Raw genomic sequence first — 71,748 nt, 5'->3', positions numbered from 1 at the left:
CCCTCACATATTACATATATCCTGTTGTACTCCTCACATATTACATATATCCTGATGTACTCCTCACATATTACATATATCCTGATGTACTCCTCACATATTACATATACCCTGATGTACTCTCACAGATTACATATACCCTGATGTACTCCTCACATATTACATATACCCTGATGTACTCCTCACATATTACATATACCCCTGATATAACTCCTCACATATTACATATATCCTGATGTACTCCTCACATATTACATATACCCCTGATATACTCCTCACATATTACATATACCCCTGATATACTCCTCACATCTTACATATACCCTGAAGTACTCCTCACATCTTACATATACCCTGATGTGCTCCTCACATATTACATATATCCTGATGTACTCCTCACATATTACATATATCCTGATGTACTCCTCACATATTACATATACCCTGATGTACTCCTCACAGATTACATATATCCTGATGTACTCCTCACATATTACATATATCCCTGATGTACTCCTCACATATTACATATACCCTGATGTACTCCTCACATATTACATATACCCTGATGTACTCCTCACATATTACATATATCCTGATGTACTCCTCACATATTACATATATCCAGATGTACTCCTCACATATTACATATACCCTGATGTACTCCTCACATTACATACATCCTGATGTACTCCGCACATATTACATATACCCTGATGTACTCCTCACATATTACATATATCCTCATGTACTCCTCACATATTACATATATCCTGATGTACCCCTCACATATTACATATACCCTGATGTACTCCTCACATATTACATATATCCTGATGTACTCCTCACATATTACATATATCCTGATGTACTCCTCACATATTACATATATCCTGATGTACTCCTCACATATTACATATACCCTGATGTACTCCTCACAGATTACATATACCCTGATGTACTCCTCACATATTACATATACCCTGATGTACTCCTCACATATTACATATACCCTGATGTACTCCTCACATATTACATATACCCTGATGTACTCCTCACATATTACATATATCCTGATGTACTCCTCACATATTACATATACCCTGATGTACTCCTCACATATTACATATACCCTGATGTACTCCTCACATATTACATATACCCTGATGTACTCCACACATATTACATATATCCTGATGTACGCCTCACATATTACATATACCCTGATGTACTCCTCACATATTACATATACCCTGATGTACTCCTCACATATTACATATACCCTGATGTACTCCTCACATATTACATATATCCTGATGTACTCCTCACATATTACATATATCCTGATGTACTCCTCACATATTACATATATCCTGATGTACTCCTCACATATTACATATATCCTGATGTACTCCTCACATCTTACATATATCCTGATGTACTCCTCACATATTACATATACCCTGATGTACTCCTCACATATTACATATACCCTAATGTACTCCTCACATATTACATATACCCTGATGTACTCCTCACATATTACATATATCCTGATGTACTCCTCACATATTACATATATCCTGATGTACTCCTCACATATTACATATACCCTGATGTACTCCTCACATATTACATATATCCTGATGTACTCCTCACATATTACATATACCCTGATGTACTCCTCACATATTACATATACCCTGATGTACTCCTCACATATTACATATATCCTGATGTACTCCTCACATATTACATATACCCTGATGTACTCCTCTCAGATTATATATACCCTGATGTACTCCTCACATATTACATATACCCTGATGTACTCCTCACATATTACATATACCCTGATGTACTCCTCACATATTACATATACCCTGATGTACTCCTCACATATTACATATATCCTGATGTACTCCTCACATATTACATATACCCTGATGTACTCCTCACATATTACATATACCCTGATGTACTCCTCACATATTACATATACCCTGATGTACTCCGCACAGATTACATATACCCTGATGTACCCCTCACATATTACATATATCCTGATGTACTCCTCACATATTACATATACCCTGATGTACTCCTCACATATTACATATATCCTGATGTACTCCGCACAGATTACATATACCCTGATGTACTCCTCACAGATTACATATACCCTGATGTACTCCTCACATATTACATATACCCTGATGTACTCCTCACATATTACATATACCCTGATGTACTCCTCACATATTACATATACCCTGATGTACTCCTCACATATTACATATATCCTGATGTACTCCTCACATATTACACATACCCTGATGTACTCCTCACATATTACATATACCCTGATGTACTCCTCACATATTACATATATCCTGATGTACTCCTCACATATTACATATACCCTGATGTACTCCTCACATATTACATATACCCTGATGTACTCCTCACATATCACATATACCCTGATGTACTCCTCACATATTACATATACCCTGATGTGCTCCTCACATATTACATATACCCTGATGTACTCCTCACATATTACATATACCCTGATGTACTCCTCACATATTACATATACCCTGATGTACTCCTCACATATTACATATACCCTGATGTACTCCTCACATATTACATATACCCTGATGTTCTCCGCACAGATTACATATACCCTGATGTACTCCTCACATATTACATATACCCTGATGTACTTCTCACATATTACATATACCCTGATGTACTCCTCACATATTACATATACCCTGATGTACTCCTCACATATTACATATACCCTGATGTACTCCTCACATATTACATATACACTGATGTACTCCTCACATATTACATATACCCTGATGTACTCCTCACATATTACATATACCCTGATGTACTCCTCACATATTACATATACCCTGATGTACTCCACACATATTACATATACCCTGATGTACTCCTCACAGATTACATATATCCTGATGTACTCCTCACATATTACATATACCCTGATGTACTCCTCACATATTACATATATCCTGATGTACTCCTCACATATTACATATATCCTGATGTACTCCTCACATATTACATATATCCTGATGTACTCCTCACATATTACATATATCCTGATGTACTCCTCACATATTACATATATCCTGATGTACTCCTCACAGATTACATATATCCTGATGTACTCCTCACATATTACATATATCCTGATGTACTCCTCACATATTACATATACCCTGATGTGCTCCTCACATATTACATATACCCTGATGTACTCCTCACATATTACATATATCCTGATGTACTCCGCACATATTACATATATCCTGATGTACTCCTCACATATTACATATACCCTGATGTACTCCTCACATATTACATATACCCTGATGTACTCCTCACATATTACATATATCCTGATGTACTCCTCACATATTACATATACCCTGATGTACTCCTCACATATTACATATATCCTGATGTACTCCTCACATATTACATGTATCCTGATGTACTCCTCACATATTACATATACCCTGATGTACTCCTCACATATTACATATATCCTGATGTACTCCGCACAGATTACATATACCCTGATGTACTCCACACATATTACATACACCCTGATGTACTCCTCACATATTACATATATCCTGATGTACTCCGCACAGATTACATATACCCTGATGTACTCCACACATATTACATACACCCTGATGTACTCCGCACATATTACATATACCCTGATGTACTCCTCACATATTACATATATCCTGATGTACTCCTCACATATTACATATATCCTGATGTACTCCTCACATATTACATATATCCATTCCTGATGTACTCCTCACATATTACATATACCCTGATGTACTCCTCACATATTACATATACCCTGATGTACTCCTCACATATTACATATATCCTGATGTACTCCTCACATATTACATATACCCTGATGTACCCCTCACATATTACATATACCCTGATGTACTCCTCACATATTACATAGACCCTGATGTACTCCTCACATATTACATATATCCTGATGTACTCCTCACATATTACATATATCCTGATGTACTGTTCACATATTACATATACCTGATATACTCCTCACATATTACATATATCCTGATGTACTCCTCACATATTACATATATCCTGATGTACTCCTCACATATTACATATACCCTGATGTACTCCTTACATATTACATATATCCTGATGTACTCCTCACATATTACATATATCCTGATGTACTCCTCTCAGATTATATATACCCTGATGTACTCCTCACATATTATATATACCCTGATGTACTCCTCACATATTACATATACCCTGATGTACTCCTCACATATTACATATATCCTGATGTACTCCTCTCAGATTATATATACCCTGATGTACTCCTCACATATTACATATACCCTGATGTACTCCTCACATATTACATATACCCTGATGTACTCCTCACATATTACATATATCCTGATGTACTCCTCACATATTACATATACCCTGATGTACTCCTCACATATTACATATACCCTGATGTACTCCTCACATATTACATATATCCTGATGTACTCCTCACATATTACATATATACAGATGTACTCCTCATAGATTACATATACCCTGATGTACTCCTCACATATTACATATATCCTGATGTACTTCTCACATATTACATATACCCTGATGTACTCCTCACATATTACATATATCCTGATGTACTCCTCACATATTACATATACCCTGATGTACTCCTCACATATTACATATACCCTGATGTACTCCTCACATATTACATATACCCTGATGTACTCCTCACATATTACATATATCCTGATGTACTCCTCACAGATTACATATACCCTGATGTACTCCTCACATATTACATATATCCTGATGTACTCCTGACATATTACATATATCCTGATGTACTCCTGACATATTACATATATCCTGATGTACTCCTCACATATTACATATATCCTGATGTACTCCTCACATATTACACATACCCTGATGTACTCCTCACATATTACATATACCCTGATGTACTCCTCACATATTACATATACCCTGATGTACTCCTCACATATTACATATACCCTGATGTACCCCTCACATATCACATATACCCTGATGTACTCCTCACATATTACATATACCCTGATGTACTCCTCACATATTACATATACCCTGATGTACTCCTCACATATTACATATACCCTGATGCACTCCTCACATATTACATATACCCTGATGTACTCCTCACATATTACATATACCCTGATGTACTCCTCACATATTACATATACCCTGATGTACTCCTCACATATTACATATATCCTGATGTACTCCTCACATATTACATATACCCTGATGTACTCCTCACATATTACATATATCCTGATGTGCTCCTCATATATTACATATACCCTGATGTACTTCTCACATATTACATATACCCTGATGTACTCCTCACATATTACATATACCCTGATGTACTCCTCACATATTACATATACCCTGATGTACTCCTCACATATTACATATATCCTGATGTACTCCTCACATATTACATATACCCTGATGTACTCCTCACATATTACATATATCCTGATGTACTCCTCACATATTACATATACCCTGATGCACTCCTCACATATTACATATATCCTGATGTACTCCTCACATATTACATATACCCTGATGTACTCCTCACATATTACATATATCCTGATGTACTCCTCACATATTACATATACCCTGATGTACTCCTCACATATTACATATACCCTGATATACTCCTCACATATTACATATACCCTGATGTACTCCTCACATATTACATATACCCTGATGTACTCCTCACATATTACATATACCCTGATGTACTCCTCACATATTACATATACCCTGATGTACTCCTCACATATTACATATATCCTGATGTACTCCTCACATATTACATATATCCTGATGTACTCCTCACATATTACATATATCCTGATGTACTCCTCACATATTACATATACCCTGATATACTCCTCACATATTACATATACCCTGATGTACTCCTCACATATTACATATACCCTGATATACTCCTCACATATTACATATACCCTGATGCACTCCTCACATATTACATATACCCTGATGTACTTCTCACATATTACATATACCCTGATGTACTCCTCACATATTACATATATCCTGATGTACTCCTCACATATTACATATATCCTGATGTACTCCTCACATATTACATATACCCTGATGTACTCCTCACATATTACATATACCCTGATGCACTCCTCACATATTACATATACCCTGATGTACTCCTCACATATTACATATACCCTGATATACTCCTCACATATTACATATACCCTGATGTACTCCTCACATATTACATATACCCTGATGTACTCCTCACATATTACATATACCCTGATGTACTCCTCACATATTACATACACCCTGACGTACTCCTCACATATTACATATACCCTGATGTACTCCTCACATATTACATATACCCTGATGTACTCCTCACATATTACATATACCCTGATGTACTCCTCACATATTACATATACCCTGATGTACTCCTCACATATTACATATACCCTGATGTACTCCTCACATATTACATATATCCTGATGTACTCCTCTCAGATTATATATACCCTGATGTACTCCTCACATATTACATATACCCTGATGTACTCCTCACATATTACATATATCCTGATGTACTCCTCTCAGATTATATATACCCTGATGTACTCCTCACATATTACATATACCCTGATGTACTCCTCACAGATTACATATATCCTGATGTACTCCTCACATATTACATATACCCTGGTGTACTCCTCACATATTACATATATCCTGATGTACTCCTCACATATTACATATACCCTGATGTACTCCTCACATGTTACATATATCCTGATGTACTCCTCACATATTACATATACCCTGATTTACTCCTCACATATTACATATATCCTGATGTACTCCTCACATATTACATATATCCTGATGTACTCCTCACATATTACATATACCCTGATGTACCCCTCACATATTACATATACCCTGATGTACTCCTCAAATATTACATATACCCTGATGTACTCCTCACATATTACATATACCCTGATGTACTCCTCACATATTACATATATCCTGATATACTCCTCACATATTACATATATCCTGATGTACTCCTCACATATTACATATACCCTGATGTACTCCTCACAGATAACATATATCCTGATGTACTCCTCACATATTACATATATCCTGATGTACTCCTCATATATTACATATATCCCTGATGTACTCCTCACATATTACATATATCCTGATGTACTCCTCACATATTACATATACCCAGATGTACTCCACACATATTACATATATCCTGATGTACTCCTCACACATTACATATACCCTGATGTACTCCTCACATATTACATATACCCTGATGTACTCCTCACATATTACATATATCCTGATGTACTCCTCACATATTACATATATCCTGATGTACTCCTCACATATTACATATATCCTGATGTACTCCTCACATATTACATATACCCTTATGTACTCCTCACATATTACATATACACTGATGTACTAATCACATATTACATATATTCTGATGTACTCCTCACATATTACATATATCCTGATGTACTCCTCACATATTACATATATCCTGATGTACTCCTCACATATTACATATACCCTGATGTACTCCTCACAGATTACATATACTCTGATGTACCCCTCACATATTACATATACCCTGATGTACTCCTCACATATTACATATACCCTGATGTACTCCTCACATATTACATATACCCTGATGTACTCCTCACATATTACATATACCCTGATGTACTCCGCACATATTACATATACCCTGATGTACTCCGCACATATTACATATAACCTGATGTACTCCTCACATATTACATATATCCTGATGTACTCCTCACATATCACATATACCCTGATGTACTCCTCACATATTACATATACCGTGATGTACTCCTCACATATTACATATACCGTGATGTACTCCTCACATATTACATATATCCTGATGTACTCCGCACATATTACATATAACCTGATGTACTCCTCACATATTACATATACCCTGATGTACTCCTCACATATTACATATATCCTGATGTACCCCTCACATATTACATATACCCTGATGTACCCCTCACATATTACATATATACTCCTCACATATTACATATATCCTGATGTACTCCTCACATATTACATATATCCTGATGTACTCCTCACATATCACATATACCCTGATGTACTCCTCACATATTACATATACCGTGATGTACTCCTCACATATTACATATATCCTGATGTACTCCTCACATATTGCATATATCCTGATGTACTCCTCACATATTACATATACCCTGATGTACTCCTCACAGATTACATATATCCTGATGTACTCCTCACATATTACATATACCCTGGTGTACTCCTCACATATTACATATATCCTGATGTACTCCTCACATATTACATATGCCCTGATGTACTCCTCACATGTTACATATATCCTGATGTACTCCTCACATATTACATATACCCTGATGTACTCCTCACATATTACATATATCCTGATGTACTCCTCACATATTACATATACCCTGATGTACTCCTCAAATATTACATATACCCTGATGTACTCCTCACATATTACATATACCCTGATGTACTCCTCACATATTACATATATCCTGATATACTCCTCACATATTACATATATCCTGATGTACTCCTCACATATTACATATACCCTGATGTACTCCTCACAGATAACATATATCCTGATGTACTCCTCACATATTACATATATCCTGATGTACTCCTCATATATTACATATATCCCTGATGTACTCCTCACATATTACATATATCCTGATGTACTCCTCACATATTACATATACCCAGATGTACTCCACACATATTACATATATCCTGATGTACTCCTCACACATTACATATACCCTGATGTACTCCTCACATATTACATATATCCTGATGTACTCCTCACATATTACATATATCCTGATGTACTCCTCACATATTACATATATCCTGATGTACTCCTCACATATTACATATACCCTTATGTACTCCTCACATATTACATATACACTGATGTACTAATCACATATTACATATATTCTGATGTACTCCTCACATATTACATATATCCTGATGTACTCCTCACATATTACATATATCCTGATGTACTCCTCACATATTACATATACCCTGATGTACTCCTCACAGATTACATATACTCTGATGTACCCCTCACATATTACATATACCCTGATGTACTCCTCACATATTACATATACCCTGATGTACTCCTCACATATTACATATACCCTGATGTACTCCTCACATATTACATATATCCTGATGTACTCCTCACATATTACATATATCCTGATGTACTCCTCACATATTACATATACCCTGATGTACTCCTCACATATTACATATACCCTGATGTACTCCTCACATATTACATATATCCTGATGTACTCCTCACATATTACATATATCCTGATGTACTCCTCACATATTACATATATCCTGATGTACTCCTCACATATTACATATACCCTGATGTACTCCGCACATATTACATATACCCTGATGTACTCCGCACATATTACATATAACCTGATGTACTCCTCACATATTACATATATCCTGATGTACTCCTCACATATCACATATACCCTGATGTACTCCTCACATATTACATATACCGTGATGTACTCCTCACATATTACATATACCGTGATGTACTCCTCACATATTACATATATCCTGATGTACTCCGCACATATTACATATAACCTGATGTACTCCTCACATATTACATATACCCTGATGTACTCCTCACATATTACATATATCCTGATGTACCCCTCACATATTACATATACCCTGATGTACCCCTCACATATTACATATATACTCCTCACATATTACATATATCCTGATGTACTCCTCACATATTACATATATCCTGATGTACTCCTCACATATCACATATACCCTGATGTACTCCTCACATATTACATATACCGTGATGTACTCCTCACATATTACATATATCCTGATGTACTCCTCACATATTGCATATATCCTGATGTACTCCTCACATATTACATATACCCTGATGTACTCCTCACATATTACATATATCCTGATGTACCCCTCACATATTACATATACCCTGATGTACCCCTCACATATTACATATATACTCCTCACATATTACATATATCCTGATGTACTCCTCACATATTACATATACCCTGATGTACTCCTCACATATTACATATACACTGATGTACTCCTCACAGATTACATATACCCTGATGTACTCCTCACATATTACATATATCCTGATGTACTCCTCACATATTACATATACCCTGATGTACTTCTCACATATTACATATACCCTGATGTACTCCTCACATATAACATATATCCTGATGTACTCCTCACATATTACATATATCCTGATGTACTCCTCACATATTACATATACACTGATGTACTCCTCACAGATTACATATACCCTGATGTACTCCTCACATATTACATATACCCTGATGTACTCCTCACATATTACATATACCCTGATGTACTCCTCACAGATTACATATACCCTGATGTACTCCTCACATATTACATATACCCTGATGTACTCCTCACATATTACATATACCCTGATGTACTCCTCACATATTACATATACCCTGATGTACTCCTCACATATTACATATACCCTGATGTACTCCACACATATTACATATATCCTGATGTACGCCTCACATATTACATATATTCTGATGTACTCCTCACATATTACATATACCCTGATGTACTCCTCACATATTACATATATCCTGATGTACTCCTCACATATTACATATACCCTTATGTACTCCTCACATATTACATATACACTGATGTACTAATCACATATTACATATATTCTGATGTACTCCTCACATATTACATATATCCTGATGTACTCCTCACATATTACATATATCCTGATGTACTCCTCACATATTACATATATCCTGATGTACTCCTCACATATTACATATACTCTGATGTACTCCTCACATATTACATATATTCTGATGTACTCCTCACATATTACATATATCCTGATGTACTCCTCACATATTACATATACCCTGATGTACTCCTCACATATTACATATACCCTGATGTACTCCTCACATATTACATATATCCTGATGTACTCCTCACATTACATACATCCTGATGTACTCCTCACATCTTACATATACCCTGATGTACTCCTCACATATTACATATATCCTGATGTACTCCTCACATATTACATATATCCTGATGTACTCCTCACATATTACATATACCCTGATGTACTCCACACATATTACATATATCCTGATGTACTCCTCACACATTACATATACCCTGATGTACTCCTCATATATTACATATACCCTGATGTACTCCTCACATATTACATATATTCTGATGTACTCCTCACATTACATACATCCTGATGTACTCCTCACAGATTACATATACCCTGATGTACTCCACACATATTACATATATCCTGATGTGCTCCTCACATATTACATATATCCTGATGTACTCCTCACATATTACATATACTCTGATGTACTCCTCACATATTACATATACCCTGATGTACTCCCCACATATTACATATATCCTGATGTACTCCTCACATATTACATATATCCTGATGTACTCCTCACATATTACATATACCCTGATGTACTCCTCACATATTACATATATCCTGATGTACTCCTCACACATTACATATACCCTGATGTACTCCTCATATATTACATATACCCTGATGTACTCCACCCAGCTTACATATAGCCTGATGTACTCCTCACATATTACATATATCCTGATGTACTCCTCACATATTACATATATCCTGATGTACTCATTACATATACCCTGATGTACTCCTCACATATTACATATACACTGATGTACTCCTCACATATTACATATACCCTGATGTACTCCTCACATATTACATATATCCTGATGTACTCCTCACATATTACATATACCCTGATGTACTCCTCACATATTACATATACCCTGATGTACTCCTCACATATTACATATATCCTGATGTACTCCTCACATATTACATATACCCTGATGTACTCCTCACATATTACATATACCCTGATGTTCTCCTCACATATTACATATATCCTGATGTACTCCTCACATATTACATATATCCTGGTGTACCCTGATGTACTCCTCACATATTACATATACCCTGATGTACTCCTCACATATTACATATACCCTGATGTACTCCTCACATATTACATATACCCTGATGTACTCCGCACATATTACATATACCCTGATGTACTCCTCACATATTACATATACCCTGATGTACTCCTCACATATTACATATACCCTGATGTACTCCTCACATATTACATATACCCTGATGTACTCCGCACATATTACATATACCCTGATGTACTCCTCACATATTACATATACCCTGATGTACTCCTCACATATTACATATACCCTGATATACTCCTCACATATTACATATACCCTGATGTACTCCTCACATATTACATATATCCTGATGTACTCCTCACATATTACATATATCCTGATGTACTCCTCACATATTACATATACCCTGATGTACTCCTCACATATTACATATACCCTGATGTACTCCTCACATATTACATATACCCTGATGTACTCCTCACATATTACATATACCCTGATGTACTCCTCACATATTACATATACCGTGATGTACTCCTCACATATTACATATACCCTGATGTACTCCTCACATATTACATATATCCTGATGTACTCCTCACATATTACATATATCCTGATGTACTCCTCACATATTACATATACCCTGATATACTCCGCACAGATTACATACACCCTGATATACTCCTCACATATTGCATATATCCTGATGTACTCCTCACATATTACATATACCCTGATGTACTCCTCACATATTACATATATCCTGATGTACCCCTCACATATTACATATACCCTGATGTACCCCTCACATATTACATATATACTCCTCACATATTACATATATCCTGATGTACTCCTCACATATTACATATACCCTGATGTACTCCTCACATATTACATATACACTGATGTACTCCTCACAGATTACATATACCCTGATGTACTCCTCACATATTACATATATCCTGATGTACTCCTCACATATTACATATACCCTGATGTACTTCTCACATATTACATATACCCTGATGTACTCCTCACATATTACATATATCCTGATGTACTCCTCACATATTACATATATCCTGATGTACTCCTCACATATTACATATACACTGATGTACTCCTCACAGATTACATATACCCTGATGTACTCCTCACATATTACATATACCCTGATGTACTCCTCACATATTACATATACCCTGATGTACTCCTCACAGATTACATATACCCTGATGTACTCGTCACATATTACATATACCCTGATGTACTCCTCACATATTACATATACCCTGATGTACTCCTCACATATTACATATACCCTGATGTACTCCTCACATATTACATATACCCTGATGTACTCCACACATATTACATATATCCTGATGTACGCCTCACATATTACATATATTCTGATGTACTCCTCACATATTACATATACCCTGATGTACTCCTAACATATTACATATATCCTGATGTACTCCTCACATATTACATATACCCTTATGTACTCCTCACATATTACATATACACTGATGTACTAATCACATATTACATATATTCTGATGTACTCCTCACATATTACATATACCCTGATGTACTCCTCGCATATTACATATACCCTGATGTACTCCTCACATATTACATATATCCTGATGTACTCCTCACATATTACATATATCCTGATGTACTCCTCACATATTACATATATCCTGATGTACTCCTCACATATTACATATATCCTGATGTACTCCTCACATATTACATATATCCAGATGTACTCCTCACATATTACATATACCCTGATGTACTCCTCACATATTACATATATCCTGATGTACTCCTCACATATTACATATACTCTGATGTACTCCTCACATATTACATATATTCTGATGTACTCCTCACATATTACATATATCCTGATGTACTCCTCACATATTACATATATCCTGATGTACTCCTCACATATTACATATACCCTGATGTACTCCTCACATTACATACATCCTGATGTACTCCTCAGATATTACATATTCCCAGATGTACTCCTCACATATTCCATATATCCTGATGTACTCCTCACATATTACGTATACCCTGATGTACTCCTCACACATTACATATACCCTGATGTACTCCTCACATATTACATATATTCTGATGTACTCCTCACATTACATACATCCTGATGTACTCCTCACATATTACATATACCCTGATGTACTCCTCACATATTACATATACCCTGATGTACTCCTCACATATTACATATATCCTGATGTACTCCTCACATTACATACATCCTGATGTACTCCTCACATCTTACATATACCCTGATGTACTCCTCACATATTACATATATCCTGATGTACTCCTCACATATTACATATATCCTGATGTACTCCTCACATATTACATATACCCTGATGTACTCCACACATATTACATATATCCTGATGTACTCCTCACACATTACATATACCCTGATGTACTCCTCATATATTACATATACCCTGATGTACTCCTCACATATTACATATATTCTGATGTACTCCTCACATTACATACATCCTGATGTACTCCTCACAGATTACATATACCCTGATGTACTCCACACATATTACATATATCCTGATGTACTCCTCACATATTGCATATATCCTGATGTACTCCTCACATATTACATATACTCTGATGTACTCCTCACATATTACATATACCCTGATGTACTCCCCACATATTACATATATCCTGATGTACTCCTCACATATTACATATATACTGATGTACTCCTCACATATTACATATACCCTGATGTACTCCTCACATATTACATATATCCTGATGTACTCCTCACACATTACATATACCCTGATGTACTCCTCATATATTACATATACCCTGATGTACTCCACCCAGCTTACATATAGCCTGATGTACTCCTCACATATTACATATATCCTGATGTACTCCTCACATATTACATATATCCTGATGTACTCATTACATATACCCTGATGTACTCCTCACATATTACATATACACTGATGTACTCCTCACATATTACATATACCCTGATGTACTCCTCACATATTACATATATCCTGATGTACTCCTCACATATTACATATACCCTGATGTACTCCTCACATATTACATATACCCTGATGTACTCCTCACATATTACATATATCCTGATGTACTCCTCACATATTACATATACCCTGATGTACTCCTCACATATTACATATACCCTGATGTTCTCCTCACATATTACATATATCCTGATGTACTCCTCACGTATTACATATATCCTGGTGTACCCTGATGTACTCCTCACATATTACATATACCCTGATGTACTCCTCACATATTACATATACCCTGATGTACTCCTCACATATTACATATACCCTGATGTACTCCGCACATATTACATATACCCTGATGTACTCCTCACATATTACATATACCCTGATGTACTCCTCACATATTACATATACCCTGATGTACTCCTCACATATTACATATACCCTGATGTACTCCGCACATATTACATATACCCTGATGTACTCCTCACATATTACATATACCCTGATGTACTCCTCACATATTACATATACCCTGATATACTCCTCACATATTACATATACCCTGATGTACTCCTCACATATTACATATACCCTGATGTACTCCTCACATATTACATATATCCTGATGTACTCCTCACATATTACATATATCCTGATGTACTCCTCACATATTACATATACCCTGATATACTCCGCACAGATTACATACACCCTGATATACTCCTCACATATTGCATATATCCTGATGTACTCCTCACATATTACATATACCCTGATGTACTCCTCACATATTACATATATCCTGATGTACCCCTCACATATTACATATACCCTGATGTACCCCTCACATATTACATATATACTCCTCACATATTACATATATCCTGATGTACTCCTCACATATTACATATACCCTGATGTACTCCTCACATATTACATATACACTGATGTACTCCTCACAGATTACATATACCCTGATGTACTCCTCACATATTACATATATCCTGATGTACTCCTCACATATTACATATACCCTGATGTACTTCTCACATATTACATATACCCTGATGTACTCCTCACATATTACATATATCCTGATGTACTCCTCACATATTACATATATCCTGATGTACTCCGCACATATTACATATACCCTGATGTACTCCTCACATATTACATATACCCTGATGTACTCCTCACATATTACATATACCCTGATATACTCCTCACATATTACATATACCCTGATGTACTCCTCACATATTACATATACCCTGATGTACTCCTCACATATTACATATATCCTGATGTACTCCTCACATATTACATATACCCTGATGTACTCCTCACATATTACATATATCCTGATGTACTCCTCACATTACATACATCCTGATGTACTCCTCACATATTACATATACCCTGATGTACTCCTCACATATTACATATATCCTGATGTACTCCTCACATATTACATATATCCTGATGTACTCCTCACATATTACATATACCCTGATATACTCCGCACAGATTACATACACCCTGATATACTCCTCACATATTACATATACCCTGATGTACTCCTCACATATTACATATACCCTGATGTACTCCTCACATATTACATATACCCTGATGTACTCCTCACATATTACATATACACTGATGTACGCCTCACATATTACATATATCCTGATGTACTCCTCACATATTACATATACCCTGATGTACTCCTCACATATTACATATACCCTGATGTACTCCTCACATATTACATATACCCTGATGTACTCCTCACATATTACATATACCCTGATGTACTCCTCACATATTACATATATCCTGATGTACTCCTCACATATTACATATATCCTGATGTACTCCTCACATATTACATATACCCTGATGTACTCCTCACATATTACATATATCCTGATGTACTCCTCACATATTACATATATCCTGATGTACTCCTCACATATTACATATATTCTGATGTGCTCCTCACATAGTACATATATCCTGATGTGCTCCTCACATATTACATATATCCTGATGTACTCCTCACATATTACATATACCCTGATGTACTCCTCACATATTACACATACCCTGATGTACTCCTCACATATTACATATACCCTGATGTACTCCTCACATATTACATATACCCTGATGTACTCCTCACATATTACATATATCCTGATGTACTCCTCACATATTACATATATCCTGATGTACTCCTCACAGATTACATATATCCTGATGTACTCCTCACATATTACATATACCCTGATGTACTCCTCACATATTACATATATCCTGATGTACTCCTCACATATTACATATATCCTGATGTACTCCTCACATATTACATATACCCTGATGTACTCCTCACATATTACATATACCCTGATGTACTCCTCACATATTACATATACCCTGATGTACTCCACCCAGCTTATATATATCCTGATGTACTCCTCACATATTACATATACCCTGATGTACTCCTCACATATTACATATACCCTGATGTACTCCTCACATATTACATATATCCTGATGTACTCCTCACATATTACATATACCCTGATGTACTCCTCACATATTACATATATCCTGATGTACTCCTCACATATTACATATATCCTGATGTGCTCCTCACATATTACATATATCCTGATGTGCTCCTCACATATTACATATATCCTGATGTGCTCCTCACATATTACACATACCCTGATGTACTCCTCACATATTACACATACCCTGATGTACTCCGCACAGATTACATATATCCTGATGTCCTGATGTACTCCCCATATATTACATATACCCTGAGGTACTCCTCACATATACATATATCCTGATGTACTCCTCACATATACCCTGATGTCCTGATGTACTCCCCATATATTACATATATCCTGATGTACTCCTCACATATACATATATCCTGATGTACTCCTCACATATACATATATCCTGATGTACTCCTCACATATACATATATCCTGATGTACTCCTCACATATACATATACTACTTCAAAGTAGTGCTCCTTCCCTTTTAAGCCCCGCTGTGTGTCCAAACAGCAGTTTATTACCACATTTGGGGTATTTCCGTAATCGGGAGAAATTGCTTTACAAATGCTGGGGTGTTTTTTTTCCTTTATTCATTGTGTAATTTAAAAATGTCAAAACATTTTCAGCACCGGAATCCCCAGTAAGCAGCAGAAGTATCTTGGAGCTGGGACTGGATTTTCTGGTTGTGATTGCAGGCTCATGTGGAACATCTTGTTCTGTAATGATTAACTCATGACACAGTTGATGGCAATGTTCCAGACACTGTTCTCCTCCCAGAGAACTGTCTGAGGGTGACTACCCGGAGAACCCAACACCTCGCCAGCCCTGGTCCGCTACAAGGTGAGTCCGGCAGGATGAGGAATATTATACCTGATAATGCAATAGTCATGTCCTCAATGTATCCCTCAGCCTAGTCATTTATTGTCATTAACCCTTTGTTATCACATCACATTAACCCTTTCTTGGTCTCCTACAGCTTTTACTAAGTAAAGTGTATACACGGGATGCAGGGCTCCTCCGGAGAAGTGACTGGGAGAAGTGACTGGGAGAAGTGACTGGGAGAAGTGACCGGTAGAAGTGACTGGGAGAGGTAACTGGGAGAGGTGACTCTGGCCGGGGAATCCAGTCTTGTAGAGAGCACACCTCTATGTAGATAGCACCGCACTGCCTGAAGATAGCAAACCCCCCAACCCCCATAGATACCGTAGATAGTGCCACTGTAGCTCCCTGTAGGAGCGGAATCCTTGGCGGCGAACCCGCTCTGGCAGGGGGATTCCACTCCTGGAAAAGCCCCCGATGTCACTATCTATATATGGACAGTGACGTCAAGGGGTTACTCCTGGAGCGGAATCCCCGGCCCCCTGTGGCAGGGGATTCCGCTCTTCTTACGTCACTGTCCATATATGGTCAGAGACTTCAGGAGCTCCTCTATGGGTGGAATTCACGGCCAGAGGGATTTCGCTCCTACAGTGAGCTACAATGGTGCTATCTACAGGGTAGGGTGTAGTATTTACAAGGGGGGGGTGCTATCTACAAGGGGGATGCTATCTACAGATAGGATGCTATGTGGGGGGGGGGGGTAGAAATATCTACAGGGGACACTGTGGCGCTATCTACTGTACATGGGCACTGTGGCACTATGTGGGCACAGACACTTTATATGTAGGTACTATTTCAGGGGTTTGGGACAAAAAAAAACCTTGACAAATGAAATCCATCCTTTTTTTAACGGACTGGAAATGGATGCGAATTTTGAGACAATAATGCAAAACGGCCATGAAATACTGACAGTTGATCCGTTTTTAATGGCCATTTTTTTTCACTGTTGTGTGGATGTCGCCTAATACTACCACATGCAAGATCTCTCCACGTTTCTGTCTCGTTACACCTGAGATACGTTTTTTACAGTCTATTTTCAGATTTTCCTTTTCACATTCGGCACAAACGTAAAATCTACGTTACAATTCCCAGCAATAGAATTATTTGTTTCCATAATCGCGGCCTAAGAAGATTTGCGTCAGTTCTGTCGACCTCCTGATATAATTCCTACATTCTTCTACTTCCTGATGCTTTCGCTTGGGATGTCTTCGCCCGTTTTCTAGATGAAGGATTGCGATATAGACGGATCACCAATGTTAAATATTAAGGAGTTCATCATAAAATTCTTGTTGGGTTTATAATAGGAGGACCACGATACTTATACAAAAAAAATTTGGTTTATTAGAATCTTCGTGGATATTGTAGGAAAAGACACAGAAAAATATACAGGAAATATTCATAAGAAAATATAGAATAATTGACATTTACAGGAAAAGAGACGCTCGTACAGTTGCTGCTGTGATTCTCGTTATGTCTCTGTCCATGACCCCCTCCCCCGGGTGTCCGCTGTGGATGAGGTGCCCGGTGTTCGTATCACTGGTGCCACATATTACAGGCATGTCCTAAACTAAATATGTTTTTGTCTCTGCATATAAAGAAGAGAACTCCCATCTTCCTTAGGATATGGAAATAACTATATTTACTTGGTCAACTGTGTGTCAGCAAAAGTGTATAAGTGGCCACTGAATATCATTGATCGTGTGACACTCCCTCAGAGATAGCAGCTGATAACAGAGAGTTGTAGACGTGCAGGTACAATGCTCATCATGACATTTGGTTGCCGGACATCTTCCTATCTGATGTTTTGCTGCTTCTTCCAGATGATGGAAAGTTTTTTCCCCGTTCTGTCTTTTGTCTCCATTATTAAAGGTGAGTGATTCTTTCTTTATCAGAACATCATATTCCGGCACCGAGATATTATACATTTGTTATTTACATATACAGTGACATCCATGGCAACTCCTTGAGCGGAATCCCTGTTGCCGACTCTGGCTGGGAATTCCGCTCCAGTAGGAGCCCCTGACGTCAATGTCCATATATGGACAGTGACCTCAGGGGTTTCCTCTCGAATTTCCGGCCAGATCATCGGCAACGGGGATTCCGCTCAATCAGTAGCCACTGACGTCACTGTCCATATATGGACAGTAATGTCAAGGGCTTCCCCGAGCACAGCGCTTAAAGTATTGCTGTACCCGGGGAGTCCTCGGTAAGCGGAGGAGGTCCCTCTGCTCTGAACTAATTCTGAAGCAGGGAGCTGACGGTTCCCTGTTCAAAATTGGGTTCAACTGTATCTACGTCCTGGGGATGCAGATACAGTTGACAACGGGACATGCCCCCGGCCTCCCGGGACAGCGGGCACCACCTGGAATCCAGGACTGTCCCGCTGAATCCAGGATGGTTGGGAGGAATGGCACCTAATGACCATATGACGCAGGTGATTAAAAGTGAATTCCATCAGGATCCAGACATGTAACACCTCATGGAGCAATGTCATTAGGGGACAAAAAAAAATTAAGAAACTGGCCTTAAAGAGGCTCTGTCACCAGATTTTGCAGCCCCTATCTGCTATTGCAGCAGATCGGCGCTGCAATGTAGATTACAGTAACGTTTTTATTTTTTAAAAACGAGCATTTTTGGCCAAGTTATGACCATTTTCGTATTTATGCAAATGAGGCTTGCAAAAGTACAACTGGGCGTGTTGAAAAGTAAAAGTACAAGTGGGCGTGTATTATGTGTGTACATCGGGGCGTGTTTACTACTATTACTAGCTGGGCTTTCTGAAGAGAAGTAACATCCACTTCTCTTCACAACGCCCAGCATCTGGCAGTGCAGATCTGTGACGTCACTCACAGGTCCTGCATCGTGTCAGCACCAGAGGCTACAGATGATTCTGCAGCAGCATCAGCATTTGCAGGTAAGTAGCTACATCGACTTACCTGCAAACGCGATGCTGCTGCAGAATCATCTGTAGCCTCTGGTGCCGACACGATGCAGGACCTGTGAGTGACGTCACAGATCTGCACCGCCAGATGCTGGGCGTTGTGAAGAGAAGTGGATGTTACTTCTCTTCAGAAAGCCCAGCTACCGTAGTAATAGTAGTAAACACGCCCCGATGTACACAGACAATACACGCCCACTTGTACTTTTACTTTTCAACACGCCCAGTTGTACTTTTGCAAGCCTCATTTGCATAAATACGAAAATGGTCATAACTTGGCCAAAAATGCTCGTTTTTAAAAAATAAAAACGTTACTGTAATCTACATTGCAGCGCCGATCTGCTGCAATAGCAGATAGGGGCTGCAAAATCTGGTGACAGAGCCTCTTTAAAGGTGTTGTACAGGATTAGAAAAAATTGCCTGCATTCTTCCATAACAGCGCCACACCTGTACAATGGTTGTATGTGGAACTGCAGTTCAACCCCTTGAATACAATGGAGCTGAGCTACAATACCACACAGAACCCGTGGACAGGGATGGCGCTGCTTTTGGAAGATAGCAGCCAGGTTTTTCTAATCCTGAACAATCCCTTTAAAAAAGAAAGAACATTTTTAGGTGATAAATAAAAGTTGTATTAATTAGCGTAAGTTGCAGATATTAGGGGAAACAGCGTTGAGTTGTAGAAATAATCAATTAGTCATGTATATATGTTATATACAGCAGATAACGAACTGCACAGCCCCCCTCCCCCCCCCCCCCCCTACACTGTGGCCGGTCCCAGTTTTGTATTATTCCCTTGGTTTTGGACTTTTACATAGACATCTTCTCATTCCTCTTCTCATTTATCTTCTTCTTCATCTTCCTCTTCTCTTTCATCTTCCTCTTCTCCTTCCTCTATTCCATCATCTTCTCCTTCCTCTTCATCTTCCTTTTCTCCTTCAGCTTTCTCTTCTCCTTTATCTCCCTCTTTTCCTTCCTCTTTTTCTTACCATTCTTCATTGTTTTCCTCTTTTTCTTCATCTTTCTCTTTTCCTTCATTGTATCCTTCATCTTCCCCTTATTCATCTTCCTCTTCTCCTTCATCTTCCCCTTATTCATCTTCCTCTTCTCCTTCATCTTCCCCTTCTTCATCTTCCTCTTCTCCTTCATCTTTCTCTTCATCTTCCTCTTCTCCTTCATCTGTCTCTGTTAGGGATCTGCCAGGTACTTCATCTAGGTATACTCCTGGGATTAATCAATCCACACCTGAGGCCAGACCTGTTCGACTGACACCATCTCCCACCAACCAGGGTGGCAGGCTCAGGAGTGGGAGAGCCTATCGCGGCCTGGTCTGTCGGAGTTAGCTCCGCCCCCTGTCCTTTATTACCTGCCCTGTGCTCTCCCTCAGTGCTTGTAATTCTTTTGGATTCCTGGCCCCACTGCTGCTTGCTCCAGCCTGCTTCTGCCGTGCTTCTGCCTTGCTGCAGTTCTGCTTGACCTGCTTGCTTTGCCCCTGGCTTGCTTCTGTCTCCGTGCCCGCTCGGGTGTACTCACTTCGTCCTGGTCCTGACTGTCCGTTCGCCGCTCCGTTTCCTCGTGGCGTTCCGTGGCTACTGCCCCTTCCCTTGCGTGTTCCCTGTTTGTTTTCCTGTGCACTTAGACAGCGTAGGGACCGCCGCCCAGTTGTACCTCGTCGCCTAGGGCGGGTCGTTGCAAGTAGGCAGGGACAGGGTGGTGGGTAGATTAGGGCTCACTTTCCCTTCACCTCCTTCCGGCCATTACATAATTACAAGCCCTTACCTAGTCTACCATTTCTCCTACGCTGACGCTATCATGGACCCCCTTGAGACCCTGGCCCAGCAGATGCAGGGCCTCTCCCTACAGGTCCAGGCCCTGGCCCAAAGGGTCAATCAGGGTGACGCTGCTTTAGTAGTACCCCTCACCTCACCTCTAGAACCCGACCTCAAGTTACCTGACCGGTTCTCAGGGGACCGTAAGACGTTTCTCTCCTTCCGGGAGAGTTGCAGACTGTATTTCCGCCTAAAGCCCCACTCCTCAGGTTCCGAGAACCAGCGGGTGGGTATCATCATATCCCGACTCCAGGAAGGGCCCCAAGAGTGGGCCTTCTCCTTGGCTCCTGACGCCCCTGAACTTTCCTCTGTTGATCGTTTTTTCTCTGCCCTCGGACTCATTTACGACGAGACTGACAGGACTGCCTTAGCCGAGAGTCAGCTGGTGACCTTACGTCAGGGTAGGAGACCGGTTGAGGAATACTGTTCTGATTTTAGGAAGTGGTGCGTAGCTTCTCAGTGGAACGATCCGGCCCTAAGGTGCCAGTTTAGGTTAGGATTATCTGACGCCCTGAAGGATCTGCTGGTTAGCTACCCCTCGCCTGACTCCCTTGACCAGGTTATGGCCCTAGCAGTACGACTTGACCGACGTCTCAGGGAACGTCAGCTAGAACGCTTCAGTGTGCTCCCCTCTGACTTTTCTGCGATCCCCCCCGAGGTCCCGTCTCCTCGCCCCTCCACGGAGGACTCGGAGGTACCTATGCAACTCGGGGCCTCCATGTCCCCTCGACAACGTAGGGAGTTTCGCAGAATGAATGGTCTCTGCTTCTACTGTGGGGACGACAAGCATCTACTGAACACCTGTCCCAGGCGCAAGAATAAGAAGCCGGAAAACTTCCGCGCCTAAGTGATCATCGGGGAGGTCACTTGGGCGCACAGGTATTTCCCGTTAATGTGAAACGCAATAAAATTTTGCTTCCCTTTCAGGTCTCGTTTGCTGGCCGGGCTGCCACGGGCAGTGCTTTCGTGGATTCAGGGTCATCTGCTAATATCATGTCTGCGGAATTTGCTATGTCTCTAAAGATGCCTTGTATTGATTTACCTTATCCTATCCCTGTAGTAGGAATCGACTCAACCCCCCTTGCTAATGGTTATTTTACTCAGCATACTCCTGTTTTTGAACTCCTGGTTGGCTCCATGCATTTGGAGCAGTGCTCTGTACTGGTGATGCAGGGATTATCGTCTGATCTGGTTTTAGGCCTTCCCTGGTTGCAGTTGCATAATCCCACGTTTGATTGGAATACTGGGGATCTCACCAAATGGGGTAATGAATGTCTTATGTCATGTCTTTCTGTTAACTCTATTTCTCCCCGGGAGGAGGTAAACACGCTTCCTGAGTTTGTTCAGGACTTCGCCGATGTGTTTTCTAAGGAGGCCTCCGAGGTGTTGCCCCCCCATAGAGATTACGATTGCGCTATCGATTTGGTGCCTGGTGCCAAGCTTCCTAAGGGTAGGATATTTAATCTTTCATGTCCTGAACGTGAAGCCATGAGGGTGTATATCCAAAAATGCCTGGCCAAGGGTTTCATTCGCCCCTCGACTTCTCCTGTAGGTGCTGGCTTCTTCTTCGTGGGGAAGAAGGATGGTGGTCTTAGGCCGTGCATTGATTATCGTAACCTGAATAAGGTCACCGTAAGGAACCAGTACCCACTTCCTTTGATTCCGGATCTTTTTAATCAGGTTCAGGGAGCCCAATGGTTTTCTAAGTTCGATCTACGGGGGGCATATAACCTTATCCGCATCAAAGAGGGGGATGAGTGGAAAACTGCGTTCAACACACCCGAGGGTCATTTCGAATACCTGGTCATGCCCTTTGGGTTGTGTAATGCCCCTGCGGTCTTCCAGAATTTTATTAATGAAATCCTGAGAGAGTACCTGGGTAATTTTCTTGTTGTGTACCTTGATGACATACTGGTGTTTTCCAAGGACTGGTCCTCCCACGTGGAGCATGTCAGGAAGGTGCTCCAGGTCCTTCGGGAGAATAATCTGTTTGCTAAGACTGAAAAATGTGTCTTTGGGGTACAGGAGATACCATTTTTAGGGCAAATCCTCACTCCTCATGAATTCCGCATGGACCCTGCCAAGGTTCAGGCTGTGGCGGAATGGGTCCAACCTGCCTCCCTTAAGGCGTTACAGTGTTTTTTAGGGTTCGCCAACTATTACAGGAGATTTATTGCCAACTTCTCGGTCGTCGCTAAGCCTCTTACGGACGTTACCCGCAAGGGTGCTGATGTCCTCCATTGGCCCCCTGAGGCCGTCCAGGCCTTTGAGACCCTCAAGAAGTGCTTTATCTCGGCCCCCGTGCTGATTCAGCCCAACCAAGAGGAGCCATTTATTGTGGAGGTTGACGCTTCCGAGGTGGGAGTGGGGGCCGTCTTGTCCCAGGGTACCAGCTCCCTCACCCATCTCCGCCCCTGTGCTTACTTCTCTAGGAAGTTTTCGCCCACGGAGAGTAACTATGATATTGGCAACCGCGAACTTCTAGCCATTAAATGGGCTTTTGAGGAGTGGCGGCACTTCCTGGAGGGGGCCAGACACCAGGTAACGGTCCTTACGGATCACAAGAATCTGGTTTTCCTAGAATCGGCCCGGAGGCTTAATCCTAGACAAGCTCGGTGGGCACTATTCCTTACCAGATTTAATTTCTTGGTTACCTATAGGGCTGGGTCCAAGAATATTAAGGCTGATGCTCTGTCACGTAGTTTCATGGCCAATCCTCCTTCTGAGAAGGATCCTGCTTGTATTTTACCCCCTGGTATAATCGTCTCTGCCACGGATTCTGATTTAGCTTCTGATATCGCGGCTGATCAGGGTGCAGCTCCCGGGAACGTCCCTGGGGACAAACTGTTTGTTCCCCTGCAATACCGGCTGAGGGTACTCAGGGAAAACCATGACTCCGCTCTATCTGGTCATCCTGGCATCTTGGGCACCAAACACCTCATTACCAGAAACTATTGGTGGCCTGGGTTGCCTAAAGACGTTAGGGCTTACGTCGCCGCTTGTGAGGTTTGCGCTAGGTCCAAAACCCCTAGGTCCCGACCTGCGGGCCTACTACGTTCCTTGCCCATTCCCCAGAGACCTTGGACCCATATCTCCATGGATTTTATCACCGATTTGCCTCCATCTCAGGGCAAGTCGGTGGTGTGGGTGGTAGTCGACCGCTTCAGCAAGATGTGCCACTTTGTGCCCCTTAAGAAGCTACCTAACGCCAAGATGTTAGCTTCTTTGTTTGTGAAACACATCCTGCGCCTCCATGGGGCCCCAGTCAATATCGTTTCTGACAGAGGGGTACAATTTGTTTCCTTATTTTGGAGAGCTTTTTGTAAAAAGTTGGAGATTGATCTGTCCTTCTCCTCCGCCTTCCATCCCGAAACTAATGGCCAAACGGAAAGGACCAACCAATCCCTGGAACAATATTTAAGGTGTTTCATCTCTGACTGTCAATTCGATTGGGTCTCATTCCTTCCCCTTGCTGAATTTTCCTTGAATAACCGGGTCAGTAACTCGTCAGGGGTCTCCCCGTTTTTCTGTAATTTCGGGTTTAACCCAAGATTCTCCTCCGTCTCCCCTGGTTGTTCCAATAATCCTGAGGTAGAGGATGTTCATCGGGAACTGTGCACTGTCTGGGCCCAGGTTCAGAAGAACCTAGAGGCGTCCCAGAGCGCACAAAAGATTCAGGCGGATAGTAGACGTTCTGCTAACCCCCGGTTTGTCGTCGGGGATTTGGTCTGGTTATCGTCCAGGAACTTGCGCCTTAAGGTCCCGTCCAGGAAGTTTGCTCCCCGATTTATTGGACCTTATAAGATCATTGAAGTCCTCAACCCTGTATCCTTCCGTCTGGAGCTCCCCCCATCATTTCGCATACATGACGTCTTCCATGCCTCCCTCCTTAAACGCTGCTCCCCGTCCTGGTCCCCCTCGAGGATACCTCCTGTTCCCGTTCTCACCCCTGAGGGGGTGGAATTCGAGGTGGCCAAGATTATGGACAGTAGGATGGTCCAGGGCTCCCTCCAGTACCTGGTCCATTGGAGAGGATACGGGCCGGAGGAGAGGACTTGGGTACCTGCCCGTGATGTTCACGCTGGGGTATTGATCAGGAGGTTCCACCTTCTCTTCCCCACTAAACCGGGTCCCCTTAGTAAGGGTCCGGTGGCCCCTCATAAAAGGGGGAGTACTGTTAGGGATCTGCCAGGTACTTCATCTAGGTATACTCCTGGGATTAATCAATCCACACCTGAGGCCAGACCTGTTCGACTGATACCATCTCCCACCAACCAGGGTGGCAGGCTCAGGAGTGGGAGAGCCTATCGCGGCCTGGTCTGTCGGAGTTAGCTCCGCCCCCTGTCCTTTATTACCTGCCCTGTTCTCTCCCTCAGTGCTTGTAATTCTTTTGGATTCCTGGCCCCACTGCTGCTTGCTCCAGCCTGCTTCTGCCGTGCTTCTGCCTTGCTGCAGTTCTGCTTGACCTGCTTTGCTTTGCCCCTGGCTTACTTCTGTCTCCTTGCCCGCTTGGGTGTACTCACTTCGTCCAGGTCCTGACTGTCCGTTCGCCGCTCCGTTTCCTCGTGGCGTTCCGTGGCTACTGCCCCTTCCCTTGCATGTTCCCTGTTTGTTTTCCTGTGCACTTAGACAGCGTAGGGACCGCCGCCCAGTTGTACCTCGTCGCCTAGGGCGGGTCGTTGCAAGTAGGCAGGGACAGGGCGGTGGGTAGATTAGGGCTCACTTTCCCTTCACCTCCTTCCGGCCATTACAGTCTCTTCATCATCTTGCTCTTCTCCATCCTCTTATCCTTCATCTTTCTTTTCTCGTTCATCTTCCCCTTCTTAATCTTCCTCTTCTCCTTCATCTTTACCTTCTTCATCTTCCTCTTCTCCTTCATCTTTCTCTTCATCTTGCTCTTCTCCTTCCTCTTCTCCTTCATCTTTCTCTTCTCTTTCATCTTTCTCTTCTTCAACTTCAACGTCTCCTTCCTCCTCTCCTTCATCTTTCTCTTATTCTCCTTCCTCTTCTTCTCCTTACTTTTTCTCTTCTCCTTCCTCATCTTTCTTTTTTTCATCTTCCTCTTCTCCTTCCTCTTATCCTTCATCTTCCTCTTCTCCTTCCCCTTATCCTTCATCTTCCTCTTCTCCTTCCTCTTATCCTTCATCTTCCTCTTCTCTTTCATCTTTCTTTTCTTCATTTTCCTCTACTCCTTTCTGTTCTCCTTCATCTTCCTCTTCTCCTTTCTCTTTTTCTTCATCTTTCTCTTCCTCTCCTTCCTCTTCTCCTTTATCTTCCTCTTCTCCTTCATCTTCTCCCTCCTCTTCTTCTTCATCTTTCTCTTCCTCTCCTTCTTCTTCTCCTTTCTCTTCTCCTTCATCTTCCTCTTCTCCCTCCTCTTCTTCTTCATCTTTCTCTTCCTCTCCTTCCTCTTCTCCTTTCTCTTCTCCTTCATCTTCCTCTCCTTCCTCTTCTTCTTCATCTTCTAGTAATTACTATTGTTTTATCTTCTCCTGATCAGAATATGAATAGACTTCTTCAGAACGTCCTGTCTTCTTTTTTATTGTCCTGCTTTTGTTTTGTGTAATTGTCTGATTTCCTTTACTTACAAGGTTCAGCTTCATCTTGTGTGATGTTCACATTTTTGTTCTTCTTGTCATCCACTGTCTTGTGTAAAGTATTCACCGGTCCCTCAGCGTTACGTTGCTGCACTTATATTGAAGGTCCATGTAGACAGTGGAGCCCTAGTAAGACGGTGCCTGGAGTGCCATGTTGTGTAGGCTCTCTGTTTAGTGCTTCTGTGATGCATTTTGGGGGAACTTATCAACTTTTTTTGTCAGTTATATATTAGGCTCATCACACTCCAACTGTCTTTATATTGGGACTGTCATAATAAATGCCCTATATTCTTCCCTTATATAATTGTGGGTACACGCAGGTACAGTATGGTACACAGGAGACAATGGGTGTCGTATTACTGATCCGTACAACATGAATTCCTAATACAACCATGTGCATGGGACCTTAAAGAGCCAAAGAAATCCCCCGTCTGGACAGTCATCATCTCGTTGAGGCGTCATTACATCATTTCTGAGTCATAATTGTTCCACCAAGTGCCACTTACTGACCGATTCTTTAGACTAAAGCTTCTGCTACATCTGTGTCTCTGATTTTTTCTTATTTGCGTTCTGTATCTCCAGTCTGTTCCTTTTCTTCCTGAGGATCCTTATCATTCATTGTTGATCCTCCACCAGTCTAGAATCGTTAACCACCTCCCCCACTCCTGCTCGTTCCACCATTATATATTCATTGTACTGGTTGGGTCATTCTGGTGATAGTAGAGGGTTCTTAGTAGTGTTATCAGAGATGTCTTTAGTTTGTATCATTGTAGGTCGGTGAGCTGAGATCCCCTCAATGAAGTGTCTAATGTTGATGAGCCAGACATAGACATCATTAATGCTCCTGCACTAACCAGGTCACCGCCACCCCAGCCTGATCATCAGATGTTAGATGCCATGTGGTTGTAAGGTGGAGCAATGACCCATTCATCTATCTTCAGATCTCCAGACACGTTGCCATGTAACAAATAATCTAGGGCTGTGGCGCTTCAACCTTCGGGTGGCAGGGCATGTTGGGAGTTGTAGTTGCCACAGATTCCATACCACTGATTTAGAGTCTATCTTTACAAATTGTACTTTATTTCACTCTTCTGATTAATGTGGATTGATATACACAATATGGTATCTTTATTTTTTTTAACGCCTCCTATATATGATCTGTATAGGGGAGGTTTGTTATGACAGGCTGGGCTGCTTCACAAACCAATCCCCGTGGTCTGGGACTCCGCAGAGGCCAATAAGTCGCTTACCATCGGCTCCAGAGAATATTGATGCTCGTTTCCTGCTCTACACCAGGGAGAATCTGAACACATTTCAGGTATGTTCACCATATTCAGGATTTACATTATTCCCCCGTCCCGATGTCGTCATGTCTAAAACTGATATCTATCTTCTCCAATGTGGCCTCTCCTCTGCTTGACGACCTCTCTACTCGATGTTGACTTCACCTTTCCATTGTCCCCATGGTTTCCTGCAGGAAGTCAGCGCTGTCAATCACAAGACAATCTCTAACTCCAATTTCCAAACACATCGAAAGTCTCACTTCATTATCCATGGATTTATCGACAGTGGGGAGAATATGTGGCTGGTGGACATGTGCCAGGTGGGTGCATTACCAGGAAGGGATGTGTGAATGGTAAAGTGTTTCAATGGGAACCCCTCTATTAGCCAGAAGTAGGGGGGCAGTCTGACTGTGTATTAAATGGACAGACTATTGATTTTAATGGACCACATTGTCATGCGACATTTCCCAAACTGATCATACTGATACTTGTTGATCAGTGTGTAGATTATTAATCCATTCAATAGCTGATGACGAAGCTGAAATGTATAAACAATTTACAACCAGTTACTAATAAGACAAGTCATAAGATTCAGGGGGAAAAATGCCAAGTTCCAGAGATATCGTCCAGGTGCAAAGTCCCGTTTCATAGTCCTCCCTGCGCCCAAGAGCCGCGTATCATCCTGACCTTAGACGTGATTATCTTGGTATTAGACGGGATTATCTTGGTATTAGACGGGATTATCTTGGTATCAGCAGCCGGTGTTATGGTTCTAAACCCAGGTTAAAGTTTCAGTAATTCTATCATATTCCTGGTGTTAGTGGTGCCCAATAGTATCTGTCACTGACAACAGCTGGGAGGCCATATACAGGGGACTCGAGAGCCACATACAGAGGGACCCAAGAGCCACATACAGGGGACCCAAGACCCCTATACATGGAACCCCAGAGCCACATACAGGGGACCCATGAGCCACATACAGGGGACCCAGGAGTCCCATACAGGGGAACTCAGATCCCTATTCAAGGAACCCCAGAGCCAGATGTAGGGGACCCGTAAGCCACATACAGTGGGACCCAAGATCCCTGCACAAGGAACCCGAGAGCAACATACCAGTAAACCCAGGAGCCACATACAGGAGACCTAACAACCACATACAGGGGACCCAAGAGCCCCATACAGGGAACCCCAGGGTCACATACAGGGGATCCAAGAGCCACATACAGGGAAACCCAAGAGCCACATATAGGGAAACTCAAGAGCCACATACAAAGAACCCCAGAGTCACATACAAGGGATCCAAAAGCCAAATACGGGGGACCCCAGACCTGTACATAATGAGCACTCAAGAGTCACATACAAAAGACCTTAGAGCCGCAAATAGTTGACCTAACATCCACATACAGAGGACCCAAGAGCCACATACAGGGGACAAAAAAGCCACAAACAAGGAAATCAACAGCCACATACAGGAAATCCAAGTCCCACATACAGGGGGCCACAATGACACATACAGAGGACCCAAGAGTCACCTAAATTGCACATAAGTGCTACATAAATGTGACATAAGAGCCACATTGCAGGGGATCCAAGTAGCATATATATATATAAGGGACGCAAGAGCCACCGGTTGGAGAACGCGGCTATAAAACATAAGTCTCCTGTATATGTGAAAACAAGAATGGGCCATAAATAATATTTTTTACATTGGCCCCGAGGTCTTTCCGTAGCTTAAATTGCATTGTCTTTCTGTTTTTCCAGGCCATGTTACAGGTGGAGGACGTGAACTGTTTCTGCATCGACTGGAGCGGCGGCTCGCGGACTCTGTACACTCAGGCAGCCAATAACATCCGAGTGGTGGGGGCAGAAGTCGCCTATTTCATTAACACTCTCTGGGTATGGACCAGGACCTCATACAGGGGGTCGAACATTAACACTGTTTTTAGGGGTTCACAATATCAAGAAAGTAGCTCAGAAAGGCCACGGATATGCAGTTGATTCACAAAAAAATGTTTTCCTAAGGAATAAAAAATATTCCAAATTATTTTTTAAAGAACTGTTTTTCTAATTCTACTTTACTTCTACTGGAGTCAAAAGAAGGGAAAATATTCACATCATGTGATTTGAGTGACTTGACCTGACTCCACCTGGCATTGTGCAGCTGAACCTTTCATGACCCAACTCCATTTGAGGTTGTCACCTTAGCAGCTCTCCTGTAGTAGAATGTCTCTTATCCTGGCAGCAGATCCCTCTCCCTGCCCCCCGTCATCTGTACCTTCATGCTGCACGGTCAATCATCCCGCCTCTCGTGTTCTTCTTCTGTATACTCTGTCTTGGCTATGAATGGCTTCGTCAGCCTATGGTATATGATCTATGGATTCACGTGCTTTTCCAGGAGCTCCTGCACTGCCTAACAACTCTGAAGGTGGTTGGGCATTGTCAATAGACCTTGGGTGAAGTAGCAGCTGTGGGCAGTCGATCTTTCCCACAGATATCTCCTCATCTCTACCATTGTACTTTTAGCTATGGTGAGGGCTGAAGGGGGGGGGGGGGGATAAATATGAAAGCCATTTAGAGTCCTGCACTGCATTTGTGGCATCACTGTAAGAAGAATGCGTCATCTTCACATTGTCCGTGTCCTGTAAACATTTGGGTCTTAGTTTGGATTCCACTTCTTTACACTTATCCAGGTCCCTTATGTTATCAGATCCATCAGTGAGGGGGGCGCCTGGTGTCACGTTATCTGACTGATTTTCTGCAGGAATTTACCTTCTACTCACTGTTGGTGATTTTTGCTTTTAAGGAAGTATTTAACTACTCCCTGTCCAAGGTCCACGTCATTGGGCACAGCCTGGGGGCGCACGCAGCTGGTGAAGCCGGAAAGAGACGACCTGGGATTGGAAGGATAACAGGTGGGTTTGATTAAGCGATGGGGTTGGTTCTTGGTGAAATTTGTCAAATTTTCAATATATCTGAGTTTTGAAATGTAGATTTGTTTAGAATGGGAGGGGGTGCTGGGTGTAGTGAAGACGTATTAGGGCTGCTAACCTTCCGGGCAGAGCTGTAGGGGATGCCGAGGTGGCTGCCACAACTGCGCACTGGTGCCTCTAGAAGCCTAAACGTCCCTTTGACACCAGAGTTATAAATGCTGCATGGTAGATGGGGATCCTGCTACAGATTTTGCTCCATGTTACGCCTCGGCCTGCTCAGCTTAAATAAATCCCCAAATCCTTCACCCTCAGATAAACTTCCACTTTGGAGCCAAATTTAAGATTATTTTAGTCAATTGAATTTTAAACCGTTCCCTGATATTATTGTAATTATTCCCGTTGCAAAGAGGGTGATTCAATAACAGCCAAGCAGGGAAGTCATATTATATCCCCCGCTCTGGAGGCACCATCAACAAGGTACAGGTTCAGATTATGGCGGCCTGTATTCTGTCAGTGGACTGCTCTGACGGACTGGGGTGATGTGTCGAGACCGTAGTCCGCTGACAGAATACAGGCTGCAAATGAAAAGTGTGAGTGATACGCCAGTCTTAATGTATCTGCATGGAGTTTGTAAGTCCTCCTCGTTTGTTTGTGGGTTTCTTACAGGTTCTTCGGTTCTGCCCTACTCTTCAAATACAAACCGAATGTTTAATTCCTATAGAACTGGCCTTAAGCCATCCATACGCATGAGATGGCTGGTGGTTGAAAGTTTATATGGCTGACACCTATTCCTCCCGCCTCCCCCATAAACATACAAGCTCGGCTCTGCTGGACGAGCAGGATTACTTCATTGGATAACACGTCCGTCAGCTGCTGATCTCCTGTGGGCAGGAAGGATCGTTGTGCTGGTTGACATTGTATGTAATGTGTATGGCCGGTTTAGTGTGTGTATGAAGATTAGGAAACTCAGCGACTGATGTGAACGTGAACCTATAATGTATATCTGTGTTACATCTGCTGTTTATCTGTTTCTAAGCTTCATAATGACGGCTAAAGCTTTGTTCTGATTGGTTGCAATGAGGCCCAGTGTCCCTATGAAAAAGCTCCCACAACAAAGGCAAGGAAGTATTGTCATAAGAACGTCTATAACGTGTATAGATCTGTGTGTAAGTGCCACCAAAAGAATTCATGATAATAATTTGAGGTTTTTGAGTGCAGGATGGGGACGTCCATGATGGAATCCTCACAGAGGATCTCACCGCTCTGCCCTCTTAGATGTATGAAGTCATGGTACAAATATATGACATGTGCGTCCGCTAACGTCTATCCTCATGATCCTCAACACAGGACTGGATCCCGCTCAGCCGTACTTTCAAGACACCCCCCCTGAGGTCAGACTGGATCCATCCGATGCTTTACTTGTTGACGTCATTCACACAGATTCAACGCCAACTATTGCCAACCTAGGTAAAGGGACAATGTGTAGGGTGGTATCATCAATATGTGTATACATAACTGTACGGAGCCTAATGTATAGACAACACTTTCCAGAATGAACAGCAAAACAAATTTTGAAAAGACACCTGAAAGAGCAGAGAATTCTGGGAGATTTCAGCTCAGAACCTGCAGAATAATGAATGTAGCTTTGGAGTATAATGCAGCCAGTAACTCAGGATTAATACCAGATAAGCAATATCATGTATGTAAACAGTGACTCCACCAGCAGAATAGTGAGTGCAGCTCTGGAGTATGATACAGGATATAACTCAGGATCAGTACAGGATAAGTAATGTAATGTATGTACACATTGACTCCACCAGCAGAATAGTGATTGCAGCTCTGGAGTATAATACAGGATGTAACTCAGGATCAGTACAGGATAAGTAATGTAATGTATGTAAACAGTGACTCCACCAGCAGAATAGTGAGTGCAGCTCTGGAGTATAATACAGGATGTAACTCAGGATCAGTACAGGATAAGTAATGTAATGTATGTACACAGTGACCACCAGCAGAATAGTGAGTGCAGCTCTGGAGTATAATACAGGATGTAACTCAGGATCAGTACAGGATAAGTAATGTAATGTATGTACACAGTGACCACCAGCAGAATAGTGAGTGCAGCTCTGGAGTATAATACAGGATGTAACTCAGGATCAGTACAGGATAAGTAATGTAATGTATGTACACAGTGACTCCACCAGCAGAATAGTGAGTGCAGCTCTGGAGTATAATACAGGATGTAACTCAGGATCAGTACAGGATAAGTAATGTAATGTACACAGTGACTCCACCAGCAGAACAGTGAGTGCTGCTCTGGAGTATAATACAGGATGTAACTCAGGATCAGTACAGGATAAGTAATGTAATGTATGTGCACAGTGACTCCACCAGCAGAATAGTGAGTGCAGCTCTGGAGTATAATACAGGATATAACTCAGGATCAGTACAGGATAAGTAATGTATGTACACAGTGACTCCACCAGCAGAATAGTGAGTGCAGCTCTGGAGTATAATACAGGATGTAACTCAGGATCAGTACAGGATAAGTAATGTAATATATGTACACAGTGACTCCACCAGCAGAATAATGAGTGCAGCTCTGGAGTATAATACAGGATGTAACTCAGGATCAGTACAGGATAAGTAATGTAATGTATGTATACAGTGACTCCACTAGCAGAATAGTGAGTGCAGCTCTGGAGTATAATACAGGATGTAACTCAGGATCAGTACAGGATAAGTAATGTAATGTACACAGTGACTCCACCAGCAGAACAGTGAGTGCTGCTCTGGAGTATAATACAGGATGTAACTCAGGATCAGTACAGGATAAGTAATGTAATGTATGTGCACAGTGACTCCACCAGCAGAATAGTGAGTGCAGCTCTGGAGTATAATACAGGATATAACTCAGGATCAGTACAGGATAAGTAATGTATGTACACAGTGACTCCACCAGCAGAATAGTGAGTGCAGCTCTGGAGTATAATACAGGATGTAACTCAGGATCAGTACAGGATAAGTAATGTAATATATGTACACAGTGACTCCACCAGCAGAATAATGAGTGCAGCTCTGGAGTATAATACAGGATGTAACTCAGGATCAGTACAGGATAAGTAATGTAATGTATGTATACAGTGACTCCACTAGCAGAATAGTGAGTGCAGCTCTGGAGTATAATACAGGATGTAACTCAGGATCAGTACAGGATAAGTAATGTAATGTATGTACACAGTGACCACCAGCAGAATAGTGAGTGCAGCTCTGGAGTATAATACAGGATGTAACTCAGGATCAGTACAGGATAAGTAATGTAATGTATGTACACAGTGACCACCAGCAGAATAGTGAGTGCAGCTCTGGAGTATAATACAGGATGTAACTCAGGATCAGTACAGGATAAGTAATGTAATGTATGTACACAGTGACTCCACCAGCAGAATAGTGAGTGCAGCTCTGGAGTATAATACAGGATGTAACTCAGGATCAGTACAGGATAAGTAATGTAATGTACACAGTGACTCCACCAGCAGAACAGTGAGTGCTGCTCTGGAGTATAATACAGGATGTAACTCAGGATCAGTACAGGATAAGTAATGTAATGTATGTGCACAGTGACTCCACCAGCAGAATAGTGAGTGCAGCTCTGGAGTATAATACAGGATGTAACTCAGGATCAGTACAGGATAAGTAATGTAATGTATGTACACAGTGACTCCACCAGCAGAATAGTGAGTGCAGCTCTGGAGTATAATACAGGATGTAACTCAGGATCAGTACAGGATAAGTAATGTAATGTACACAGTGACTCCACCAGCAGAACAGTGAGTGCTGCTCTGGAGTATAATACAGGATGTAACTCAGGATCAGTACAGGATAAGTAATGTAATGTATGTGCACAGTGACTCCACCAGCAGAATAGTGAGTGCAGCTCTGGAGTATAATACAGGATATAACTCAGGATCAGTACAGGATAAGTAATGTATGTACACAGTGACTCCACCAGCAGAATAGTGAGTGCAGCTCTGGAGTATAATACAGGATGTAACTCAGGATCAGTACAGGATAAGTAATGTAATGTATGTATACAGTGACTCCACTAGCAGAATAGTGAGTGCAGCTCTGGAGTATAATACAGGATGTAACTCAGGATCAGTACAGGATAAGTAATGTAATGTATGTACATGGTGACTCCACCAGCAGAATAGTGAGTGCAGCTCTGGAGTATAATACAGGGTGTAACTCAGGATCAGTACAGGATAAGTAATGCAATGTATGCACACAGTGACTCCACCAGCAGAATAGTGAGTGCAGCTCTGGAGTATAATACAGGATAGAACTCAGGATCAGTACAGGATAAGTAATGTAATGTATGTACACAGTGACCACCAGCAGAATAGTGAGTGCAGCTCTGGAGTGTAATACAGGATGTAACTCAGGATCAGTACAGGATAAGTAATGTAATGTATGTACACAGTGACCACCAGCAGAATAGTGAGTGCAGCTCTGGAGTATAATACAGGATGTAACTCAGCATCAGTACAGGATAACTAATGTAATGTATGTACACAGTGACTCCACCAGCAGAATAGTGAGCGTAGCTCTGGAGTATAATACAGGATAAGTAATGTAATGTATGTACACAGTAAATCAACTTCTGATGTAGAAGATTTTTTTACGTAATAGAATTAGAATTTTTATTTTTCCTCCCAGCATTTACAGATCTCGGGAGAGTGTTTTTCATATCATTGGTCACAGATTCAGCACAGAAATAGTTGGTGGGCGTGGGTTTTACACTAATAATTTTTTATCCTATCACATGGACTAAGGAAGGGGTCCTAGAAGGACCAATTTATTCCGTTTTCTGCAGGGCAGGTCCTACTTCATCGTCATTACGCGTATTTATGTGTAATTAAACAAAAATGTCTTCTACCTCCCAGTAAGATATTGAGGTCTCTTGAGACTGGAGGATTGGATTAGAGAGTGAGCAGATTTTTTTATATAATCTTTATGCAGAATTTTATGATTTTTATTGGACTTAGGTACCGGAGGGTACGGAATGAGTCAGACGGTCGGTCACCTGGATTTCTTTCCAAATGGAGGAAAACAAATGCCGGGATGTAAAAAGAATCAGCTCATTGATCATGTGAACATTGATGACATCACACCTAGTAATTATAACAATTCATTATTACTTCTTTGTAAAAAATGGATGAAATTAATGTGAGCTCTTGTATTAACAAAGTATCCCCTAGTATCAATTATATGAAATGTTTCAACAACTTTCTAGAGGATAGGGTGTAGGGTCACCTGAAGCGGGGTGTATGAAGAAATGTAGGATGTAGATGGACATGTCGGATGAAAAGTGGCTTTTAGAATGTAGGATATAACGTACAGTTTATGGTAGTGAAATATAGAATGTAGGGTATAAGTTAGGATGGTAGGTTAACGTGGGATGGGGAATGACATGTTCATTATATGGCAGTGAAATATAGGATGTAGGGTGACCACATACTTAAGATAACATGTAGTGTGACATGCAGAACGTTTGATGACATGAAGGCCATTGGATGACATGGATGATAACGGATTGAAAGTAAGCCATCAAATGACATGAAGGATCTGGGATTTCATAAAGGACATCAGAAGACATGGAGGATCTGGGATTACATAGAGGACATAAGGTGACATGGTGTATCTGGGATTACATAGTGGACATCAGATAACATGGAGGATCTGGGATTACATAGAGGACATCAGATGACATGGAGGATCTGGGGTGACATAAAGGACATCAGATCACATGGAGGATCTGAGATTACATAGAGGACATCAGATGACATGGAGGACCTGGGATGACATAGAGGACATCAGATGACATGGAGGATCTGGGATGACAAAGAGGACATCAGGTGTCATGGTGTATCTGGGATTACATACAGGACATCAGGTGTCATGGAGTATCTGGGATTACATACAGGACATCAGATAACATGCAGGATCTGGGTGACATAGAGGACATCAGATAACATGGAGGATCTGGGATTACATAGAGGACATCAGATAACATGGAGGATCTGGGGTGACATAGAGAACATCAGATAACATGGTGGATCTAGGATGACATAGAGGACATCAGATGACATGGAGGATCTGGGACGACATAGAGAACATAGAAATAACATGGTGCATCTGGGATAACATAGAGGACATCAGATGACATGGAGGATCTGGGACGACATAGAGAACATAGAGATAACATGGTGCATCTGGGATTACATAAAGGACATCAGGTGACATGGAGTATCTGGGATGACACAGAGGACATCAGGTGTCATGGTGTATCTAGGATTACATACAGGACATCAGGTGTCATGGAGGATCTGGGATTACATACAGGACATCAGGTGTCATGGTGTATCTGGGATTACATACAGAACATCAGGTGTCATGGAGTATCTGGGATTACATACAGGACATCAGATAACATGGAGGATCTGGGGTGACATAGAGGACATCAGAAGACATGGAGTATCTTGGACGACAGAAGACATCAGGTGACATGGAGGATCTGGGATGACACAGAGGTCATCAGGTGTCATGGTGTATCTGGGATTACATACAGGACATCAGATAACATGGAGGATCTGGGTGACATAGAGGACATCAGATAACATGGAGGATCTGGGACGACATAGAGAACATCAGATAACATGATGGATCTAGGATGACATAGAGGACATCAGGTGACATGGAGGATCTGGGATGACATAAAAGACATCAGGTGACATGGAGGATCTGGGATGACATAGAGGACATCAGGTGACATGGAGGACCTGGGACGACAGAGGACATTAGATAACATGGCGGATCTGAGGTGACATAGAGGACATCAGATGACATGGGGGATCAGGGATGCATAGAACACATTAGATAACATGGAGGATCCGGGATTACATGATGACATCAGGTGACATGGAGGATCTGGGAAGACATAGAGGACATCACGTGACATGGAGGACATGGGTTGACATGCAGAATGTGAGATGAGATGGTGTCAGGATTTAAACACAGGGACTCTTGTGTCGCAGGCAATAGCTTTTCTTATTAAACCATCTGAAATGTTGGACAGCTCCACTGCTAAATCAATTTTCCATGTTCTTTTGGTTCCCTCCTCTCTGGATTTCTTGCCTTGACTGGTTTCACCCTTTTGACTTGCTATAAATGTCTGGTCCTTGCACTTCTTTCTTGCCAGACAATTGAGCTTCCAGTCTGTAGTCTACTCCCTTGCTCCCTCTCTGCAAACTGTTGCTGTTCATTTGTGCACCGAACTTGGTCTGTCTCCTGGCCACATCTCTGCCTCATGCTGCAAACTCTTGCCATTTCTCTGTGAATTAAACCTAGACTGTTACGCTTGCTATGATCATCCTCCTCGTTTCTTTCACTGGACTCCAAATCTGCTACATGGTTTGACATATCAAGGACATGAGATGACATGGAGGATATGGGATGATATGGCGGATGTAAAATGACGTGGAGGATGTGGGATTACAAGGAGAATAAGGAATGACACAGGCAATAAATGAAATAAAAGATGTGAGATGACTTGGAGGATGGAGGGATAATACGAAATGACATGCGGGACATCGGACGGCATGGTGGACATGGAGGACATCAGGTATCAGAGTCTACACTTTTATCATGTTGCATTTTATTTATTTTCTAGCAATCAATGAATTAGTTTCTTGCAACCACATCAGGAGCTACAAGTATTACATCAAGAGCATCCTCATCCCTGACGGCTTCATTGGATTCAAGAGCTCTACATACAATTCATTTTTGGGAGTAAGTTATAGAAAGTCATGAAACTTTTAGTCCATTAAAAAGTTTGAACCTCATAGAAATCCTGAGTGCACATAATGACGTGGAACCGGCTCTGGACTGAGATGTTGCAGCGAAACTGAATCAATAATTGGCCCGTATATTCAATAAACTTCTGGTAAACGTCTTGTCTTTTTTAGGGTGGAGGATTCCCGTGCCCCGGAGGCGGCTGCCCATGGATGGGACACTATGCTGACGAATACAAAGGCGTCACATCAGACACTCAGACATTTTACTTAAATACAGGAGACCAGCCAAACTTTTCTCGTAAGTTAGTTTGTTCTTTTTGCTTGACCCGTGTAATCTAGACATAAAAGGTTCATTTTAAATATTTTTTGACCAGACCCATCATTGACTTCAGCAAGTAATACACCGCCGAGAGAAAATACAGCTATACCATGATGACTGGATGCTTTGTAGCATCGTATCTGGGTAGAGACGGCCTTATATGCCCTCTGACTCATAATGAGAGCCGCAGACAGATGTCCCCATAATAGTGCGTCACCCACAGATGTCCCCATAACAGTGTATCACCCACAGATGTCCCCATAACAGTGTATCATCCACAGATGTCCCCATAACAGTGTATCCTCCACAGATGTCCCCATAACAGAGTATCTTCCACAGATGTCCCCATAACAGTGTATCACCCACAGATGTCCCCATAACAGTGTATCCTCCACAGATGTCCCCATAACAGTGTATCCTCCACAGATGTCCCCATAACAGAGTATCATCCACAGATGTCCCCATAACAGAGTATCATCCTCAGATGTCCCCATAACAGTGTATCATCCACAGATGTCCCCATAACAGTGCGTCGCCCACAGATGTCCCCATAAGTGCGTCCTCCACAGATGTCCCCATAACAGTGCGTCCTCCACAGATGTCCCCATAACAGTGCGTCCTCCAAAGATGTCCCCATAACAGTGCGTCACCCACAGATGTCCCCATAACTGTGCGTCACCCACAGATGTCCCCATAAGTGCGTCCTCCACAGATGTCCCCATAACAGTGCGTCCTCCAAAGATGTCCCCATAACAGTGCGTCCTCCACAGATCTCCTCAAACCCTCAGCTGTGAGCAGGACTAGGTCAGGATGTTTTTTTTAATCTCTAAATTGAAAAATGTTTCTGTCTACTGACAGGAAGCGGAGATCTTGAAATGGTGAGGGATGGAAACACAAAGTCCTTCCCCCATGAACCTTTGATAACATATGGCTCTATGATCTGTGTTTGTCTTTAAGGCTGGAGATATAAGGTATCTGTCCGCACTGCTGGAAGCGACAGTGTTCTGGGAAATGTTGCGGTGTCCATGCAGAGATCTAATGGGAAAACTCCGGAATACACAATATACAAGTATGTAAACACTACAACACCCACTATCCGGAGGCTGGGGGTCCATATGTGAGGGGTGCTGTGTGGGGGACATGCTCTATATAGCTGTGTCCTCCAGTCACATGCTGCCCTGTGATCACGTCTTAGACGTATATAGTTGCCAACATTGGTAATCTTTTCCAGGGACACTTTCAGCGTGGCTTTTTGGTGGGTGTGTTTTATGGGGCGTGGCTTGTCTCGTGGGTGTGGCTAGTGGGCGTGTCTTTCTTCCCAGAATTTCTGCATACAAATAAACAAACAAAAAGGTCTGCACTAGTTTGGCTGACAACTACTATGGTGGCCGGTGTCTCTGGTGTGATCGCAATGAGGTCACTTTACGCCTTGATCTCCATGCAGGTTCAAATAAGGTGGGGGGGTGCGAGCTCGGAGAAGCAACAGATACACTGAGACGTTTCTCAAGGTAAAAATCCTTCTAATTTATTGAACTACAGTGCTCATACTTATAGCATCAGACGAACAAAGAACATTCCATAACATATAAGTCATCTGTATATTCTAGCCTTACATCTTCCTTTCCCATAAAGCTCATTGGTGGAGCACCAGGTATTCCCTTAGGTTTCCTTTATGCTTAGGGGGGGGTGGTCAAGTGATTGACCACCATCTGTTTGCAATTTCAAGGGACGGCAGAGCATCTGCAAACTATTTCTTCTCTTAACCTTTCTAAAATACCCATTATATTTGTAACACATGTTTCAGCTTTATAACATTTCACTCCCTATGGTCCCAAATACATTATATATGTATATTTATACCATAACAATCCCTCCTTTTGTGATTTTACCAACACCTAAATTCCAATGCTACTTCTATCTCCGGATAGCAAGGCTTCGATCCATTTCTTCACTTGATTCACACAGGTATGTAGGTGGGGTAATCTCACAACATTCTTTCATCATAATGTATAGGCCTCTGATTGAATGCTTCCCTTATTTTACAAAATGCATAACAATTAAAACATGTAAGCAATACAAATAATATCATTAAACAAATCAATGGTTGGAAAAGCACATGTAATATTTTAGTAGCTGTAGGGGAGAATCCTGTAAAAACGTCATACCAGTGATGGGCACTGGCATCTTTTATTGCTGACGATAAATTTATTACTTCCCTAGCTGCTATTGTAGCCAATATTTTCACCCTACTTAGAGTTACATTATGGGCTTGGATTAGTTTTTCAACTTCTCCTGATTTTTGTAGCACCTTTTTCAATTCGTCTAAAGATAAACTAAAATTTCCATAGGGCAAAGGTTCAGGTACCCATATAGTGGACATTATTTCTTCTAAAGTAGGCAGGAACACTATAGTTTGGTTCCCCCAAGTCAAATGCGTCACATTGTATAGACATCCTGAAAATGGTCCTGTGAGTTTAAACTGGCTAAGGGTCTGCTTGTTGTTAGTTATTAAACATACATGCTGTGGACCTACTTCAATATATACCTGTAGGTTAGCTGATTATAGTGAGTGCGCATACATTATCCTGGTGCTGCATTAGACAGGGTTCATATATCCCTGACTGTCGATTACATACATATCCTTGCTCTGTTAACTGGCACAAATCTATATTCCTTGTCTTATTCTGAGAATCTATGTGTGTTCCTTTAATTTCTGGCATCCAATATTGTCCTAATAATGTCACCGGATCAATCATTACCATTGGCATAACAATAAATTTGCATAATAGAGTAGGATTTTTCACATTGAATGCTATTAGTCTTCCTGCACACCATTTAGGTGTACACTCAGTATACTCAGGCTGTAACAATAACCACGTATCCTCTCTCTTTCCTATGGGCAGAATGTCTGTCCATTGCCTAACATGACTACTAAACTATTTATTCTTACAATTATTCATCTGTTCTTGTTGCCAAATCGTTTTAAGCGTACATACTGTCCAATTTACAAAAGTTGATACATTCTGTAATGTTCAATATTCGGTTAGCATACTTTCATTAAAAACATTTAGGAACAGTTCATCTATAGCTAACCCTTTTTGCTGTAAGTGAAAGGTAGTAGGTAACCATGACGCACCTATCCTTAATACAGTAGATGTGTCGTCTCCCACTGAGTTTCATTTGTTCATAACTGTTTCTAACTGTATACCATTCAATACTCCTAATCCCGTTCCTACCCCTCCTAATAGCGGGTCATACCATTCTCTTCTTTGTCTATGACAGCTGGGGGATTCAGGGAAGGAAATATTGAAGTGTACATTCTTTTTCTGCTGTTGGGTTACAGCGCTCTTACAAGTGTGTGGGATTCTTTCCAGACTTTGTACTGTTATATGTGGCTTAAAACTATCTCTTAAAATTGTTATCAAGAATACAAAATATATTCTATTTCTTATTTTGCTATTATTCATACATAATATCATCCCATCAGTTTCTTTTATAACAATCGTAGAGTTGAGCCTCTCCTTGTTGCATCTTTCATAAGTCTTATTTATCATTTCGTTTCTATTTTTACTGGTTGTATATTTCTGTAGATACTGTAAATCTGGTTCATAACAACAAAGCAACAGCCCCGGCGTCTCTTCTTGTATGCTAATTTTGGCTGTTTTGTCTATGTGAAGGTACACAGTCCCTCCGTGTGGTCCTTTTTTCCAAGTCCCTTCGGTTGTAGTCACATTTGTAGTATAACACGAGGCATTGGCCTTACAGGTGTAGTTACCCTGCTTTCTATCCACTGTGGCATTCGCCCACCCTGTCCTGAACTGTTCCAGTGATTCTGTACTGATTACGTGTACAGGAGTAGCAGTTCTGCCTTTTTGTATAAGAGCACACGCAACAACCGCCGCAACAACCGCAAAGATCTTCATTCTTCTGGCTGAAGAACCTTTTTACAATGACTGGCGTGAATCCAGCTTGCCTTTCCTTCGAGCTTCACTGAGGTGCTTGTAACGAGTAGGACTTGAAACGGTCCGTCAAATCTTGGGTCTAGACTTTTCCTCACGTGTCTCTTAACGACCACCCAATCTCCGGGTTCTAACTTATGCGTCCCTTCAACTGAATCAGGATCTGGAATGGAAGCAAAGACTTGTGCATGCACCTTGGTCAATTGTTTGTTCAGTGTTGATACATAATCTGTTAGTCTACCATACTGCATTTGGAGCACCTGTGGAAAATAACATCCTAATCTGGGAGCCGATCCAAATAAGATCTCATACGGGCTGAGACCTGTTCTTTTTGTTGGAGTGTATCTTACTGAGAACAAGGCTAATGGTAGACACTCGGTCCATGGTTTCCCGGTTTCTACCATTGCTTTTTGGATTTTCAATTTGAGAGTCCCATTTAGTCTCTCAACCTTCCCACTGCTCTGTGGATGGTATGGTGTATGTAGGGCTTGACTTATGCCTAGAGCTGACAACACATGGTTCATGATTTCACCCGTAAAATGAGTTCCTCTGTCGCTCTCGATCACCTCTGGAACTCCATATCTGCACACCACCTCGTTGATCAGTTTCTTTGCTGTGGCTACGGCTGTAGCTTTGGTTACTGGAAATGCTTCTGGCCATCCTGAAAAGAGATTAATACAAACAAGCACATACTCATAGGTACCGACTTTTGGTAATTGAATATAGTCTATCTGTAGTCTCTGGAATGGGTAAATTGGCTTTGTGGTGTGTTTTCGTGGCACTTTCACTGTTCTCCCCACGTTATTGGTGGCACATACCATACACCCTTGTACAAACTTACTCGCTACAGTGCTAAACCCTGGAGCATACCAGGTTTTGTTAACCAAGTCCATCATTGCTGTTTTTGACTGGTGTGTCTGTCCATGCATTACCTGTGCCATCATAGGGAACATTGTTTGTGGCAGACACAGCTTATTTTGTTGTTGCCATAGTCCATCCGCTCTCAGGGTAGCTCCCTGATTCTGCCATCTAGTTATTTCTTCTTTGGATATTTGGTTTTGCAGATTTTGTAGTATTGTGGGGCTGATGTTGACCACGGAGTCTTCAGGATGCTGGTACATCATAACTGTTACTGGACCTACTGGCTTTAAGGCTGCTGCTTTTGCGGCTTGGTCTGCCAAAGCATTTCCTTTTGTCTCTGGTGAACTCACCTTAGTGTGAGCTTTAATTTTTACTACTGCTACTTCTGTGGGTAACATCAGGGTCTCCATCAAGTATTTTACAAAGTCTGTATTCTTTACAGGTGTACCTGCAGATGTCAAAAACTGTCTAGCCTTCCATATAGGGCCATAGTCATGTGCAATGCCAAAAGCATATCGAGCCTTCTGCATGTTGGCATGCTGCTGCCAGGGCCTTAAGCTCCGCTTCTTGTGCTGAGCGGGACGCTGGTAAGGAGGCTGCTTCTAGGACTACATCTTCGGTGGTTACTGCATATCCTGTAAGAAAAGATCCTTCTACAAAATACCTTGAACCATCCACAAAGAGTATTAGGTCTGGGTTTTGGAGTGGGGTATCTTTTACATGTGCAAACCCCACTGTTTCCTGGGCCATAAGGGCCATACAATCATGTTCATCAGTTTCAGGCAAAAATTGTGACCATACTTTACCTACGTCTTCTCCCCCTTGCTCCAAAGGCAGTAAGGTAGCTGGGTTCAATGTAGTACAGCGGTGTAAAGTAACCTGCTCAGGAAGAAGAAGTGCACAGGTTAATCTTAGATGTCTGGCAGTGGACAAATGCTTCGGTTGTACTTGAGTAAGAATAGCAGTAATATCATGTGGTGCAAAAACTTTGACTGGAAATGCCAGGACCAAATCTGAGGCCTTGTTTAACATTGAATTTACAGCAATGATAGCTCTCACACATGATGGGGAACCTCGGGCCACAGGGTCTAGTCTAGCTGAATAATATGCTACCGGGCGCTGCTGTGGTCCATGACTGTAGAGCTATAGATTCCCATTTTGGTATGTATGAGCTGCACTAAGTCTTCCCATGTTGCTGAATACATTTTCTGAATTTGTTCTATATATCTCCAAAAAGGGACAGGCTCTGTCTCTGGGTCGGGGGTTTTCTGAACTAAAGTCAACGCATCCCTAGGGTTCCATGGCTTATATTTATGTTCCTTATCTTTATTAAAATTCTTGTCAGCTTTAGTCGCAAACAGGTCTGTCAACACTTGTAACCTTTTTCCCACGTTTTCTAATGCTTGCGTCGTATCTTTTGACTCGGGAAGCTTCCTTGCTGCTTCTGCCTGATCCATATTACGCTGATGTCTTTCCCTTTCCTCTTTCTCTTCTGCCTCCTCTTTTTCCCTTTTCTCTCTATACGCTCTAGTTTCTACTCTTTCATCCGTTGAGCCCTCGGCTCCTCCTGTTACTGGGGTTATTCCTCCCAACACTACAGGGGCCAACCCTATTGTTTGTTTATATGGTTCTGGTACTTGTTGAGGTGAGGGGGCAAAGGGGTTTGTGCTACTCATTTTTGGTACCACTGGATATATCCCTAGGGGATTTTTGTCCCTAGGTCTGGGAGCGCCACATGCATAACATACATCCCTCCACTCCAGGTTCTGAGAACCGCACCTAAAACACGTCCATCCTTCTGGACCATTTGCCGTTCTGTCTCCATACCCCGGGGGTCTACCTACTTTCTCTGTCCTTTTTCCTGGATTTTCATTATAACAATCATAATAAAACTTTTTCTTACATTCTGTTTCCATGCATCCCTCCTCGTACTACTTCTTCTGACACTTTTCTCCATGCTTCTGCTTTCCCCTGTAACTTTTTATCTTTCAACCATCCACGTTTTGTGTCACAACATTCATTCCATTTTTCCAGATCTAATCTTCCCGCTTTTCCCATTCCACATGCCTTCATTAACTGATTCGTTCCTTTTGTCACATCCTTTCCCTCTCTTTCCGCCACTACCTGTTTGGCTGTCAGTCCTTGTGGGTGCTCATCTCGTAATAGGGACACCAAGTTCCCCATTGTTGCCTAGTTATAAGTGGTCGCCTATGGGCAGACCCTAAGTTATGTAGGGGGTAATTTTCCTGATAGGTGAATTCCTTTCTCACCTATTTGAGACAGTTACTTATCCCCTCGAAACTTCTTTTTAAAGAGGGTAACCAAGTTTCCCATCTTGTGACTGTAAGTGGTGGCCTTAGGCACACCCGTATTTTGTTACAGATTTTAGCTACTGACAGATGAATTCTATTCTCATCTATTTTAGACAGTTTCTAGTTTCCGTACTTACTTTCTACTCTGGCCAGAGAATCTTCCTTTTACAGTCCTTTTATAACTAGCTTACTTTCTTCGTCTGAGACACCACTCGAGTACGTGCCCTCCGCACCATAAGAGTAATATGACAAATATTCCTAATCCAAATAACAAGGCAAACGTAAAATCAAGCTGTTCATTTGACATGCCGGATTATCGGACTGCAGAAAATTCTGGAATATTGAGCTGAAAATCAGCGCATGATAATCCCCGCAAGTACTCCAATCGTGTACACACGTTCTCGGTATTTTGCCGGATTATCTGAATTTTTTTTCCAAAAAACAATTTCCTTATTCTAAAATGCATTTGTGACACAAAACTGGGTTTCTACAACATTCATCCAAATACTGTCATGGAGATCAGGCACTTTATCCTGAGGGTAGGATTACATATAGACTTGACCAGATTTTTACACTAAAAATACCCTCATGTGGCCCCTCTATTCCTCAGGAGTACTACCGGGAAGGTGACCTACCAGACAGGAAGGTGCAGAGCAGAGTTTGTAAGAATTAAGTCTTCTTACCTTGCTGCAGCTGTGGTCTGCACGTTCCTTCGTCCGGGAGGTCGCCATTCAAGTCCCGGGAGATCCCCTAGGTGGGGTGCCGTCCTTCTGGTCAAGTCCCTGTTTTGGGCGCCAATTTCTGTGATCGCAATGAGGTCACTTTACGCCTTGATCTCCATGCAGGTTCAAATCAGGTGGGGGGGTGCGAGCTCGGAGAAGCAACAGATACACTGAGACGTTTCTCAAGGTAAAAATCCTTCTAATTTATTGAACTACAGTGCTCATACTTATAGCATCAGACGAACAAAGAACATTCCATAACATATGAGTCATCTGTATATTCAAGCCTTACATCTTCCTTTCCCATATAGCTCATTGGTGGAGCACCAGGTATTCCCTTGTGTTTCCTTAACCCCTTCGCGCTCAGGTCAGTACTATTACGTCGCGCTAAGTACATCGTTCGCGCTCAGGTCAGTAATAGTACTGACCTGAGTAAACACGGCGCCATTTAATCCCGGCGCGTGCTTGAGCTGTGATAACTGCTGTTTCTGACAGCAGGCTATCACAGCTTAGTGTGCAGGGACCGATCGCGGTGGTCCCCGCCGATTAACCCCTTAGAAGCCGCATTTAATAGCGATCGCGGCTTCTTAGGGGTTAAGCTGCCATCGCCGGCCTGCTACACGATAGCGGGCCGTGATGGCTACTATGGCAACCAGAATCCTAACAATGGACTCTGGCTACGCCATCGACGGAAGCCTAGTGGGTCCCGACAAAATCAGGACCCACTATGCTTGCTGTCAGCGAACAGCTGACAGCTCTAATACACTGAACTACGTATGTAGTGCAGTGTATTAGAATAGCGATCAGAGCCTCCTGCCCTCATGTCCCCTAGTGGAACAAAGTAAAAAAAGTGTGAAAAAGTTAAAAAAAAGTTGTGTAAAAATAAGAAAATAAAAGATTTAAAAGTAATAAAAGTAAAAGTCCCCCTTTTTCCCTTATCAGTTCTTTATTATTAATAAAAATATATAAATAAACAAATAAACTATACATAATTGGTATCGCCGCGTCCGTAACGGCCTGAACTACAAAACGATGTCGTTATTTATCCCGCGCGGTGAACGCCGTAAGAGAAAATAATAACAATCCGTACCACAATCAGAATTGTTTGGTCACTTCACCTCCCAAAAAATGGAATAAAAAGAGATCAAAAAGTCGCATGTACCTAAAAATGGTACTGATCGAAACTACAGTTCGTTACGCAAAAAATAAGTCATCGCACGACTTTCCTGATGGAAAAATAAAACAGTTATGGCTCTTAGAATAAGGTAACACAAAAAATAAATTATATTTTACAAAATGTATTTTATTGTGCAAACGCCATAAGACATAAAATAAAACTATAAACATAGGGTATCGCCGTAATCGTATCGCCCTGCAGAATAAAGTGAATGTGTCATTTATAGCGCACGGTGAACGCTGTAAAAAAAATGGAATAAAAAAACAATAGTAGAATTGCTGTTTTTTTAGTCACCACGCCACCTAAAATTAGAATAAAAACTGATCAAAAAGTCGCATGCACCCCAAGAAAACTACAATGGATTCCTCAAGGTCTCTAGTTTCCAAAAAGGGGTCACTTTTGGGGGGTTTCCACTGTTTTAGCACCACAAGACCTCTTCAAACCGGACATGGTGCCTAATAAATTAAATTAAATTAATTAAATGTCACCTCTACTTTGCTCTAAATTCCTGTGAAACACCTAAAGGGTTAATAAACTTTTTAAATGCTGTTGTGAATACTTTGAGGGGTCTAGTTTCTGAAATCGGGTGTTTGATAAGGGTGTCTAATATATGGGCCCCTCAAAGCAACTTCAGAACTGAGCTGGAAACTAAAAAATAAAATAAAAATGAGGCAATACTTCGCTTCTTACATTATACTCATAATGAGCCGTGCCCACCCCGAGATGACCCCAGTTTTGACCGTTTGTATAAACGGAGACCCCTATTAGACCATTTCAGTGCCCGGTTTTCCCAGCATTCACCCCCAAGAAGTGTATTTCTATAGATGAATCCCTGGTACATTTGAAAGGGAGGCTTCAATTCCGCGAGTACCTGCCGGGTAAGAGGGCAAGGTATGGCGTGAAGATGTATAAGCTGTGCGAGAGTGCATCAGGGTATACCTACAAATTTAGGATATATAAAGGGAAGGACACCAGTACTCAGCCCCCAGAATGCCCCCCCTTACTGGGAGTTAATACAAAAATTGTGTGGGATTTGATGCACCCACTGCTGGACCAGGGTTACCACCTCTACCTGGATAATTTTTATACCAGCGTCCCACTCTTCAACTGCCTCGCTTCCAGAAGTCCTGCGGCATGTGGCACTGCTAGAAGAAACCTGAGAGGCCTCCCTAAGACTCTGCTTGGGCAAACACTCAGAAGGGGTGAGAGCAGGGCACATTCTAGCAGCAACATATTGTGTGTCAAGTACAAGACCAGGGAGATGCCACGCCAGTACCCATGTACCTGTACGAGGTACCAGTACAGGGACCCCCAAACTAGACTGCATCCTGGACTACAATAGGTACATGGGAGGGGTGGACTTGTCAGATCAAGTCCTGAAGCCTTACAGTACTTCTGGAAGCGGGGCCACAGGCATCGTACCAGGGCAACACTTTTTAGGAGAAGTTCCCCAAACTGGCAAGAAGGGAAAAAGTCAAATGAGGTGCAGAGTCTGCTATAAGAGGGGGATAAGGAAGGACACAATATATCAATTTGACGCATGTCCCGAAAAACCAGAGCTCTGTATGAAAGAGTGTTTTAAAATTTATCATCCATCCCTTTATTTTTAATTTACCCCAGTTTTACTCGCTCTGATCCACTTCACACAGCTTACCACTCCTCATCTTTCCCCTCTGAGCACTGCTGTGTGCCTAGGCAGCTGATAACAGCCACATGTAGGGTATTGCCGTACCCGGGAGAGCCAACATTACAGTTTATGAGGTGTATATCTCCGGTGGCGCATGCTGGGCACAATATATCGGACACTGAATTGGCATATATGTATAGAAAATTGCAAATTTCACTCTGCACCAACTGCTGCACATTATCTTTTACACAATACCTGTGGGGTCAAAATGCTCACTACACCTCTAGATGAATGTCTTAAGGGGTGTAGATTTTAAAACAGGGTCACTTCTTGGGTGTTTCAACTGTACTGGTACCTTAGGGGCTTCTGCGTACAAGACTTAGCACCAGAAAAGCTCCAGTAGGCCAAATGGTGGTCCTTTCCTTCTGAGCCCTGCCGTGTGCCCAGGCAGCTAATAACAGCCACATGTAGGGTATTGCCGTACCCGGGAGAGCCCACATTACAGTTTATGGGGTGTATGTCTCCGGTGGCACATGCTGGGCACAATATATCGGACACTGACATGGCATATATATATAGAAAATTGCAAATCTCACTCTGCACCATCTGCTGCGCATTATCTTTTACACAATACCTGTGGGGTCAAAATGCTCACTACACCTCTAGATGAATTCCTTAAGAGGTGTCGTTTTTAAAACGGGGTCACTTCTCGGGGGTTTCAACTGTACTGATACCTCAGGGGCTTCTGCACACATGACTTAGCACCAGAAAATTCCCAGTAGGCCACATGGTGGTCCTTTCCTTCTGAGCCCTCCCATGGGCCCAAACGGCAGTTTATCACCACAAATAGGGTATTGCCACACTCAGGACAAATTGGGCAACAAAATGCGGTATTTTATTCCTTGTGAAAATAAGAAATTTTGAGCCAAAACGACCTCTTATTGGAAAAAATATTTTTTTTTTTTAATTCACAGCCCAATTCAAATAAATTCTGTGAAAAAACTGTGGGGTCTAAATGGTCACAACACCGATAAATAAATTCTTTGAGGGGTGTAGTTTCCAAAATGGGGTGACTTCTGGTGGGTTTCCATTGCTTTGATACCTTTGGGGCTCTGCAAATGCGACATGGCACCCGAAAACCAATCCAGCAAAATCTGGGCTCCAAAGAACACATAGCGCTCCTTTCCTTCTGAGGCCTCCCATTGGCCCAAACGGCAGTTTATCACCACAAATGGGGTATTGCCGCACTCAGGACAAATTGGGCAACAAATTGGGGTATTTTATTCCTTGTGAAAATAAGAAATTTTGAGCCAAAACTACCTCTTATTGTAAAAAATTAAATTTTTTTGAATTCACAGCCCAATTCAAATAAATTCTTTGAAAAAACTGTGGAGTCTAAATGGTCACAACACCCATAAATGAATTCCTTGAGGGGTGTAGTTTCCAAAATGGGGTCACTTCTGGTGTGTTTCCATTGCTTTGATACCTTTGGGGCTCTGCAAATGCGACATGGCACCCGAAAACCAATCCAGCAAAATCTGGGCTCCAAAGAACACATAGCGCTCCTTTCCTTCTAATACCTCCCATGGGCCCAAACGGCAGTTTATGGCCACAAATAGGGTATTGCCGCACTCAGGACAAATTTGGCAACAAAATGGGGTATTTTATTCGTTGTGAAAATAAGACATTTTGAGCCAAAACTACATCTTATTGGAAAAAAGTTTTTTTTTTTAAATTCACAGCCCAATTCAAATAAGTTCTGTGAAAAAAACTGTGGGGTCTAAATGGTCACAACACCCATAAATAAATTCCTTGAGGGGTTTTGTTTCCAAAATGGGGTCACTTTTGGTGGGTTTCAATTGCTTTGATACCTCTGAGGCTCTGCAAATGCGACATGGCACCCGAAAACCAATCCAGCAAAATCTGGACTCCTAAGAACACATAGCGCTCCTTTCCTTCTGAGGCCTCCCATGGGCCCAAACAGCAGTTTATCACCACAAATGGGGTATTGCCGCACTCAGGACAAATTGGGCAACAAAATGGGGCATTTTGTTCCCTGTGAAAATAAGAAATTCTGATCAAAAATGACATCTTATTGGAAAAATTGTCATTCTTTTAATTTCACAGCCCAATTCAAATACGCGCTGTGAAAAAACTATGGGGTCAAAATGGTAACAATAACCATAAATTAATTCCTTGAGGGGTGCAGTTTCCAAAATGGGGTCAGCTTTGGGGGATTCCTACTGTTTTGGCACCTCAACACCTCTCCAAACCTGGCATGCTGCCTAAAATATATGCTAATAAAAAAGCACCACCAAAATGCACTAGGTGCTTCTTTGCTTCTGGGGCTTGTGTTTTAGTCCACGAGCGCACTAGAGCCACATGTGGGACATTTCTAAAAACTGAAGAATCTGGACAATACATATTTAGTTGTGTTTCTCTGGTAAAACCTTCTTTGTTACAGAAAAAAAATAGAATAAAATTGAAATTCAGAAAGAAAAATGAAATTTGCAAATTTCACCTCCACTTTGCTTTAATTCCTGTGAAATGCCTGAAGGGTTAAAAAACTTTCTAAATGCTGTTTTGAATACTTTGAGGGGTCTAGTTTTTAAAATGGGGTGCTTTATGGGGGTTTCTAATACATAGGCCCCTCAAAGCCACTTCAGAACTCAAGAGGTACCTTAAAAAAAAGGCTTTTGAAATTTTCTTAAAAATATGAGAAGTTGCTGTTTATGTTCTAAGCCTTGTAACGTCCAAGAAAAATAAAATAATGTTCAAAAAACGATGCCAATCTAAAGTAGACATATGGGAAATGTGAACTAGTAACTATTTTGGGTGGTATAACCATCTGTTTTTCAAGCAGATGCATTTAAATTTTGAAAAATGATATTTTTTCTAAATTTTCTCTAAATTTTGCAATTTTTCTCAAATAAAGACTGAATATATCGACCAAATTTTACCACGAACATGAAGCCCAAAGTATCACGAGAAAACAATCTCGGAATCGCTTGGATAGGTTTAAGCATTCCGACGTTATTACCACATAAAGTGAAATATGTCAGATTTGAAAAATGGGCTCTGAGCCTTAAGGCCAAAACTAGGCTGCGTCCTTAAGGGGTTAATGCTTAGGGGGGTGGTCAAGTGATTAACCACCATCTGTTTGCAATTTCAAGGGACGGCAGAGCATCTGCAAACTATTTCTTCTCTTAACCTTTCTAAAATACCCATTATATTTGTAACACATGTTTCAGCTTTATAACATTTCACTCCCTATGGTCCCAAATACATTATATATATGTATATTTATACCATAACACTGGTTATCCGGTTGTTTACAGGCAGGTGAGGTCTCACTTCATCACTAGGGCTAGGTGGTATGTGCTCACCACTACTGGCAGTGTAAAAAACCAGCGTAGATAGTGCCACACTCCGTGCCCCTTGTGGATGGTGCGCCACACTGCCCCCTGTAGATAGTGCCACACACATTGCCCCCTGTAGATAGTGCCACACACACTGGCCCTGTAGATAGTGCCACACTCCGTGCCCCTTGTGGATGGTGCGCCACACTGCCCCCTGTAGATAGTGCCACACACATTGCCCCCTGTAGATAGTGCCACACACACTGGCCCTGTAGATAGTTCCACACACACTGCTCCCAGTAGATAGTGCCACACACACTGCCCCAGTAGATAGTGCCACACACACTGATCCCAGTAGATAGTGCCACACACACTGCTCCCAGTAGATAGTGCCACACACACTGCCCCAGTAGATAGTGCCATACACACCGCCCCAGTAGATAGTGCCACACACACTGATCCCAGTAGATAGTGCCTCACACACTGCTCCCAGTAGATAGTGCCACACACACCGCCCCAGTAGATAGTGCCATACACACACCCCTCCCTGGAGATAGCGCCATTGGGGCTTCCTCTAGGAGTGGAATCCTCAGCCAGAGGGTTGCCGACGCTCTGGCTGGGGATTCCTCTCTTGGAGGTGCCCTCACTGTACATATATGGACAGTGAAGTCAGGGGCCAACTCTAGGAGTAGAAGCCCCGGCCAGAGTGTTGGCAATGCTTTGGTCGGGGATTCCGCTCCAGGAGGAGTGAATGTCAGAGCAGGGAGCGCATAGTTTCCTGCTCTGCCATAATGTTAAATTGTGTCAGTGTCCTGAAAATGCAGATACAATTGAATATGGCAGTTGCCGGGACACGTCCGGGACAGTAATTTACTGGGACTGTATCTGTAATTTTGAGACAATACTGGAAGATTAAGGACTGCTGGCAGCTATGGACATGTAACATGGGCCTTAGATTACAGTATTCTGTAAAAGTCCCCCCCATTGTTTGTTGCATTATGGGGGAGGGGTGCACTTCATGCACCATTCTGACCATTCTCCTTCTATCTTTCCTGTACAGAGGACTCATCAGACCGGACACAATGTACACACATTTTATAGACTCTGAAATCGATGACGGATCCATTTCTACAGTGACATTCGTCTGGCGCAATGACTTACCCAATTTCCTCCGCAGCAAGCTAGGCGCCTCTGCCGTGACCCTACAATATGGGAAGGACGGAGCAGTGTAAGTGTTCATGGCTTCACTATAATAATTTGGAAGGCTTTTTCTGTTTGCCGACAAATGGACCATTGGGGGTTAACGATTGTCGGTCACACAGGGCAAAGGACAGAGAGGCAAGTAATGAAAAATCCTGCAGCAGCACCGGGTGGGTTCCGCATCACACAAAGTGGGGGGGGGTCATATTGAGCTTCAGGTTATGTTACCTATAAAGCCCTGCAGCAGCACTGGGTCGGTCCCTGGTCACACAGGGTGGGAGACATATTAAGTGTTAGTTTATGTTAGGGTATGTGCACACACACTAATTACGTCCGTAATTGACGGACGTATTTCGGCCGCAAGTCCCGGACCGAACACAGTGCAAGGAGCCGGGCTCCTAGCATCATACTTATGTACGATGCTAGAAGTCCCTGCCTCGCTGCAGGACAACTGTCCCGTACTGTAATCATGATTACATTTAAAGAACTTTTGACGTTATAGTGACATGTCAGGTTTTGATCATTGGGGGTCCGAGCACTGAGACCCCACTGATCGTTAAAATTAAGCGGCAGAAGCGCTCGTATGAGCATTCCTCGGAAAGTCGAAGTAGCGGTGTACGGACTTATAGACTTTCTATAGAGCGCGCACTCCGCTCCGGGGACAGCTGATAAGAAACAAATCGCCCCAGTGCTTATCCGAGCGCTTCTGTCGCTTCATTTTAACGATCAGTGAGGGTCTCAGTGCTCGGACAACCATCAATCCAAACTTTTGACATGTCACTGACATGTTAGTTAACCTTTAAATATAACACCCGCTGCAGCAGGGGGTGGGAGCTGGTCATACAGGATTGGGTCATATCGAGTGTCCAGTAAATTACATATAAAACTCTGCAGTAGCGCCGGGTGGGATTCTGGTCACACCGGGTGGGATTCTGGTCACACCGGGTGTTACATGTTAAACAATATATGATAATTAGGACGTCTAGGCAGAGCCAGTTTTACGTAATGGCAACCTGGACATTTGCCTATGGTCGCTGTTTTCTAGGGGCCTCAACTACAGGAGCCAACCAAAAACATTGAGTGTTTTTTGGCACTGTATGATGATATTATCTGGGTATTATGTGGGCTGTATGTGGCAGGATTATTTTAGTACTATACGATGGTATTATGTGGGCTGTATGTAGCAGGATTATTTTGGCCCTATACGATGGTATTATGTGCACTTTATGTGGCAGGATTATTTTGGCCCTATACGATGGTATTATGTGCCCTGTATGTGGCAGGATTATTTTGGCACTATATGGTGGTATTATGGGGGCTGTATGTGGCAGGATTATTTTGGCCCTATACGATGGTATTATGTGCCCTGTATGTGGCAGGATTATTTTAGGACTATACGATGGTATTATGTGCCCTGTATGTGGCAGGATTATTTTAGGACTATATGGTGGTATTATGTGCACTGTATGTGGCAAGATTATTTTAGGAATATACGGTGGTATTATGTGGACTGTATGTGGCAGGATTATTTGAGGACTATACAGTGGTATTATGTGCCCTGTGTGTGGCAGGATTATTTTAGGACTATACGGTGGTATTATGTGGACTGTATATGGCAGGATTATTTTAGCACTATACAGTGGTATTATTTACACTGTATGTGACACGATTATTTTGGCACTATTCGGTGGTATTATGTGCCCTGTATGTGGCAGGATTATTTTGGCACTATATGGTGGTATTATGGGGGCTGTATGTGGCAGGATTATTTTGGCCCTATATGGTGGTATTATGTGAACTGTATGTGGCAGGAATATTTTAGGACTATACGGTGGTATTATGTGGACTGTATATGGCAGGATTATTTTAGGACTATACGGTGGTATTATGTGGACTGTATATGGCAGGATTATTTTAGGACTATACGGTGGTATTATGTGGGCTGTATATGGCAGGATTATTTTAGGACTATACGGTGGTATTATGTGGAATGTATGTGGCAGGATTATTTTAGCCCTATAAAATGGTATTATTTACACTGTATGTGGCACGATTATTTTGGCACTATACGGTGGTATTATGTGCCCTGTATGTGGCAGGATTATTTTAGGACTATACGGTGGTATTATGTGCCCTGTATGTGGCAGGATTATTTTGGCACTATATGGTGGTATTATGGGGGCTGTATGTGGCAGGAATATTTTAGGACTATACGATGGTATAATGTGCACTGTATGTGGCAGGATTATTTTAGCATTTTATTATGTATTATGTGATCATGTAGCAACATCTGGGTACAATGTCTTTGGCGGCATCTACTACACAAATCATAAATTTGTTCTCCCTTTACAGGAGCTCTTTCTGCAGCAGCAACACTGTCATGGACGGCATTCACCAGATTCTCAGCCCCTGCCAGTCTCCTGTGCCTCTATAAAGAAATACATAAATATATATGCAGCAGAGCCGGGTTAGTCATTTCATATAATTTATGGTGATATCATGATGTGTTATCTGTGGTGTTACATAGGACTGCAGGTAATACTACTACATTATCTGTACTGAGAGAGTTATCAGTGTTATCTGTGGTGTTACATAGGACTGCAGGTAACATCTACTACATTATCTGTACTCAGAGAGTTATCACTGTGTGTTATCTGTGGTGTTACATAGGACTGCAGGTGACATCTACTACATTATCTGTACTCAGAGAGTTACCGATGTGTTATCTGTGGCGTTACATAGGACTGCAGGTAACACTACTACATTATCTGTAATCAGAGAGTTATCACTGAGTTATCTGTGGTGTTACATAGGACTGCAGGTAACATCTACTACATTATCTGTAATCAGAGAGTTATCACTGTGTTATCTGTGGTGTTACATAGGACTGCAGGTAAAACAACTACATTATCTGTACTCAGAGAGTTATCACTGTCTTATCTGTGGTGTTACATAGGACTGCAGGTAACATCTACTACATTATCTGTACTCAGAGAGTTATCACTGTGTTATCTGTGGTGTTACATAGGACTGCAGGTAACACTACTACATTATCTGTACTCACACTGTGTTATCTGTGGTGTTACATAGGACTGCAGGTAACATCTACTACATTATCTGTACTCAGAGAGTTATCGCTGTGTTATCTGTGGTGTTACATAGGACTGCAGGTAACATCTACTACATTATCTGTACTCAGAGAGGTATCACTGTGTTATTTGTGGTGTTACATAGGACTGCAGGTAACATCTACCACATTATCTGTACTCAGAGAGGTATCACTGTGTTATCTTTGGTGTTACATAGGACTGCAGGTAACATCTACCACATTATCTGTGCTCAGAGAGTTATCACTGTGTGTTATTTGTGGTGTTACATAGGACTGCAGGTAACATCTACATTATCTGTAATCAGAGAGTTATCACTGTGTGTTATTTGTGGTGTTACATAGGTCTGCAGGTTATAATGCTCCTCAAAAGATACAAGTCAATGAAAAACTCAGCTCTGCTACATTTGTATACATTGTTAATTTCAGGGATCTCTCTACTATCTTTGCATTGATCTCCTTATTATTATGTTATAGATTTGTGGCTCCACCTTTGCCCTCCGTTCCCTTCGCCGCCTCCATCTTGAATACCGTCGTCTTCTTTACCAGAGACCAGTGATGGTGTGAGCTTTGCCTCTCCCTGTATATCTGCATTGCACAGAATGTAACGTGTCGTCAATGTGTCATATAAAGACGCTGCAATGTATAATGCAGCGTCCAGTCATTGACCACGCCTCCGGCGCTTCTTACCTGTAACCGGGAGACGTCACTCACTCAATAACAATGTAACTATTAAAATCATTTTATTTTTTTCCCCAAAAATGATTACTGGTACTTGTGAATGTATCCGAACTGTGTAACCGTCATCTAATTTCCCTACAATGCACAGTAAGCCCAGCGTAATGTAGGCGCAGCCGTAATGAAGCAAGCGCATGACTAGGTGTTTGGGAGTTCTAGGCTATTATGTTTTAGGTATTATGTTTTAGGCTATATTTATAGGGATGGGAGGGTTATGTGAAAGGGGGCATGGGGCAAAATGTATCTATATGTGGTGGGTGGAGAATAAAGTATATAAGTCCATGCGGGGAAGAGGCAGCCCTCTTTCCCGCTGGACAACAGGAGAAATTTTTGTCCTGTTATTATATTTAAAAGACAAATATACAGATTAATATTTCTACTTACCTGATGGAAGCGGCGATGGAGACAACGATGGCCAGGATCCGCGATGCAGCGATGCAGCACGGCGTGGGATGGCTGGATGCGCTGATTGCCGGGGCTCTTCCTCCGGTTCCAGCGGCTGGAGAGGAGAGTGAGGGACGCAGCAGCAGGCGTTCCAGGCCTCAGGAGAGGCCTTCATCTGCAGAGACGCCTCGGTCTGGTCGGCGCCGAGGGAGCCCCTCCAGGGACCCTCCTCCTCCTGCTGGTCCGGAGCTGCACCCTGGCGTCGGTCCACGGAGGTCTGGGAGGAATCCCATCAGGCGGGCGAGACCGGAGGTGACAGGAGGGGGGGGGCCGCGGCGGCCATCTTCCTCCCTCCTGTCTTCAACAACAACGCCGGAAGTGGAGGCGGGACCGGATGCGCGCGCAAGACCGGATGCGCGCACAGGACCGGATGTGCGTGCGGGGCCGGATGCGCGCGCAGGTCCGGAAGTGACGGCTTTCTCCGGCGCCGATGCGCCAGGTGCCGGAGGAGCTCAGCGGACAGACATCAGGACACCAGCGCCGACCCGCAGGAAGAGGCGGGCGGCATCTAGATGGGGAGCGAGATCGCCTCCTGCAGGAGCAGGGAGGCGTGCGGCGGCGACAGCGACCGGAGGTACCCGGGCAACTTCTTGGAATGACGCCGGGCCCCATCCGGACGAGGGGGGGCAGCGGTCTGCTATACAGGCAGCGACGACTACAAGAAGATTTTATTTTGACAGCCCTGCAGAAGGACTGGATCGGCAGGGCTGTCGTTCTGAATATGCCACGCCACCAGGGGGTGGCAGGATCGTGGACGGGCCGCATTCCGCGGAGCCTAGAGCAGCAGCGACTGGAAGTGCGGGGAGCTACGGGGAGCGTGGGGTGCAGGAGCACCACTCCCTAGGATCGTCACGACCGACGCCTGGATTATCTGGAGTGATGGACGCGTCCGCTGGGAGGTCACCTCAGGGACGTACGGGTGAGTCTACCACTGATGTGGTGCCGGGGATGTGTGGGGGGGATGTGGGGGGGATATTGTCAATGTCACAGATGCAATTGTTGTTTAGAGGGATGCAGGAGTATTTTATGAGAATTGTGCCAGGCGTAGAGCAGTCGCCAGCGAGGGTATGGGGCGCTGCTAGTGAGGCGTCTGCTAGTGCGGCAGGGAGTGCGGTTGCTAATGAGGCGATTTCTGGTGCAGCTGCGGCAGTGATTGCGGGTGTTAGTGAAGTGGCGCCGGTTGTGGGTGCCGTAGTGGCTGTGGGAAAAGCAGTTGACGAGGCGGCTAGTACAGCTAAGAAGGTGGTGGAGGATGTGCGTTTGGCTGACGCCGCTAAAGGTGAGGTTTATGTGTGTTTTGAGGGCCCGCTGGGGGCACATTTGAAGGTGGAGATTAGGGAAAAGATATGGAAAGATGAATATGTTGAGATTTTTTCTTTGCTGCCGTTAGAGAAGTTTAATTTGGACCGGTGGAAACCGGATGAAAGTAAGAAGGAGGAGGAGGAGCGGCGGCGGTATCGTTTGATTCCACGGACTTTTGCGAATTGGCTGCAGGCCTTCGCTATCTTGGCTAGTGTGGTGGGTGAGAAGGCGCCGGAGAACTGTTCGGCGTTATTCTGTTATATGGATTCGGTAGGGGAGGCGTATCGTGTATACGGTGGTAATGCGTGGTTGCGGTATGACGAACAGTTTCGTCAGCGGAAGTCGGTGCGCCCGTCGTTGCGATGGGATCACAAGGATATCAGTTTATGGATGCGTCTGATGTCTGCGCCAAAACAGGGGCAGCAGCCCTTTCGTGATGCGGCCGGCGGTCAGGGGTCAGCAGCGGGTCGGTCAGGATCCTCAGGAAAGGGGTGTTGCTGGCAGTATAATGAGGGGCATTGCAAGTTCGGCCCAGATTGTAGGTACAAGCACGAGTGCTCCGGTTGCGGAGGCGCCCATGGTTTGTCCAGATGCTTCAAGAAGCATAAGGGCAGGCAGGGAGATGCTGAGCAGAAGAGGGGCGACGCCGGTGAGGGTGGAAAGGATGCTCCCGTTTTTAAGGGGCTATCCAAATAAGAAAGTGGCGGATTTGTTGTGGTTAGGATTTTCAGAAGGTTTTCGGATTCCTTGTACGTCGGTGGGACGTGACGGGGTAGTCCGTAATTTGTCGTCTGCTTTGGCGCGGCCTGATCTGGTTACGGATAAGCTGCTGAAGGAGGTGGCTTTGGGCCGCATGGCGGGGCCGTTTTCCTCCCCGCCTGTTCAGAATTTGCGTGTTTCCCCGTTAGGTTTGGTTCCAAAAAAGGAGGTGAATAAATTCCGCCTTATTCATCACTTGTCTTATCCGGAAGGCGAGTCGGTGAATGACGGCATTGATCCGGCCCTGTGCGCGGTCAGTTACACTAACTTTGATGCGGCGGTTGTTTGGGTTCGGAAATACGGGAAGGGCTCTCTGTTAGCGAAAACTGACATTGAGGCCGCTTTTCGTTTATTGCCGGTGCATCCGGATAGTTTTTGTTTGCTGGGATGTTATTGGCAGGAGGAATATTTTGTGGATTGTTGCCTCCCGATGGGCTGCTCCATTTCATGCGCTTATTTTGAGATGTTTAGCACGTTTTTGGAGTGGGTGGTCCGTCGGGAGGCGCAGGTGCAATCTGCCCTACATTATCTGGATGATTTCCTGTTTATCGGTCCGCCGGGTACCTATGTGTGTGCAGGATTGCTACACACTATGGAGAGAGTGGCAATGGATTTTGGGGTACCTTTGGCGCCTGAGAAAACTGAGGGACCCACGACGGTCATTAAGTTTTTGGGAATCATGATTGATTCAGATAACATGGAGTGTCGCTTGCCTGATGATAAGTTGCTGGAGATGAGAGAGTTGGTGGCGAGTGCGCTGCGCAGGAAGAAGATACAATTGCGGGACTTGCAATCCTTGTTGGGGCATTTGAATTTCGCTTGTAGGATTATGCCCATGGGGCGGGTGTTTTGCAGGCGGTTGGCGAATGCTACCGCAGGGGTGCATTCCCCTCATCATTTCATTAGGTTGTCGGCGGAGTTGAAAGCTGACTTGTTGGTGTGGGGGGAGTTTTTGCAGACCTATAATGGGCGGTCGGTGCTCATGTATCAGCCGGTGTCTAGTGTGGACTTGGAGCTGTATACTGATGCATCAGGTGCATGTGGATTTGGGGCTTATTTCCAGGGGCAGTGGTGTGCAGGAGTTTGGCCTGATACATGGCATGAATGTGGTTTTGTCCGTAACTTGGCTCTGCTGGAATTGTTCCCGATTGTGGTGGCTGCGGAGTTGTGGGGGGATTGTCTGCGGGACCGGAGAGTGCGTTTCGTATGTGACAATCTAGGTGTCGTTCAGGCTGTTAATGCCCAGACGGCTAATTCTCCGCCAGTCGTGCGGCTATTGCGACATTTAGTTTTGAGAGGTTTGATGTTAAATGCGCATTTTGTGGCAGTGCATATTCCTGGGGTGCTGAATTCTGTGGCTGATTCCCTTTCTCGTCAACAGTGGGACAGGTTTCGTCTGCTGGCGCCGGGGGCGGAGTCTCATGGCCTGCCTTGTCCAGAGCATCTGTGGAAGGTGGTGTGACAATGGCGATGTCGCTTGTGGAAAGGTCGGTTAGTGCGGTCACGTGGCAGAGGTACAGTGCGGTGTGGCAAGTATGGGAGACGTTGTTGGAAAATGCGCAGGCAGGTATTGCAGATCGGCAGGCGTGTTTGCTGTATTTTATAGGAAATGCGTACAGTGAGGGGTCGTCTGCAGCAATGGTCGCTCGCAGTTTGTCGGCCTTGGCTTTTTGGTTTAAGAAGAAAGGTGAGGAGGACGTGACTAAGTCCTTTCTGGTGCGGCAGGCAATGAAGGGTTTCAGGAGGGGTTCCGCAGTTAGGGATCTCAGGAAGCCGGTGTCATTTGAGCTGTTGGTAGCGATTTGTGAATTGTTGAGGGAGGTTTGTGTTTCAGCATTTGAAGTGCGGCTATTTACACTGGCCTTTTCTTTGGCTTTCTTTGGGGCGTTCCGGATATCGGAGTTGGTGTCGGCCAGTAAGAGTGTGGCAGGGGGTTTATTGTATGCTGATGTGGATTTGGATGGCTCCTGCCTTTCTTGTTTGCTCCGTAGATCTAAGACAGATCAGGAGGGGAGAGGTTTTGTGGTGCGTTTGTATGAGTTACCAGGGTCGCGGGTGTGCCCGGTCCGCTGTTTTCGGGAGTTTGTTGCGGTGAGGCCTGAGGGCCCGGCATCCTTGTTGGTTCATGCAGACGGGCTGTCTCTGTCAAAATTCCAGTTTTCACAGGTGTTCAAAAAATGTATCCTGTTGTCCGGCAGAGGTGGAGCAGGTTTTAGCTCTCATTCCTTTAGAATTGGCGCAGCTACGGAAGCAGCTCGGTGGGGTTTATCCCCGGCGATGGTTAAGAAGATTGGTAGGTGGGAGTCAGACAGATACAGGTTGTATGTGCGGCCTCACTTGCTTTGAGGCGGTGGTGATAAGATGTGCTGGAGGTGGATATGGAGTAGTTACGTTGTTGTTTTGTGTTGTTTTAGGTGCAGGTCCCTGCTTGATTTGGATCATGGGGCACTCCTACGTACACTGGGGAGGTGTGCGTGCTGATGTTCGTCCGGCCGGACGGCAGTTGGGCATGGATCACGCAGAGGTGCAGGTCAGATGGTTGGGCCTGCGGGGCATGCTGTGGTGTAGGCTGTTACCAGAGGTACAATTTTATGCGGGATTGGACAGGGCGCCGGATATCTTAGTGGTGCACCTTGGCGGCAATGATTTGGGCATTCGGTCGTCCAGGGATTTAGTGAGGGATGTGAAGATTGACCTTTTGCGGTTGTGGTCGGCGTTCCCAGGAGTGGTTATTGTATGGTCGGATATTGTGGCTCGCAAGGTGTGGCGGCAGGCACGTTCCGTACATAGCTTAAACAAAGCGCGAGCAAAGGTCAACAAGGTAGTTGGCAGGTTTGTGGCACGCAATGGCGGTGTTGTGGTGAGGCATAAGGAGTTGGAGGGTAGAGAGGTAGGTTTCCTCAGGGCGGATGGTGTTCATCTAAACGAGGTGGGTCTGGATATGTGGACCTTGGACATTAAGGAGGGCATGGAGAAAGCCCTGCAGTTGTGGAGGGACAATCATGTGTAAGGGGTCACACATGATTGTCGTGGCGGTAGGAGGAGGGGTCTTTGGAGGCACGGAATGAGAAGGAGAAGCAACAATGGAGATTGTTGCAAGAGAACTCGGGGCGTTTAACCCGGGATAGTATTGGAGGGGCTGGGGAGTGGTTACCCAGCTCATATATATTCCTGATGGGCAGGGTCCCCAGGAAGGGAGAGAGAGGTCTTGGACATGGTTGGTGCCCTCGGGTCAGGTGCAGAACGGCTGTAGGGTAAGGGGTCCAGACCTAATAAGGAAACGATGGAGTTTAATGATTGAAGTGCCTTCAAGGATCCTTTATCTGGAGTTGGGAAATAGAGCAGGATGTTATCATGGAGTTATGATGTGTTTATGGTTATGCTCTTTTTCAGAAAAAAGGTGTGTTTAATAAATGGCTGCTGTGGCCTTTACACCAAAATTCATGTGTGGTCTCTTATTGGGGTTTGGGGTGTAAGGTCGTAGATAGCGGAAGCATCAAACATACCTTAAGTCAAGTAAGCCCAGCGTAATGTAGGCGCAGCCGTAATGAAGCAAGCGCATGACTAGGTGTTTGGGAGTTCTAGGCTATTATGTTTTAGGTATTATGTTTTAGGCTATATTTATAGGGATGGGAGGGTTATGTGAAAGGGGGCATGGGGCAAAATGTATCTATATGTGGTGGGTGGAGAATAAAGTATATAAGTCCATGCGGGGAAGAGGCAGCCCTCTTTCCCGCTGGACAACAGGAGAAATTTTTGTCCCGCCCGCCCTCCCAGTATTTTCTCCTGTTTATGGGAATTTGTCGGTTGGGGTTTTGTTTTGTCACAGTAGCAATGGCGGTAGGAGGAGGGGTCTTTGGAGGCACGGAATGAGAAGGAGAAGCAACAATGGAGATTGTTGCAAGAGAACTCGGGGCGTTTAACCCGGGATAGTATTGGAGGGGCTGGGGAGTGGTTACCCAGCTCATATATATTCCTGATGGGCAGGGTCCCCAGGAAGGGAGAGAGAGGTCTTGGACATGGTTGGTGCCCTCGGGTCAGGTGCAGAACGGCTGTAGGGTAAGGGGTCCAGACCTAATAAGGAAACGATGGAGTTTAATGATTGAAGTGCCTTCAAGGATCCTTTATCTGGAGTTGGGAAATAGAGCAGGATGTTATCATGGAGTTATGATGTGTTTATGGTTATGCTCTTTTTCAGAAAAAAGGTGTGTTTAATAAATGGCTGCTGTGGCCTTTACACCAAAATTCATGTGTGGTCTCTTATTGGGGTTTGGGGTGTAAGGTCGTAGATAGCGGAAGCATCAAACATACCTTAAGTCATGCACTTTGGTGACAGGAAACTAACAGAACTGTGAATGCAGCTCTGAATGCAACTAGAATATATGATATGATATAACAGCAGTATTATGAATGCAGCTCTGGATACGACTAGTCTAAGGCCTCATGCACACGACCGTAGCCGTGTGCACAGCCATGATTTTCGGGTCGGCCGGCTGCTGACTGTCAGCCGCAAGGCGCCCGCAAATCACGGGACATGCAGATGGCCGCCGCCATTGTTTTCAATGAGCCCGGACCGCAGAAGACGGCCATAATAAGACATGCCCGTTCTTTCTGCGGTCCGTGCTCCCGGGCAGTGCAAAGACCGCAAAAACTACGGTCGTGTGCATGGCACCATAGAAATGAATGGGGCCGCATTTCTCCCGTGGATTTTCGGGGGAATTGCGGCCGCAAAGACACGTTCGTGTGAATGGGGCCTAAGGCATGATCTAACTGTAGAATTGTGAATGCAGCTTTGGATGTGACTAGAGTATATGACATGATGTATTTCTGGATCAATATTGTAAAGGATTTACAGTCACTCTGTATATGGATCAGTGCAGTTAATTTCCACCACTAGACATCAATTTCAGTAAGAAATATTCTCTCCCTCCTTTGAAGTATCAGATAATGTCGTCTTCAATACATTTCACAGATTGCGCATGTTATTCCTTCTGTAACTCGGAAATCACAGGGGACAGAGTTCAGCAGCTGTAAAATAAGAATCAATAATCCGTCAATCACAGTGCAGGGATGATGGGTATTCAGTGATCTCATATTGGCTCAAAGTTCAATACAAGATGAAAAGTGAGAAACGCCCCAGCATGAAGAGGAGGGACCGGGAATCCTTACAGCTCAGCACTTCATGGAAAGGGGCATTCACAGAATTCTGTAATGGGTACATGCACAAGATAAACTGTGATTATACAGTGAATAAAATGAAGAAACCATCGCTGAACATGAATAATGCTGCCATGCAGTAAATATCACTAAAGTCACCTTACAATACACATGAATAACACTGCCATATAGTACACATCACTAATGTCACCATACAGTACACATGAATAACGCTGCCATATAGTACACATCACTAATGTCACCATACAGTACACATGAATAACACTGCCATATAGTACACATCACTAATGTCACCATACAGTGCACATGAATAACACTGCCATATAGTACACATCACTAATGTCATCATACAGTACACATGAATAAGGCTGCCATATAGTACACATCACTAATGTCACCATACAGTACACATGAATAACACTGCCATATAGTACACATCACTAATGTCACCATACAGTACACATGAATAACACTGCCATATAGTACACATCACTAATGTCACCATACAGTACACATGAATAACACTGCCATATAGTACACATCACTAATGTCACCATACAGTACACATGAATAACACTGCCATATAGTACACATCACTAATGTCACCATACAATACACATGAATAACACTGCCATATAGTACACATCACTAATGTCACCATACAGTACACATGAATAACACTGCCATATAGTACACATCACTAATGTCACCATACAGTACACATGAATAACACTGCCATATAGTACACATCACTAATGTCACCATACAGTACACATGAATAAGGCTGCCATATAGTACACATCACTAATGTCACCATACAGTACACATGAATAAGGCTGCCATATAGTACACATCACTAATGTCACCATACAGTACACATGAATAAGGCTGCCATATAGTACACATCACTAATGTCACCATACAGTGCACATGAATAACACTGCCATATAGTACACATCGCTAATGTCACCATACAGTACACATGAATAAGGCTGCCATATAGTACACATCACTAATGTCATCATACAGTACACATGAATAACACTGCCATATAGTACACATCACTAATGTCACCATACAGTGCACATGAATAACACTGCCATATAGTACACATCGCTAATACCACAATACAGTACACATGAATAACACTGCCATATAGTACACATCGCTAATACCACAATACAGTACACATGAATAACACTGCCATATAGTACACATCACTAATGTCACCATACAGTACACATGAATAAGGCTGTCATATAATACACATCACTAATGTCACCATACAGTACACATGAATAAGGCTGCCATATAGTACACATCACTAATGTCATCATACAGTACACATGAATAACGCTGCCATATAGTACACATCGCTAATACCACAATACAGTGCACATGAATAACACTGCCATATAGTACACATCACTAATGTCACCATACAGTACACATGAATAACGCTGCCATATAGTACACATCGCTAATACCACAATACAGTGCACATGAATAACACTGCCATATAATACACATCACTAATGTCATCATACAGTACACATGAATAACGCTGCCATATAGTACACATCGCTAATACCACAATACAGTACACATGAATAACACTGCCATATAGTACACATCACTAATGTCACCATACAGTACACATGAATAAGGCTGCCATATAGTACACATCACTAATATCATCATACGGTACACATGAATAACTCTGCCATATAATACACATCACTAATGTCACCATACAGTACACATGAATAACACTGTCATATAATACACATCACTAATGTCACCATACAGTACACATGAATAAGGCTGCCATATAGTACACATCACTAATGTCATCATACAGTGCACATGAATAACACTGCCATATAGTACACATCACTAATGTCACCATACAGTGCACATGAATAACACTGCCATATAGTACACATCACTAATGTCATCATACAGTACACATGAATAACACTGTCATATAATACACATCACTAATGTCACCATACAGTGCACATGAATAAGGCTGCCATATAGTACACATCACTAATGTCATCATACAGTACACATGAATAACACTGTCATATAATACACATCACTAATGTCACCATACAGTGCACATGAATAACACTGGCATATAGTACACATCACTAATGTCACCATACAGTGCACATGAATAACACTGCTATATAGTACACATCGCTAATGTCACCATACAGTACACATGAATAACACTGCCATATAATACACATCACTAATGTCACCATACAGTACACATGAATAACACTGCCATATAATACACATCACTAATGTCACCATACAGTTCACATGAATAACACTGCCAAATAGTACACATCACTAATGTCACCATACAGTACACATGAATAACACTGCCATATAGTACACATCACTAATGTCATCATACAGTACACATGAATAAGACTGCCATATAGTACACATCACTAATGTCACCATACAATACACATGAATAACACTTCCATAATGTACACATCACTAATGTCCACATACATTACACATGAATAACGCTGCCATAAAGTACTGTCAGGGATCAATACCATGTATATTGTTTGCAGAAATATTATCCATATATATATATATATATATATCAGTGTATTTCACAAAGAGATTGGATCTATGGAACACGAAGGATTCTGCATGACGGACACACCTATGGAAGACACCGCCCCTGGAATGCAAGAGGAGTGTACAGAAGAACTTACAGCTGAGTAGAGCAATTGGGGCTTAAGCACGTCCCACCTTCCTACAGAGAAGATTTTCTTTTGTGTTCTTTGTTCAAATAAAGTTAGTTCACTTCCTACTGGACTGAGGGAAAGATGTCTACCAACATTTGTCTGTGTGGTGTACTTTTTTCCATGAATGCATTCAGCTTTCAATTTACAAAGGTGGTTATTCGGTGTTAGATAACAGGGAGAAGGAAGCTACCCTGACAGTACACATCACTAATGTCATCATACAGTACACATGAATAACACTGCCATATAGTACACATCACTAATGTCACCATACAGTGAACATGAATAACACTGCCATATAGTACACATTACTAATGTCACCATACAGTACACATGAATAACACTGTCATATAGTACACATCACTAATGTCACCATACAGTACACATGAATAACATTGCCATATAGT

General features: G+C 42.7%; 1 protein-coding gene across 2 annotated transcripts; it reads left to right on the top strand.

Annotated features, from left to right (window-relative positions):
• Positions 1 to 18,929: 18,929 nt before the first annotated feature.
• LOC142663895 (pancreatic lipase-related protein 2-like) lies at positions 18,930 to 61,043 on the top strand. 2 transcript variants are annotated; one of them, XM_075842733.1, is made up of 15 exons: positions 18,930 to 19,026; positions 19,163 to 19,276; positions 20,663 to 20,934; positions 30,596 to 30,747; positions 30,907 to 31,032; positions 32,474 to 32,608; positions 33,516 to 33,624; positions 34,990 to 35,109; positions 38,691 to 38,819; positions 41,375 to 41,493; positions 41,670 to 41,796; positions 42,775 to 42,886; positions 56,895 to 57,062; positions 59,387 to 59,501; positions 60,618 to 61,043. In XM_075842733.1, the coding sequence occupies exons 3-14, from the start codon at positions 20,823 to 20,825 to the stop codon at positions 59,466 to 59,468; spliced, it is 1,491 nt and encodes a 496-aa protein (XP_075698848.1). In that variant the 5' UTR covers positions 18,930 to 19,026; positions 19,163 to 19,276; positions 20,663 to 20,822; the 3' UTR covers positions 59,469 to 59,501; positions 60,618 to 61,043. The 2 variants fall into 2 exon arrangements, with proteins under 2 accessions (XP_075698848.1, XP_075698849.1); XM_075842734.1 differs by lacking the exon at positions 19,163 to 19,276.
• Positions 61,044 to 71,748: the final 10,705 nt, after the last annotated feature.

Source organism: Rhinoderma darwinii, chromosome 11 (assembly GCF_050947455.1).
Source record: "Rhinoderma darwinii isolate aRhiDar2 chromosome 11, aRhiDar2.hap1, whole genome shotgun sequence".
NCBI classification, from domain to species: domain Eukaryota; kingdom Metazoa; phylum Chordata; class Amphibia; order Anura; family Rhinodermatidae; genus Rhinoderma; species Rhinoderma darwinii.
This window is presented reverse-complemented; position numbering and strand designations above follow the sequence as displayed.

Coding starts and splice junctions, on each gene's coding strand:
- LOC142663895 (XM_075842734.1), top strand. CDS start 20,823: ATGCTCATCATGACATTTGGTTGCCGGACATCTTCCTATCTGATGTTT. Junction 20,935..30,595: donor TTTTGTCTCCATTATTAAAG/GTGAGTGATTCT, acceptor TGATCTGTATAG/GGGAGGTTTGTTATGACAGG. Junction 31,033..32,473: donor GGCTGGTGGACATGTGCCAG/GTGGGTGCATTA, acceptor CTGTTTTTCCAG/GCCATGTTACAGGTGGAGGA.